At 49.6% G+C, this 59,362-nt stretch overlaps 8 protein-coding genes across 12 annotated transcripts; 1 reads left to right on the top strand and 7 right to left on the bottom strand.

Moving 5' to 3' along the window:
- Positions 1–4,919: 4,919 nt before the first annotated feature.
- On the bottom strand, positions 4,920–6,456 carry Osi6 (DUF1676 domain-containing protein Osi6). The gene is made up of 3 exons (XM_076821730.1): positions 6,065–6,456; positions 5,858–5,960; positions 4,920–5,619 (listed from the first exon to the last, which is right to left on the bottom strand). Exons 1-3 carry the CDS (start codon positions 6,398–6,400, stop codon positions 5,270–5,272), a joined length of 789 nt encoding a protein of 262 aa, XP_076677845.1. The 5' UTR covers positions 6,401–6,456; the 3' UTR covers positions 4,920–5,269.
- Positions 6,457–12,375: 5,919 nt separating this feature from the next.
- On the bottom strand, positions 12,376–13,401 carry LOC143374160 (uncharacterized). The gene is made up of 3 exons (XM_076822089.1): positions 12,960–13,401; positions 12,777–12,887; positions 12,376–12,644 (listed from the first exon to the last, which is right to left on the bottom strand). Exons 1-3 carry the CDS (start codon positions 13,399–13,401, stop codon positions 12,376–12,378), a joined length of 822 nt encoding a protein of 273 aa, XP_076678204.1.
- Positions 13,402–17,980: 4,579 nt separating this feature from the next.
- On the bottom strand, positions 17,981–19,106 carry LOC143374376 (uncharacterized). The gene is made up of 2 exons (XM_076822498.1): positions 18,605–19,106; positions 17,981–18,342 (listed from the first exon to the last, which is right to left on the bottom strand). Exons 1-2 carry the CDS (start codon positions 19,104–19,106, stop codon positions 17,981–17,983), a joined length of 864 nt encoding a protein of 287 aa, XP_076678613.1.
- A 5,994-nt stretch (positions 19,107–25,100) lies between these two features.
- Osi2 (DUF1676 domain-containing protein Osi2) lies at positions 25,101–29,998 on the bottom strand. Of its 4 annotated transcripts, none has more exons than XM_076821427.1 (5): positions 28,536–29,998; positions 27,140–27,285; positions 26,548–26,851; positions 26,119–26,312; positions 25,101–26,041 (listed from the first exon to the last, which is right to left on the bottom strand). In XM_076821427.1, exons 2-5 carry the CDS (start codon positions 27,261–27,263, stop codon positions 25,671–25,673), a joined length of 993 nt encoding a protein of 330 aa, XP_076677542.1. In that variant the 5' UTR covers positions 27,264–27,285; positions 28,536–29,998; the 3' UTR covers positions 25,101–25,670. The 4 variants fall into 4 exon arrangements, with proteins under 4 accessions (XP_076677542.1, XP_076677543.1, XP_076677544.1 ...); XM_076821428.1 differs by having other exon boundaries at positions 29,031–29,096; XM_076821429.1 differs by lacking the exon at positions 28,536–29,998 and adding an exon at positions 27,601–28,008.
- Positions 29,999–30,470: 472 nt separating this feature from the next.
- Osi24 (Protein) lies at positions 30,471–34,893 on the bottom strand. The gene is made up of 5 exons (XM_076821426.1): positions 34,699–34,893; positions 33,641–34,345; positions 32,450–32,569; positions 31,877–32,163; positions 30,471–31,231 (listed from the first exon to the last, which is right to left on the bottom strand). Exons 2-5 carry the CDS (start codon positions 34,215–34,217, stop codon positions 30,809–30,811), a joined length of 1,407 nt encoding a protein of 468 aa, XP_076677541.1. The 5' UTR covers positions 34,218–34,345; positions 34,699–34,893; the 3' UTR covers positions 30,471–30,808.
- Positions 34,894–39,362: 4,469 nt separating this feature from the next.
- LOC143373853 (uncharacterized) lies at positions 39,363–45,211 on the bottom strand. Of its 2 annotated transcripts, XM_076821460.1 has the most exons (5): positions 42,966–45,211; positions 42,310–42,889; positions 41,754–42,021; positions 41,412–41,672; positions 39,363–40,146 (listed from the first exon to the last, which is right to left on the bottom strand). In XM_076821460.1, exons 2-5 carry the CDS (start codon positions 42,547–42,549, stop codon positions 40,052–40,054), a joined length of 864 nt encoding a protein of 287 aa, XP_076677575.1. In that variant the 5' UTR covers positions 42,550–42,889; positions 42,966–45,211; the 3' UTR covers positions 39,363–40,051. The 2 variants fall into 2 exon arrangements, with proteins under 2 accessions (XP_076677575.1, XP_076677576.1); XM_076821461.1 differs by having other exon boundaries at positions 42,310–45,211.
- Positions 45,212–48,547: 3,336 nt separating this feature from the next.
- On the top strand, positions 48,548–51,043 carry Sfxn1-3 (Sideroflexin-1-3). The gene is made up of 4 exons (XM_076822567.1): positions 48,548–49,064; positions 49,228–49,404; positions 49,830–50,218; positions 50,539–51,043. Exons 1-4 carry the CDS (start codon positions 48,883–48,885, stop codon positions 50,781–50,783), a joined length of 993 nt encoding a protein of 330 aa, XP_076678682.1. The 5' UTR covers positions 48,548–48,882; the 3' UTR covers positions 50,784–51,043.
- On the bottom strand, positions 51,011–52,712 carry Mrpl2 (mitochondrial ribosomal protein L2). The gene is made up of 2 exons (XM_076822568.1): positions 52,455–52,712; positions 51,011–51,751 (listed from the first exon to the last, which is right to left on the bottom strand). The coding sequence occupies exons 1-2, from the start codon at positions 52,687–52,689 to the stop codon at positions 51,057–51,059; spliced, it is 930 nt and encodes a 309-aa protein (XP_076678683.1). The 5' UTR covers positions 52,690–52,712; the 3' UTR covers positions 51,011–51,056.
- Positions 52,713–59,362: the final 6,650 nt, after the last annotated feature.

A 59,362-nucleotide genomic window follows, 5' to 3' on the forward strand; every position in this document is an offset into this window, starting at 1 on the left:
GGTCGAGCGTTCAATTTCGGCTCCTCTGTCTCTCTCCCTCCCTCTCTTCACCTGTCTTCATCGCGCCTCGATCCATTCCCTTTTTTCGATCCGCCGTCTCCTTCCCCCGTGGTAGGCGGGGGACCCTCTCCCTCCCGCCTGGTTTCGGGGATCAAGATCTCGGGCTCCACGAGAGCGAACGTCGCCCCGGGCGGAATCATCCACCTGACGCTGGTCGCCGTTTCGAGTTTACAAGCTGCTTGCACCGGAACAAAAGCGAACGTTAAAGTGCCCGCCTTTGTCGCCGAATTGGCGAACGCTTGACGGTGCTAGGGGGCAGAGGCTGGGCCGCGGATCGCGCGGAGGATTTATTGTGCTCCAAAGGGTGGCGTAAGTTCATCGGGGACGTTATTGTTAGAGAACGAGGGAATCAAAGGTTAAGAGCTCGCGGGAGAGGAGCAGACGCGGCAGCACACTTTCGGCCGATCAAGAAAGTCACTGAAAGTCGGAATGCTCATCGAAAGTACGGATGGGACACGCGTGTGTCCAAGGAGGAGAGATCGAGGTGGATCAATGCTCGATTATCATTGTGGAATTATTATTTCTGAATGAAGGATACACGCTTCCAATGGTTTCGAGTTAGAGTTCCAGAGACATACAACTGAATCGATCTCGATGCGAAACTGAGGTAGTTGATCTCCAGGGCGAATGCATCAGAGAATAGGGGTCAGAGATCGATGCGGACGAGGCAGACACTGTGTCTGAAGAGGCGATCCGAGAAGCCACGCGGGAAAGAGTAACGGTCGGCTGGCGATTGTTGTTTCGAAACGCTCGGTGAAGTTCAAGGTGTAGCTCGAGGCACCTGCGTGCGTGATCACAAGGCAATAATCCCACGTGAGAGTTTTATAAAGGCACAGAGTCTGCTTTAGTCTGCCTGTTCCTTTACTTCTTAGAGGCCAGATTTTTGTTATGGTTCGCTCGCGGTGATACGGTACCGGGAATAATTAGGGAGCATCTGATGGGAGAAGATAAGGCCTGACGCTACTATATCTCTCAAAAGAAGAACACTGGATATCTCTACGTATCTAGTTCCTGCTTAAGGGGGAACACCCCTGTGACGGCCGGAACAGTAAGCCATTTTTAAGAATTTTTTTCAGGAATAATTTAAAATTTTCGTAGAAAATTTTGATTACCTACCTTTAGTACAATGTCTTAAGAGACTATAAAAAAAATTAGAAAAACGTGCATAAATTTTAATATATTAATTAATCTTCTAGACCCCCACGCGCGCTGTTCGAATATGTAACCATGGAACAGCTGGTCCGAAATCGAATTCCATTTTTTTTATATAAATTATATGAGTGTAGTTCCCGCTGCAGGTATCGATTTCTTAAACAAATTATTTTTGTAAAAATGATGCGCTGTGGAAGAAAAGTTTCGAAAATCCGCGAATCAGAGGGACAGTTTTTCGAGCGTATTTCAAAAAAGTTGTTTTCAATCGAAGAATCTGTACGTGCAACGGAGACTACACTCATATAGTTTATGAAAAAAAGGAATTCGATTTCAGACCTGCTGTTCCATAGTTACATCTTCGAACAGCGCGCGTGGAGGGTCTAGAAGATTAATGAATATATTAAAATTTATGCATGTTCTTCTATTTATTTTTTAAGGTATCTAGGTAATAAAAATTTTATATGAAAACTGTAAATTATTCCTGAAAAATATTCTTAAAAATGGCTTACTTTTCCGGCCGCCACAGTGATGTTCCCCCTTAAAAACACGCTGCCTGGAAACCGAATCGGGAACATCGAGTCAACAGCAGATTAGACACACGACATTCCTCGGTTCCTGAGGTGCATCGAATGTCCATTAACAAAGTGTCCAAGCATCTTTCGGAGGAATCCATGCCGCGCTTTTACCAGATTTTACAAGCTTCCGTGATCCGAACGGCGGCGATCGGGCACGGAAGGAACGTCCCCGAGCGACAGTCCGCTCCGAATGGCCGACGTTGACATTAACCGGCGATCGAAGCCGCTGGTATGCGGCTAATAAGGCGCCGTGGAAATCCAACGGCACGGCCAGGGTGCATCAGAGAACCAGAGAATCCAGTAACCCAGTGACGCATGAGAAACCTGGCCGGGCTAATCGTGACGTGAGAACCGACCGCCGAGATTTAGATACGAGCCCAAAGCCGCTCGTTCGACTACCGTTTTCAGTTTACGACTCTCTAATAACGAGACAGAGGCGTGCTAGCGTTATGAGCACGCGGAGAAATCCCGCTTTTGTGATTCGGAAAGAAAGCCCCTATTCATCCGGTCGCAGATCCGTGACGGGGCGCAGCGCCAATTTTCATGGCACTCTTTTTCTTCGTCTTCTTCCTTCCGCCTCGCCCCTCCGGCTCGCCGTGCACTGTGCTCGGGCATTTTTAATGGGCACGGCGTCCCGATTTTTCCTGCTCGCGTTCCGCTTAATGGCGAAAAAATTCAGACGATTTACGGGGTCGTATAGAAATTGATGGGGCAGTAAGTGGGGAGAACGAAGACTGGATGCCTGCGTTTTCAGTTAGGGAAAATTGCTTTGTTACCTTTTGTTCGCTCCTGGAGGTATTATATAAGGTGAAGATGGTCTCAGAAGGGGAATGTTCGGATGTGGATATTCTCTGGAGTGTCTGGGTGTCGTGTGGAAGTAGATTTTATTTAAAGAGGTAAAATACGAGGCACTGTAGCTGCCTGAATGCCGCGTCGCGATTAATGCACCGTGCATCTCCGCGGCGTGACTTCGCCACTAACGAAAGTCTCCTCTTCCTTTCAAAATAATCCCGCATCTTTTTTCCCTGGGAACCCTCGCGATCCTGTCGCGGTACAGGCGGACGCAACGAGCCGTGACACTCGCGTTCTTGCTGCCTCGGATCGTTTCACCTTCGTTCCATCGAATAATACGATTTACTTCGAACGCTGTTAATGAAATGCTTGCGGTGGGACAGAGCTGTGCATTGCGAGTATAGATCGCTGGGAAAGTGCGCAGCTATGGCTGGTTCTGGACGAAAGGAATGGAGGAATTCTAGAATCCTTTTTTTAGAAATACATAATGGTGATTACAGAGCAGCAGCTTCGATGCGATCGTGATACCGTGGAATCGAGCAATCGTGCTGAATGATTTATTTCTTTTTAATTTAACTGTATTACCATCCACCATTTCGTTCGTCTCCCACCTGGCTCGATCACTTTCGCGCACACGCCGCTCGAAAAGGGCAGAAAAACGGCCGTTAATGAGTTCGATCGATCAATCCCAACGTCCCTCTTCTCTGTAACGCAAAAAGCCGCCCCGTCCGCGAGAAACACTTTCCTTCATCGCCTCGAACAAGACGTCTCGCTCGTTCCTCGCGATTCTCACCTTTGCTAGAAATAGACGCGGGATTAGACAGTTCAGACGGTGACACACGTTCGCGTACCTGTTTCATCGCACAGTTTGACAAGCTGGGTACAAGGGACGAGCAGACTCATTGAGTGCATCCAAGTCCACCTGCAACATGCATAAGTTGTTCAGGAATGTGTGTATATAAAGTGGCGTGCAAAAGTATTCGGCCACCCTTCAAAACAGAATAACTTGTTTAAAATTGATCCAAACGACTTGAATATTTTGGGGAAGCTAGAGGGATTAGTTTGCTAAGTAACGTGATTCGTTTTTTGAAAAAAAAAATGAAATTGTTCGGAATAGCGAAAAAAATATTAAACGTCGTGTTTCTCAACTTTCTTATCTGTGCTCGAAATGAAAATTAAAAAATGCCTTTCGTAGACTTAAGTAGGTTGTATACGATGAAATTTTCAACACGTATTTTCACAACTTACTTGACTGCGGAGAGACCGCTGACAATTTTCAGGAATTCCACCTGCAATTACAATAAAGCTTGTCAACAGCGATCGTACCTGGGGACATTAAACATTCCGAGTGAATGAAAAATTACTAATCAACCCCTCTCGCGGCCACTGACACCTCCCAACTGTTCCTCCGGTGCAAAAATCTGTTTTACTATCGTCCTCGAGCGACTTCCAGCGGTGAGAACGGAAGAGACAGCAATTTTGCGTCTCGACCTCCTTTCCAGGCGCTCATTTTCCTGCTATCTGGGACTTAAGGACATCGGACGCGGAAGATTTAGTGGAATGCCCGTCCTCTCGACCCGATTAAGAATGACGAACGCGAGCCTCGGCCTCTCGACCTCCGTTTCGCGCGGGAACGACGACTCGCGGCGCGGCCGTCCGCCGTGCCACTGCACTTTCCCCTCGGCGCGAGGCGCAGCACGCCGCAGATGCGCTGCTGCGTTCCTATCTCGACCTGCCGATACACCGGTGACGGTGCGACCGTTTGGCGAGCCGAGCAGGCCGGTTTCGAGGCCGCGCACTTGAAATTTCGCCGGTGAAACAGCGAAAAAAGAAACCGTTTCGGAGGTTCCTGGAAGGCTGGAAAGTCGACAGCGCGCGCATGATTTCTCTTTTCTCCGCCGCGGATCCGGGAGGATTTTCGGCCGCGAGGCTCTCAACTGGCTTCGCAGCGGGCTCGATTCGAGCTGGGAGAAAGTAACGATGACTTTTGAGCCTGCAGACGGCTTCTCGGGCTTTGGGTAGTTTTTAGTGGACACCTTTGGCGGCTCGTGACCGATATATCGATGGTCTTCGGATACGCTCCGTCGTTCGTAGTATTCTCTTCAGCGGCAGTTGGATTTGTAGGAGGACCAATGACGCAGGTTTCGTTTTTATAAAAATTGTATTTGATCGATGGATATCGGCGTTACAAAGATTCGGCACTGGGAAGTATATTTCAATGGAGTTAAGATCGTACTGGACTAGATGGTGTTCAGCTGCGATGAGGATTAAGATTGACGTTGTACCATAGCGCGTACGTCGTAGCACTCGAAGCGTTCCGACTAGCCTCTATGTTCGATTCTGACGTATTCTGTCCATTCTATTCGTACACGCATACCTCGACGTTTTCTAATACGTATTATTTACATTGGGCCGCGAGCCCTGTCGCTTATTATTAAAAGACATGATAAATAAACAATAAATATTCCCTATGGCGTAACCCTATTTGGGTGGTGGAAGGGTGAGAGGGTCGTCTCGAACGATTTGCTTCGAATTCGTGCTTGGACATTTTATGGATCGACGTGAGAAAGGGGAAGGTGAAGATAAGGGAGGCGAAAGGCAAGAGAGAGAGGACCTGGAAGGGTGGGAAGAGGAAGAAGGGAGAAGGAGAAGGAAAGTGGACATCTGGCACAATGGAAAATCGTAAGGAATTAGTGATGGTAGCCAGAGTACGCTTGACTTTGCGCGTATCCGTGACCATCGTCCCAGGATGACCCGCCGGAGGACCATCCACCGGAAGGCACGGGGGCTGACCATCCACCAGAGTTAGCGGATCCGCTGCTCCATCCGTGGTAAGGGGTGGCGTCGTGCCCTCCCTTCGACCACAGCGATTTAAAACCAATGAACGCAGAGATGGCGAGCGAGATCAGCGAGACGAAGATGGCCTTCTTCGCGATGAAACCGGTGACGAAGTAACCAAGGGTGGCCAGGGCGCCGATTTTCGCTTTCGCCGCGAGCAACAGGGGAAGCAGCTGCTTCAACTGCTTCTTCTTGCCTCGACCTGCAAATATAAGGGTTCGTTAAGAGGAGCCTGAATTTCTTTTAATTTTCTTCAAGGCAGACTGCTTGAAACGTTCAAATTATTTTTCGAAGAACGCGCAGGAGCATCTAAATCTGATCATAGAACTGAGCAGGCTATTTCAGAGTTATCTGCCCTCGTCTCGATCGATCTCGAGATGTCCAGATCACTTTAGACGAATCCAGGGGTGTCTAGAACTATCTGTAGCTTCGACATTTACCTTCGACAACCAGGTCAATGGCCTGGCGAACCTCTTCCGGTGCGGAGTCACTGATGGCACGCGCAGAACTTCCGATCCTGTCAATGATGGGGCTGAAGTTGATCTACAAAGTAGAAGTTACATCAGGCAACTGGTACACCGAGGGAACGTCGAGCAAGTATTTTCGAGGAGGAAAGTAGAACAGTTACAACATGGAGCTCTAATTACCTTGAGACTGCGACCAGTGATGAACTCTCCGGCTTCCTCGCTCACAAAGTTCACGAGAGCGTTCTGCCTGTCGGCGACGTTGTTAGCAGAGTCGATCTCCTGATCGTACGCGAGATCCTTGCCAGTTCTGGAGCCTCTGCTCTGGCTGTCGCCGCTCTTCACCAAGCTAACACCACTGACGACCTCGAGGCTGTCCGTGTCGAAGAACTCCTTGGCCTTCCTGTACAGGCTCTTCTGCAGGCAGGAGATGCTGTCCTTCTGCAGGCAGTTGTCGATGGTCTGTCCAGCCGCGAGAGCGGCAGCCACCGCCAGTATCACAAACGCGTACAACTTCATGATCCCCAAGTTATCACCGTTGCGGAAGAGACTGCGGTGCGCGCGTAGCAGCGAGCGTGTGGACGACAAGGAATACGAGGGACGCCCTTTTTCCGAAACCCGTCCCGGCGGTAGTGAAATTTCGTGTGGTCCATCGTACAATCTCTTTAGCTTATATTTGGCGAACCCCTCCTCTACCGTCGCCTGCCGCGCTGCCCCACCTCCTCCCCTTTTTTCTTCCTATTTGCCTTGCCTGAGTGTCGTCACCGATGTTCCACGCCGTCTTTGTGGTCCGCGTACGGGCCGTTTAGCTGGCCTAACCGACGAAAGTATTCGCCCGGCGGACGCGGATAGGTGTTCCTTCCGTGAGCAACCGCCCATCGGGGCCCCACGACCTGCGACCTGCCTACGACAGGTAAATACAGGACGCCCGTGGGCCGGGGACGTAGCCTCGGGCGAGAAATCTTCTCTTCCGTTGTTCCCTTTTATCTTCGATGCCAGCGAGCCTCCACGACTCTATGGTGACAGTAAATAGGGCCTTGGTACACTCTGGGCGGTTATCCAGAGGATATCTAAGGGACATCGAGGTTCCTCGAGGTCACAGCTACAGGGGGATGCAGAGACAGCTTCCTGGTGGGTCGGAGGTAGCTTGGAAGGAATCTAGAGACGATGCAAAGGCAATCTGAGGCATTTAGAACCTGCGTTCTATTATCCTAATGCTGCGGTAAATAACACGCAGGGAAGATCTGTAGCGAATCCGAGATGAATATATCTATTTATCGTAACGACCTACACACGCGGCAATGAAACTCCGCTAAACGGAGGCAGTAAACCAGGAAATTTCAATCCCTGTTCGCCGCGCCGCGTTTTCTCCGGCTCTCAAGCGTGTTATGAAGCCTGCTCGGGCAATTATCGACGATCCCCCAATTAACGACGCCTCAGCGAGAGCGGTAAAACATGTACGACTTAGCGGCACTAAACGCCGCGGACAGGAAGCAGCAGGAAAGCCGAGGTACGATGATCGGTGAACGAACCCGCGCGACTAATCGCGGCTCTTATTGCTCCGAACCTGTCCAAAACAATCCTCGGACATCCCGCGGGCGCAAAGTGCACCGCGGATCGACCAGTCGGGCCTGTTTCGCCGGCGATTGCCACGAAGAGGAGGCCAGAAATCGGCGTGCTCTCTCCCACGTGGCGGGCGCGAGACACGATCGTCATGAATGAAAGAAAACTGGTATAGATCAGGTTCAAACATCCCGGATCCGACCTTCATCGAGGCACACGCACACGCCGCGGCCACCACTTTCTACTCTGACCCCTGAGCGGCTCTCACGGGCCGACGATAACCGCCTCTTGTCGTTTTCGTTTCGTTCCTTCCGAAGCGGTTACAAAGCGGCGCTGGAATTTTCGGTTGCGAAACCGCGACGGGAGCGTAGGTGGCCAGCGGTCCCCCCGTTGTCATCGTAATTCCAGCGACGTTCCCGCGCTGCCACCGGCACCGTGACACTCTTCGGCAATGAAGAGGACCGCCGCATAGCACCGCGTAAATCGATTGCGCGTCAACGATCTTCGCGCGATCGCCCTCGGACAGGGCTCCGGCCGTTCCGGGGATAGAAACTTGGCCCGCGCATGATGTCACGAGGTGAAACTTCCCGTTTATGGGAATCTATTAACCCCCTTGCGAAATGGACACTGGGGGCATGCGAGAGGCGCGGAGGACTGACTGTTTTTGCAGGGATCTCGGGACTGGTTGTGGCGAATAGCCGAGTTAAGATTATAAAGAGTATTAAGCCTGCAGAGGTGGAAGTAGACGTCGCGATTAATTCGAGCAAAAAGGCCTGAACGGCCGCGGCGAGGAAGGGACGCGGTGAAAAGGAAATTCGCACGATCTTACGTCAGTGGTCATTCATCCTTTCTCGAGCATCGCGGTCCGCCTGGTCGGAATCCTTTCGTCGATCCTTCACTCCCGTCGGGAGAGCCAGACCGCCGTGAGCTCTTAAAAAGTAAAACCAAAGTTTCTCCTCTACACGGTCACGCCCAGCCGCGGTAAAATCACTGTGCTTAGAGCAACGAGAAACCGCTGATGACGATGACCAGGCCTCTAGGATACGCGGACGCCGCGCGAAATTGGGTGTGGCCGATATTGCTCGTTAAACGGATTATGTAAACTTTCACCGAAGCCCGACGACTCTCCCATCTCCGGTGATTTCCGCCGCTTCCAGAGGAGACGCTCCTGTTCCCCAGCGATCATACCGGCCGGCGATCCCCGGAGCGTGACCGGGATCGACGATGTGCAAAACTGACGTTTTAGAGCTCGAAACTGGGAAAAGGGTGTCAGTGGATCAAGCCACTTTCAGTTTTAACGCTAATTCCTGGCTGTCGCGCGGCAATCGCGCGACAGATTATTAGAAGTACTCTTGCGGGGTCCGCTGGAGCTGGCCTGTATCCCCTTACTCGTGCGAGTTGCGGGCAAGCCATTCAGTGAAATCGTAAAATCGTCGAGCGTTTCGTGAATGACGCCTGCGGTTTAGAAAACTTTTACTCGGTTAACGAGCATAGTTAATCATTCGCGTACGACGAGGACACAAGTTGCTAGGTTCGAACTGGAACGATTGAAGATATAGAACTCGCAGAACCACAGGGAAAATCGGAGCGTTTGAAGAGACTTACTCATTTACGGCTTGTTTTAACTGAACGGCGAAACGCGGCGGCAGAGGTTCGCGCGATTCCCCGCACGTATGTGCCGGTGATTTGCTGAAACGAGAACCGCGGAACGAGGCCTAGAAATGGCGAAGGAGAATCGGCGTTACGGGTGACATTAACATTTTTTCTCCTCTGGCTGGCTCACTTAGCATACAGCGTTTCACTTGAATCCAGAGAAACGTCCGATTACGCTGGCCCGCTAATAGCCGGCTATCTCGAGCCAGTGACTCGCGACACATCGTGCGCGCAGGATTTCTTGAAAATTCCTGGTGATTTATTCGCGTCTCTAACAATCGTCCGCCGTCCAAAATGCTCCCCGTGAAATCACGAGCCTCCACGTGAAAGCGTACGTGCGCGAAGTCGGTCAATAAAGCGTACCGATTATACTCTTTTCGCGACGCGAAATTGCGGGGCCTGTGACAGGGAAAACCAAGAGGATTTTCATGTACTGGGAATGCCCGCGGAGGAAATGTTCCATGGAGTGTTTGGTCAAGGTTGAGGACACTAATTTCACTACGCCAGTGACAGAAGTGTGTTAAAGCAAAGTAGATCCAAGATCGCTCTTCAGAAGACCCCTCCATGCTCTCTAAATCGTAAAAATCACGAGGCGATGGAATCCGAATCTTGCTCGCTGCTCTTGTAAATCATTCGCGACCAAATCTTCCACTTGTTGGAAGGTTTAATCGGCCTGGTCGTGCCACTTGCGAAGATTCTATCTCGCCAGGGGAATTAGAGAGTCGCCTCCTCGACATGCGAATCGCCGATCGTCTAACGACCCTACGATCCGCTGCGCGTGGAATTTCTGACGGAGCATCGTCGACCCGTCGTTGACACGCGCGCCACTCGAAAAATCGGCCAGCGGACGGATTTGAATTTTAAATTTCCTTCCGTCGATCGGTAATAAGCGTGGAATGTAACGGGCTCGTCTCTCGCGGCTCCGTGTGCCAGAAAACGCGATATTAAACAGGGGACGATCGCGGCTCGAGAAAAAGGGGTAACGATCGGCTGTTCCTGGACGTTCGATACGACCGCGTGTCGCAACGACGGCGCAGGTGGTCCAGCGTTCTGGTATTTCAAATGGTAGAAACCTCCTGCGTCGTTCGATCCGTGGTCCCTTTAACCTGGAAACGAAACCGAGCCACGAGATCGATCCAGCTCAACACGTCGATCTTCCTTTACCCGGTCCATTCACGAAAACCTTCTAACTTTCGGTTTCCCTGGCGGATGCTGGTGACGTCAGGGGAACGCGCGACGCGATCGACTTTACGGCGCTGTAAAAATTTAATTGCCCTGCCGGTCGTTGTTTTCAGAGAAGGGCGGACGAAAATGAAAGCAGAGCGTTGCGTGTCGATTTTGACGAAGCGGGTCAGATGGATGGGAGAGAAAGGGAGACTTTGGGTTCGAAGAAGCATTAATCTGATGAGTACGGCAAGTTTGTAGGGAAGTCTCATCTCTGGGCAATTTTTAAGCAAGGAAGGGAGTTTATTGTTCCTTTGTTCGAGCTTCGGAAGGAGAAAATGAAAGTGAAGCAGGTGAGAAAACTTCTGATAATGGTCTGATCGCATACAGGAGCTAAAAACCTTAGATTCTTCTTCGAACAGAAGAAGAAGTTAGGCACAAAGAAAGCTCGAAAACAACCCCACGGGGCTCCACAGTTGTAACCACACTTCAGGAAGAAAAAGATTCTCTGGGTGCATTTTTAGAACCCCATTAACTCTATCGTTTCTAGAATTCCAGTTGTTCCAAATTACAGTCACAGTGAAAAGAAAGAAGGGATAGTTAAGGAAAGAATTCCCTCGCAAACCCTAAAGCCCTAAGGAGTGCTACCTAAAACCCGATCTCCATAAAACTTTCGAGAACATTATCGCCCTACGAACCAATGTAGAATCATGTTGCAGTTCTGCAACTGCACTCGCGGAAGTTCATCGTCCAGCAGACGCGCGTGTGCGGAAGTCGCGCCGCGTTCTGAGCCGACTTCAACTGCGATCTTCCCGTTTTATGATATTCCAAAGGTAAAAAAGGAGGCGCTGCGGAATGTGGGCCAGTGGGTCTTGCCACCTCCATACCCCGCCGGGGAACAGAAGAACACGGTGAACGGGCCCGAACGCGAGGGACGCGGTAGAAGGGAGGACGAGGGGGCGGTGACGCGGAGGAACAGGTGCATAGAAAGAGGGACCCCCCTCAAACACATCCGACCCTCTCGACCGAGTCTTCCGTCGGTCCGTTCCGCGCCTTTCTTTCGCGAGAAAGACTCGCGCGAGGCGGATTCCCGGCTGTGGCCGGGAGTTTTCCGCGAGCAGAAGCTACCAGGTTGACTCGATTTCCACGCAACAGGGAGCTTTCCAGGACGCGTAACGATGTCAGAAACTCGTCACGCGAATCATCCACGGTTTTTTTTTTAATAATCATGAATGAACGACTTAATTGCCGAGCCGTGGCTGTTAATTATCTGATACCCGTGGCTTGCTTTGGGGCAATTAATGGTGCCAGTTTGAATGCGTGCTTGAATTGAATGTCGTTTCGCTTTGGATGATTTGTTTCGCGTCGTACTACTTGCAGGCATGTTTCGCGCATCTGGCACGCAGATGCGGCTGATACGAACAGTGCCGCGGTTTCTGCTTCTTCATGCTCGTCCATCTGTTCGATTAGGAGAGATTCGCGGGTATTAGATCGCGATCAGCTGCCGTGAGTGTCGGAGACGATCGAACGACGGGAATGTGCGACGCACGGCGCGTCCACTCGAGTGGCACACTTTCCTCATTGGCGCGATTCGCTGCCCGATTTTCTCGTGCCCGTCTCTTGTCAGCGCGCCTCCAGCCGGTCCATCGTTCCTCGTCGCATCGTGAGCCCGATTCGCTCGGCTCCGCAGCAATGAACGGAAGTACCTCGAGTTCGATCAATGATTACGTATTCTTTTTATTCATGTTGCGAAATAAATAAATAGTACAAAAGGATGAGTGTAAAAAAAGGAAAGAATGATATAAGAAATAAGACGATTGAACGTGTACTTTGGTTTATCCAGCGTCCGTCCATGTCGGTTCCACGTCCCGATGAGTCGTCGACCGTCCACGTTTATCACATTTCTCACGTGCGAAAACGATTCCGTGAGCCGTCACTTTCTACAGCTTGTCAGTCCGTCACCACGTGTTCGTACGTGCGTCAATGTCATTGTCACTGTCGGAACAAGTCACGTCGGGGGTTGTCAGGTTCGGCCGTAAGGTCTCCGCGACGCGGGATTGGTCGTCGCGTACCCGGAGGATGATCTACGACCGGCGGCTGTGTCCGTATCGCAATCAGGACACCCGCGAGTCACCGAACAGGTGCGCGTATCCTCTGTACGGGAGATCCTGATCCTCGTCGCCCAGGGACCTCTTCTTTCGGTAATGGTGATGGCCGACGTCCTGAGCGTAAACCACGTGGTGGCCGCCACCGCTGTCGTGACCCTGGGTCAGCTTCTTCACGGCGACGATCAGCGAGAGCATCAGCGCCATCGCGGACACCATCAACGCCTTCATGGCGAGGAGACCGAGCGCGCCGAACCCCATTGCCGCCATCATCTTTCCTGAGAATTAGAGGAAGGTGTTAGCGTTCGGGAAGAATTGAATTCGTGGAAAGCTGGCATCGAGATTCCTTCGTGTTCCAAGTTCGAAGAACTCAACGCTTTCGCAAAGTGACCTTAACATCATCGTCTTACCCATCATGAGCGCCATAATCATGTATCCGCCCCCGCCTCCCTTTTTACCGCCACCCCCGCCTCCGCCCCCTCCGAGTCCTCCATATCCTCCGCCACCGCCGCCTGACCTAGCTGAAAGCAGAAGAAACCCCCTCAGTTACATAATCCCAGACCTACCTCAACCATCCCAACAGATCATCCAACAACCTTGATCAACAGGCAGGCTCTCTTGCAGAGCGCTCTCGATGTTATGCGGCAGAAAGCTGGGCAGCTTTATTCTCAGCTCCCTTCCTTCGAAGAACTGCATCATGCCCCCGTATCCCTTCATCAGCCTTCCCTTCCTGTTTGGTCCAGCACCAGGTACCTCGACCAGGCTCACCCCATCGAAGATCTCGATATTAGGCTCCTTGTTGGACTTCTCCAGCAGCTGCTGGACGATCTTCCTCACGATCCTCACGCCGTAGCAGGACACGGACGTGTTCTTGGCGTCTGGGCTCGAGCAACTGGTGGTGAGTCCGCTCCACGTCTCCTTGGTGTCGTTGGCCTCCGCTGACTGAGCCTGGCCAACGGTGGACAGCGCGCAAACGATCAGCAGGCAAAGGGCAAGGGACCGACGTCCCCCTGGCGTCTTCCGGTACCAATCCATCCCGTCGACGATTATCAAAACGTTCCCGAAACAGGTGGTGAACAGTGGCTGTGGTCGTAACGGAACCCACGGTCTCCTATCGATATCAAGGCACACGCGCTAACGAACGAGAATAGCTACCGACGTACTGATCCTGCGGAACCTACGGCGGAGGTCCGAGTGGTGCATCGTAGCTGCCTTCAAATCTCATTTATATAGTTGTACGTGCCGGTCGGTGATTGTACTACGAGAAAAAAGCAACGAGAGCACCAGGCGGCGCACGGGGCATTCTCTGTTCTTACCGTGTGCATTAGCCTGCAATTTTTCGTCCGGGTCGGGCGATCCTCTCGCGGATTCCTTTAATTCTTGTTTTCGAGATGTTTCAGAGCGTTACGCCGCGGTTGGCTGCGAGGCCGAGGCGAGCGTACGCGTCTTGTCCGCCTGGTGCACGGCCGACGCCTCGCCGCCGGTCCCGTCTCCCTTCATCTTCCCGCTGGCGTGCCTTTTTTTCCCCCGATCTAACAGGCTGCCATGCCGTCGCCTCTTATTCTAGATCACTGGATATCAGCCTCCTGATACGGTTCCGCCCGCCACGGCTTCCTTTCCCTCTTTCCGCGCTTTAGTGGAGCGGAAGAGAACGTGGCCGATTTCGAGCCCCGATACGCCGCTTGCTCGTCGTTCAATATGCAATTAACAGATTCCCGTGGCTGGTGGCTCGCGGTCAGCGCGCAGAAACGTCCTTTTACACTCCTCCGATTAGACGTCCCGGGACTTCTTCCCCTGGTGAACAGGATTCTGAAAAATAGTACGCGAAGCTTCGTCCCGGTCGTGTTCAGACTCTTCGGCCCTTTCTCGATTCATCGATCCTACAATCGGCAATCGTTTCTGGAAGGAACGGCCTGTCTGGCTTCGATCAAGAGATCGCCAAACGAAACTAGTTCATCTCTCCGCATACCTTTCTCTTCTGTTCCACTTCCCTTCGCGTTTGCCCGCCGATACGGTATACATATACGTAACACCGGCTGGCTGGTATAACTAGGCTCGGCTCGAAACCGTTCGCTCGTTCCTCAAGACGACGCCACGCCACACGGAACGATCGCGTACCCTTGAAACCAGATCGGCACTCGCGGGGATTCGATATCCGCGAGCCTCTTCCTGGTCGTTCGATTCCAGGCCCCCTTTGCGCCCTTCCATCCTCCGCCCTTCAGGCAGGGGAATAGGCTGGGATAAGTCGATCATTCAGTTTCGAGGGGTTCGAGGGAGATCGACGGAGAGTAGGTTCACGAGGTAGTTCCGGTTCGGGGAGCTGTTAAGCTTTAGAGTAACTAAAGGGATAGGAATTATACGTTTAGGAGACTGGCACTAGGGAAATCTTTTCTTTCTTTAATTATTCCAAGCTTTCATTACTTGTGACAGTAGGTTTTATATGATGCTGATAAAGTTAGATGTACGCTAGCGTGGGGATCCATTTCACAATATTTCATAGGTTTAGATTCTTCATTTTAATCTCAGAGGTATGGTAGCAAAGCTCATAGTCGATTTGACCTCCCTTCTCCATAAAAATAGAAATTCTCCAAGTCCGCGGTTATCTTCCACACACCCATGAACGCAAGGCGGACGATAGAATCCATTCCAAAGACGTTTTCTCCTTTCGATACGCGAATGTGTGTCGACTATCGCCGCCTAGGGCGCTCGATCATTCACAGGCTCGGCCGGCACCGTTACCAGAAGTGTCTGTTCAACATCCTCGTGTCAATAACGAGAAGATTCAATCAATATTCGATACTTTCTCCTCTGCCGACGAATTTCTCCGAATCCGGCGAAAACGCGCCTTCGAAAAGGAACCAGGCCACGGGACGACCTCGCGCGTTCGAGAAGAATTTCCTCTACCGATTTTCGTACTTCTGAATCGGGATACCTAAAGTAACGCAAAGGAGACTAAAACAGCTGGACGTACACAGAATCACCTGAAAGTTCCAATATCCAAAGTCACAGTACTCCTCTCTAAAGAATTTGTTTCCAATTCTTCTTCATTCAATGAAGGTAGAAAGAAACCCCAGTCGCTTCGTTCCACAAAGATCTTTAGAACTGGTTAATTAAACCTCCTCCTCTCCTCCATAAGAATGTAGAAAATCCCTTCTCGCCTGGCAACTCCGCTCACGAGCTTCCTTGCTGGACTGTCGGTACACGTGTCGATTTTTACCGATTCGGAATGACGGTGACTCGAGAACTGGGTCAACGGTGATGGCCACCCTCTCCCTGCCCCGCGGCGCACCCGAAACCGAAAGTTGATCTCACGGAGGGACAGCATCTTTCTCTTGGCCGTCCCTTATCGAGGTGTCATCTCCTTTCCGATCTTTCTCGATCGAGGTGGAGAGAAAGCGGCTGGAGCGAAACGAGGCCGTCTTATTTGAATGAGAGATGCCTCGCGTGCACCATGTGGTCCTCGGCAGTTTCCCTTCGTTCCAATCATCTTCGACGCCTCCGAAATTTATCCACCGTGGAGGGGTTTTGGGTAGGAAGCACTCCGAGCAGATATTCAGGTCGAGGGAATTGAGTTTTTTAGATCGCGGACTTTTGAAACGTTTCGTCGATAGAGCTGCGCGTTCGTCGATGATTTACTTGGCGAGTTCTTCCATGCGGGTTCAGGTAGCTTTGTGCGGCGTTTGACATCATTAGAGTGATTGCTGTTCGATGTATTTGCTGAGTTGCAGGTTGGCGATAACGAAGACAGCGGGGTTTCGCGAAGGGTTACATTCCTGGTGTCGTTGCCGGCATACCAGCCGTTAAAGTCCCGCTAAGTTCCGCAATGTGGAATATTTTTCGCATCGGATGACTTAGGACGCTTCATCGAATACGAAATTCCTGTTGATTGCGCTGTAACAAGTTTGCAATGTGACATGAAATGCAGATTTGAGATGATAATCGATTCAATTTCGATGCTGAAGCTAGCGCGCGAAGGCACAGGCAAGCACGAAAGGAATGCAAAAGAGAAACCTTGTGAAAATGAGTTCACGATAAATTTCGGGCTAATAAAGTGTCAGAAAAATATACAGATCGTTTTGAATTCCCCCAAACTCTTGCCTTCTTCTTCCCAAAAATTCTCAATTTCCACTGTACCCACTTTTCACACAGGTGTTTAATTGACAATTAGCGGTACCGTTTCATTTTAATTATTTTCCACGAGCCGCGCTTCAAGAAGAATCCTTGTCCCATTAGCCCGCGCTCCAGCGGAATGTTGTCGGTAATGGTAAACGATACCGAGCATTTGATTCGAATAATTTCCGGTTCGCAAACAGACCAAATCCGAAGATAACGAGCAACCCACTTCGCTCCATCATTTTACATATTCGTACGGAGTACATTCGCGAACGTGAGCCGAAAGCAAAGGAATATTACGGTGCATCTGTCTGAATAAACAAGTCCTCCGAAGATTTGACATTCCTGCTTTGTTACGTGATAAAAAGTACTTGTTTCGCAGCTACGTCGCGCTGAGGAAGCGCGAGGCTGCAGGACGAGTCCTACAGCAGCCATGGCTTTGCATTCCAATGTAATTGCATTGTGGAGTGCCTGCAATTAATGGTGGAATGAAGTTGTTTTACTTGCGTCTGCGCGTGCAATTATATTTGCATATAAGTGCAGGAAGGAAATATCGAGGTGTCATCCCCTTGCTACATAATGACTTTTAGTGTTTCAACACTAAACTTTATGGTAGGTCAAGTTAGACTTTTCTTACCGAAAAATCTCGTAGAATTTGATAAAATTATTGTGACGCGGTCTTAAAGGAAATATTGATAAAGGCGATTTAAATTCGTCGTTGGTGCTTGAAGCTCACGCTGCACACTTTGCAGGATCAGATTGCAGGTGTACACGCGTTACAAAAAACAATAAATATTTATTTATACAAGGGAAACAACATAAAGATAACGTTATTTTACAATCTGCGGGGCGCGGCGCTTGGGCGAGGAAATAAGTTAATTATAAATTATGTCGATCAAGTATAGTTACAAGGTTCCACGTATTCGTACGTCCATGTGTATGTTTCCGTGTCAATGGGAGCGTCACGTTCGTCTGTCAGTCATCTATAAACGTGATTCGATTGCCTAACCAGTCGTGAGAACGTAATTCTAAAACTACTGCCAGAACCACCCATCGGTTCTTGGCCAGCGATCAATCAAGTGGCATATAAATATCAGTCTTCGTTAAACCTTCGATGCTATAATGAAATAATCAGCCATCGATGCCACCGACCTCGCCCTCGATTCTCGAAAAACTGCCACGCCGGAAATCATCAATTCTCACGACCACGTTCGTAATGAAAGGAGCGTCTCGTCCATCATAAGTCAGTCATGTGAGGGTCCAAGGGGAGGAGAAAATCGTTCAGGGTGTCTAGCTACCTGAACGACCGCGAAAGAGGAAGAGTGAAGGAGTCGACAGAAGTTAAGGGAGGGCAGAGTGAATCGGGGAATTAAATACTACGGTAAAACTAATGGCAAGAACGTGCTGGCAAGGATCGGCGCCTGCCGAGGACCTAACTCGACGCAAACGAACTCTGAGAAGCGTCGTCAGGCACGACGAATCCGTGTTGGGGCTTTTCGTTTCACTTCGCGTGCGCCGAGTAGGCCAAGTCGTGGGCGTCAGTCTGCCCAGAAATGGTCCCTTGGCCGTGGAAGCTTCTCGCCCATCCGCTCGAGTAACTGTCGCCGTGGCCGTGGTCCGCGCTGAACGTGTGGCTGGAGCTGTGATGAGGGTGGGCCACCACCTCGTACGTCACGTGCTTCTGCTGCGCGAACAGCTTCTTCAGGCCGATTATGCCCGCCAGGAGAAGAGCGATCTTCGAGAGAAGAAGCGCCTTGCCAACCAGCAACGCCAGGGCCTTGAAGGCCAGGCCGCCGATCAGGCCGATCTTCAGCACCGCCGCGGCGATCAGCGGGCCCATGTTATTGTTCTTCTTCCCGCGACCTGGAAGAACCAGTAGATTAGCTGTTGTCACTTTCGTCGGGGAAGGTAAAACCAGGGGGACTTTCTATGGCAGTAAAGTCTATTGAGGAATGACCTAGTCGCTGGGCCCCAAAGTATCACAACTGGTGTTAAAAGAAACGGAGCAATTGATGGGTTAGGTGGTTTCCCTTTCGCTCGTACAGGGGATGATGGGTTAGGGTTGTGAATTGTAACGTAGGTAAGGGGTTACTTTGAGTTAACTGTGTCTGAATATGGTCCTTACCGTCCTGCACGTTGTCCGCTCGTTCGATGGACAGGCTAAGGTTCAGCGATCCGTTCTCGTCCTCGGAGGCAGACACGACTACGTCGTCCTCCGGGAGGATCCTCCATTTGATGCTCCTGGACCTGATGAACGCGTACACTTTGTTCGCGACAAGTTCGAGGACCTCGGACTCGTCGTCTTTGCTCCTGCCAGCCTGCAAGGTGACGACCTCCTCGGACACCTGGCTGGTTTTTCTTATCTCGATGTCGTCCGTCAGCTCGATCGACGCCTTCTTCAGGAACTTGTTCATGTTCGTCACCAGCTTCAGCATCACGCAGCTGCTGATGTGGTTCTGGGAGCAGTTCGAGTTCAGCTTACGGAGGAGCTCCTCCTCGTACTTGGCGCGTTCCGTTATCGTCGTCGACTGCTGCTCGAGGACGTTCATCTTGTCGAGCTTCTCCAGCGGGTTGGCCAGGCACACGGCCAGCCACGAGATCGACAGGAATGCCACAATCGCCTTCATTGTGTTCCTCTGCGAACGAGATAAGCCTGTGTTAATACACTTGAAAGAAGGAACCAGGGTTGACTATCGAAAGAAGAAGCAATTGCATCTACTAAACTCAATGAGATCCTGTCGAGCCAGTTCACCTGAACTCAATGTCAACTCAATTCGCGCACCCGGACCCCTAAATCACCCTGCAGCATCCACTGAGCAGGGGTCTACGCGATGGGTACCCACCTTGACTTGGATCCTCGGAGGCGGTGAACGGAAGCTGGGTCGAGGGCACGCTGCGAGGACGGGCGCCTCTTCTCTCTTCCTCTTCCTGGTCGGACTGGGCACTGCGGTCCCTTCGCGCGTGTGTCACCCGATGCGTGGATCGAGCGTGAAGAGTATTCTGAACCCGTGGTCTCGCCCCGGCCACTTTATATACACGTAGATCTGCCGGGCACGAGCGTACGCGTGGAAACGTGGCTGCACGACCACCACCCTCGGTCGATGGGCCGGGGACCACTTGGGGAGCGGGTGGTGCCCACTTTTGCCTTTGATACGAGCCACCCAGCCGGCTGACTGGTCGTTGAGCAAACGGGTGGTGGTATCCCGGTGATCGACTGCCTCCTTCTACGCGCGAGATCTCCCGATGAAAAGAGGACCGACCCGATCCCAACATCAGGGCCTCTCCTCCGTCGCGAAACTGGTTCCCCCGTGACACCTTCGGGGACTCCTTGGACGGAGATCCGCGTGCGTGTATGGACCTGCGTCCACGCACACGGACCTGTTCCCGGAGCACGCTGGTCCCGGCTACAACACGACCGCGAGAACGGTGTCACGGATGTGGAGCACGCACTGCGTCGGTCCAACCAACGACAGGCAGAATGCGAGCTCTGTCCCGTGCAATTGCGAAAGTTTGACAGGGAATCGATTCCTTAGGGCACGGAGACGGAGCAACGTTCGGATCCTTGGTGCTCCTCCGAGTGTACGTTGGAGGTTTCCCCTGGGTCCGATTCGGGGAAGTTTGATGGGCTTCTTGGGTGCACTTAGTTCGGAGCTATGTGCGTGTGGCATTGGGTACTTGGACTCGGTAAAGGTCGATGGGGGTGGATAGCGTTATGTTTCTTGGGGTTCTTGGCGATCCTTCAGGCAGCTATCTTTGGGTTCTAATTTGAAGAAGCTTCGCGTCGACTTTGGTCCAACATGAAGCTGTTCTTGCTTGACATCGTGAAGGGTTGATTGGATAGTTGTAAGTTCCCCAATTTCTACCACTGAGAGAGCACAAAAGATGCCGTCCATTCACAGGCTTTTCGGGCAGAAAGCGTGGAGTCGGTGTTTCGTGCGTAACTGAGGATCCCGCCGGAAGTGCACGCGCGAGGATTTAACGCGAAACTTCACAGAAAAACTCGGTTTATCATCGCCACTTCACGGACTCTTTCCTCGTCTAATTCCGCCATCGAGCTTTTTTTCGCGCGCAGCTGTTTTCCCTGAACTCCGAGCATGCAGGAGAAACTTCTCCAGAAGCGAACAATGATAATCGCGACACGTGCGCGCAATAGATCCCGCGTCGGATACACGGGGGCTCAAATCGAGGTGAAAAACACTCTAGAAAGCAACGGGCCGGCGTTATATTACGCTCGTAAAGAAAGTAAATATCGCGGGACCGCGTGCCGTAACCGGAAACAATTACGCCAGGAAGGAAGAACGTGCCCGCGACGAAGTGTGCCAAGTTCGAGCGCATTCGCGAGTTCCCGTAGGCTTGTCCCTCAGGTTCCATTACCGAAACAAAGATGAAGCTTTAAACACCCTCGGAAAGTCTGAGAAATTCAAATAAACTCCCATTAACTACCCACTGGTGAAACTGAAGCAAAGCACAAAGCGCTGTTGCATCCCACGTTTAATCAACGAAACACTTTCCACTGTAAATGCGGTTACCACTTCGGTCAGACGAAAAACTGGAGGCGTCTAAATGCAAATCATTCGTCCCGTACATTCGATACACTTTCCCAAACACGCAATGCATCGATGAGAAAAAGGATATTAGAAAGCGAAGTAGTATCAAGTGATCTTCGCGTTTCTGAAATCGAATCGAAGTTCCTGAAATTCTTGCCACGATCAGACGACCATCAGACGACAACATTCGTCTGAGATGCAGTGGTGATATCGAGATCAGCGTGAGGAGGTGGCGAAGAAGGCAGTGGTCGCAGAAAAACAACGATATCCGCTCTTGGACCGAGCCGGCTTGCCGATGCAGGCTGCTTTCGCGAGCGATAAAGAGAAAATGATAACAGAAAAACCAACATACTTGCATTTCGCACGAGACCATTGTATGCAAATAGTCCGATTGCACTTAAGTGTGTGAACAACTCTAGCTCTTAAATGCGTTGCAAGTAGAATGATACCCTTTGACACAGACACTGCTGAAATAAAACAGCCACCTGTCAATGGTAAAACAGCGTACTAAAATGATAAATTTCCGATTATTTATAATCAACAAAATATTCTACGCCTAGTGTGAAATTCTTATTGCGGATGGGCTAGCTTCGCGAAACGTATGCGCGTTGGTAGCAGCAAATTTATTCGGCTACCAAATTTCGAAACAAAGTGAAAGACTCGAAACTTTCATCTCCAAAATGAGCGTTGGCACGTGGCAATGTGCAACGGTCCTGCGCGCCGCGATTTGCATTTCATATTGAAAATTGCCGTGCACGCGGGCCCGAGCTTCGTGTTCTGATTTCGAAAATCGTTCCATCGGGGAAGTCCGCGGGGTAGCGTTCAATTTGGAGAATGTTGAAGTTGCGTGGAACACGCCATTGCCATCAGCAAACGCCGGCGAGGGAAAAAAGCAGGAAAAAGTGTGCCAACGCGGAATCGTATATGGTAACCGATTATTCGCCGTGGTCGAGTCGATCTCACGGTCCTCCGGTGGTGTTTTGGTACTCCACGAACCGTTACGTCGAATTCCAATCGGAGGATTCGTCAGGGTCGCCGACTATGGGCCCGTTTCGCGGGTCACCAGACAGCGTGGGTGACTGGTTTCCGGTGAAATCGGAAGATCTCGAGTCGATTCAAGGTGGAGTCCTAGCGAATCCTATCCTCCAGGTAGGACGTCGCTGGTCTTTTAGAGCTGATCTTCAGAGCTCGTCGCTCTGGTTTTAGAGATCTCGAAGGGTGCCATTCAAGGGGGTTGAAAAGTTTGGGATCTTCGATTCTGTGGAAGCTGTGTGCTGCAGCTTTCCTCATCGTGATACCTCAAAACCGAATCTATCTTCTACGTTGAGTGATCTATGTACCTTGCTGAATTCCAATTTCTTCTTGGGAAAAGAAACAGTTTTGACACACATATAGGTGAGAATCCCATCAAGCCGGCAATTGCTCGCGTGCATGTTCAACGCTATCCCAGCTCCCTGAGACTAATCGAAGCTGTTCAGCCAGCGGCAGGAGACATTCGTCGACCAAGGCGAGAATTAAACAGCGCTCGATCACGATCGTCGAAACATCGCTAGTCGCGTGTGAGGTTCGCCGATTTGCATTGCTCGGGCGCTTTGATATCTACCTGTTTCGTGTTAACTTTCTCCCAGTAACCTTGTTCCCTCATTTTTGCCCGTTGACGCGTTTATATCGGTGCGTTTTAGCACGCTGGTTTCGCGAGTCGGGTCGCAAAGAAACACGTAAGCCCGTCCTCCGTCCCTTGATCCTGAATAAAGGGTAGCAGCTTGACCTTTAAAAGTGAAATTATAAGAGAGGAATGGCGCACGTTTCGATTGCCAATGCAAAAGGTACTGACTTGCAGGCTGCCGATAGACGGAGATACCGATAAGTATTCTCACTCGTAGCACGACAGGTTTGCCTCCTCGGTGAAACTCGAAAAATCGACGAGTTTTCACAGATGTGACGGAAACGCGGGGTCACGGTGCCGTCATCCTTCAAGATTAGTTTCATTGCCCGTCAGCTTGAATTGCCATTAAATCCTGATTAATTGGATTTAAATCAACGTCGAATTTCACGACCGTGCGAGGAATGCAGGCAAGCAGCCGAGCATGCCTGTAAACGGGAGGATCTTATGGCCGAACTGGTTCACAAAATCGCCACTTCTTTTTTCGCGATCGATGGACAGACGACGGAACGTGCCTCAGCTTTCCGTGTATCGCCCCGGGAGGCAGACCGCTTCCGGTCTTCTGATCGAATGAGGCCACTTGGTCAACAAGTCCGTTCCATACGATCCGTAGGATCGCGAGTGAGAATCGCATCGCATCGAACCGGTTGCCACGTCCACGATCCTTCCCTCTTTTGCACTTGAGACAGAGAGAAAGAGAGAGAGGGGGAGAGAGAAAAGCGTGGAACAGTTGACAAGATTTTCACGCGGTTCGAATCGCTTGTCACGCTGCTGTCGCTTAGCAAATAAAAAACAAGCGAGCGCGTAAATGGCGTTGAGATCCATTCAGGTATCGAATCTCAGAGGCTGTTCCATTTTAGTAATTGGTATGGAAAAGTGGCCCATTTCTCGCTTGTTTATGGTTGCAGCGCGGGTAAGGGAAGGGATCTGAAATGGAATTCGTGGAATTTAATTAATCGCGGCGTCCGATTGATTAATCCTGGCTCATTGGTATGCGGGGTGCATACCTGCGCACGAGTTCTCGATTTCAGAGGATATCCGAAGCACGACTACGTAATTTACATGGAGCTGCACGGTCGAGGAGGAATGAACAGGTGTGGCTATCGGCGTAATCTGTTAGCGTATAGCTGTTGGCCCGATTTTCCCGCAACTTCCGGCTGGGAAAATTAATAGCGAGCCGCAGGAATACGAGAAAACGGGGAACCACGCGCGCCGAGGTCAGATATTTCTGGAACGTAATGGCCAGGCCGCTTTCGGATCATTTTCGCACACGGAGGAACGCCAAGTGCCATAAAACACCGACGATACGCCTTGTCGAATTATACGAGCGTAATTAGGATGATTATACGACACAGAAACCAGTTGCAATTAAAGGAGGACGCAGCGCGGGAAGTTCGTCTGAAACGAAAGGGATATTGCGATGAATCTTCTCATTTTTTACGCTTGTGCTTGGAGCTAATTCAGAAACTATATTTTCCGATTAATTATGAGGGATGATGTGAAAAGTACACAATGCTGGGGGGTGAAGACGAAAATGGGCAGGAAGCTAAAAGACGAGATCATAAATAGGAGAAATACATCGTATTCGATTCGATTTCTGAATATCTAAATGAAAGTCCATAGAACCCGCCCAAGATTTATGGATCGAAGCCACCAGATCCACTTCTCGACCCTTTTATTTAAAATATAAAACGATAATTAGTCTCGTGTCCTCGGCAAATTAACTTTCTACTATTCGCCATCAACCTAGTGTTGATCCAGGCCTCCAATAGTATACTCAAGAGGCAAAAAGTAAAAGAATCAAAGTGGGACACTGGTGTCCGATTAATTTTTTTCTTATCGACGAATTCCTGGTTATCTTGTTATAAGAATATAGCAGCTGACAGTGTCATACTCCCCACTTGACTGGGGGATTTCATTTTCTGCTTCCGTTGGCCCAGTTTTCCTACGATTTCCGTTTCATCGTGCAGCGCAACGTAACATCGTGCACCATCATTAATGCCTGGCTAAAACGATCGTGGCAAATAGAGGAACGGAAGTCTGATCACTATCGCCGGTGTTATCGAAACGTTAAGAAAGTGCTTTCCCGGCTTTTCTCTTCTTTTGTGTAAATACTTCCGTGAGAACGTTCCAATGGTTAATTACATTACACTTGGCGACTACTAGCTTGCTAAGAATTGTGTTTTTAAATTTCCTTTCTGACGTTTTTCCCTGTGACATAATGTTAATAAATTAATATGAATTGCAGTAAAAGAATTATTGTCAGACCCAGGTTCCATCAGTGCAGTGATCATTAGCAATGCGTTTATAGCACTGCCTAGGGATAGTTACTAAGTTCTGCTTAATTATTAATTGTGCAACTGGTCGCTCAGGAAAAATGGATCATTAATTTGACCACAGCGATGGAATATACAAACTGCATCGATTTATTTTAAGCCTCGCTACTAAAAATAAAGTTACACTTACGAATTCTTAAATAACTTACGAAATAAATAGTGTCCGATGCGCAGAAGGAAGAGTATGCTACGCTTCGTTCATTAAATTAGTTTCTACAGGCACAATTAAATAATATATACATCATGACAGCGTGGGAGGAAGTCTCTTCAAACTGTCTGCGCTGTTTCAACTCGAAACATGGCCATTCTTACACATCACCTAACTCCTGAATAACACACTGTTCAGAAATGGCAGCACCTTGCAATTTTCAAGGCATTCGATAGAGCCAATTACGTAAAACAAAGTAGAATATAAGAAGACATATTAAAATACAGTTACAGACACAACTTGAGTCCCTAAATGAGTTCCTAAATCCTCAATATGTCGATTGAGCCTCAATAACAGGACTCCAAAATTTAGAATACGAATAGATTAATCCATAGAAGTCCAAATTCAGTTACCAACAGTGCTGGCTGCACAACACTATCACGTTCTCCAACTAGTGAAGCGACAGAGCTAATAATACAGCGAAGGATTCAGCATTCTTACGACTGATAGTCTCGGTAGCCTCGGTAAGCGAGGTCCTGCCCGAAGGACACGGTGTCCCTGTGGTAACCTTGATACTCTGGACTATGATGGACATCCTGATCGCCGTAGGGGTAGCTGCTGGGATTTTCTTTGTAATGGGGGTAGGCAATGCCACTTTGGCTATACACTGGGGGATGATAATTCTGCGTGAGAGGCTTGTATAGCTTGAAGAAGCCAATCAGACCGGGTATCACGATCGCCAGGAAGCCGAGGAACTTCTTGAAGGACGCCAAGCCCAAGATCAGAGGCAGGAACAGCAGAAGCTTCAGCTTGAACAGCTTCAGAACGATCAACATAGGGATCAGGAGCTTCTTCAGCTGATGACGAGCTTCGAGAAAGAGAACATGAATTACTCGAGTGCTGAAATTGATGGACAGAGCTGTTTCAAGGGAACAGAGTGCTTACAGAAGAGGGTGTCCTTTTTATTCTCGAGGGTATCGATTTCATCTGCAATTTCGTCGAGGAATCGAGGAGCATACACCTCGTTTTCTCCAGTCTCTTCTGCTGGAATGTGCAACTCGATGGCTACAGTTTTCACGAACTTCTCGGCCTTCCTGAGGGCGAACTTCATGAGTTGGTCCCACTCGGAGTCGCTGGATCTAAAATAAAGAAGAACACGATGTAAGAAAATTTCGATGATGGAGACACTATCCCTGGTCCCATTGCTTCCTCTATTCTACATTAGCGTTAATACTCTGATAGTGGAAGTCGTAAAACTCCGTAGTACAAAGAGGAAATGACCAACAATACGTTTAGTTAGAGACACATAAGTTAATCTGATGCCTAAGCTACCACTACTCCTCAAGATGGAAAGGATTTCCGCGGAATTTGTACCTTGCCTCGCTGGAGTATTCGTAGGGCTCACGAGTCACTTCCTTCACCACGTCTCTAGACATTCTAACAACCTTAACGTAATCATTCAGATCGTAGCGAGACTGGTCGAAGAAGTCGGAAAAGGAACTCAACGCCTGGGACTTGAAGCACTCCGCTAAATCACCATTCAAACAGCCCTTATTTGTCTTCGCCATGTACGGATCGACATTTCGACCTGTCCCTAAGCCGATCCAATCGAAAAGTCCCTTCCCCTCTCGAGTCCTGTTGAAAGAGCCTTGTACCTGCGGCTGCGGCGCCTGGTTCTCTAAAAGAATTCACTGTAATTAGTTACGGATGATCGACTTGCATTACCATGCTATAGCTTGTAACTGGAACACAGTCATTTACTCAACGATCGATCGAAATCTAATAAAATTATAGATGGCTAATTCACTTGTATTCGGTCATCCGAAATAAAACTATATTCGCGGTGGGAGTGTTTAACCATTACTCTGCGTTATTCATAAGCTTTTATGCTCGCATCATCAGCTTCGAAGAGTTAAAATTAAAAACTTCCAAGATGCGAAGTATCGAACAATCTCGATAAACTTACCACGTCCCTCAGATTGTTCAGCAGACGATCCATCACTCCCATCCTCGAAGGTAACCGCGTGGCAGGTCATCAACAGCACCCACAGCACCGGACCATGGGTTACCAGCAACTGCACTGGCCGCATGCTGCTCACCTGAGTGTTGCACCTGCAGTCACATCGCTTTATCGACAACCGTTTCACGTGCAGCACTTGTCAAACCACGCTTAATCGCTCCTCTCACGTGCTCGACAGCACGAAACCCGCATTACCTCCTTCCACGTACGACAGACCCACCATTCGACCGAAAAAATTCCAAGTGAAAATCGAGGCAGCGAGGAATGCACTAAAACTCTTCATGTTCTATCGAAACAGCTGTGCCCCTCTCATCTCCGAGGCACGGATTCTTATTCCATGGACAATGGCTCGTCGACATTGAAGAAATCGCGAACTTTTCTATGAAAAATCGGTATGGATCCCTCACCGATGTTCGTCAAGTGACAGGCTCTCGAAACGCGGGAACGAACCGCATCGTTTCACCGCTTTGGAAGGGAAAAAAAAAGCGACGCTCGCCGTGAGCCACGATCCAGACACGAATGTCCGCTGAAGAGCAAGTTGGATCGTAGCCGCGCTGTAGATCCCGAAGTGCCGTTAGCTCGGCGAGCCAATCGGATCTCGGGGTTGAAAGGAACCGGGTCCGTAACCTTGTATTCCGGTCGCGCGTGCACGATATTCGTTACGCCGATCACGCATTCCCCTCGATCCATGGATCCCGAATTTTCCTAAATTCCGATTAATTCCGTGGAAGAATTTCATCGCAAACCGAACTGCGTTTGAGATTACCCTGCGTCCATCATATTCTGTATGGAGAACCTGGATTAGAAGATCGACACTGATTTAAAGGTGTCGAGTAGTTTCGACTAATAAAAAGAAGAGTTGGAACAGTTGGGTCCTTGATACGAGGGATTGCCGAAGAATAATCGCTTTCATATTATACAGACTTCTTCGCAAGCGTATCGAGCAGACAAGATTCGAAATTAATCTTCGCTAAGATACATAAATTAATTTTACTCTTTCCTACCGATTTTACATCAAACCAAGTGTATTGAGACCGTAGGAAGGCACCATGAATGTGGAACAGCTACTGTAATCATTGTACTCAAGACGCAACCGTTATGATTGATCATCCAATCTGTACTACTTCCCTTAAAATCCTGCAGAAAGGTAGGTAGCCCAAAAATTGTACACGAAATCTCTTACAGGCACGTCGACGCAACAGCAGAATGTTACGATCACGTGGCAGCTATCGCGGTCACTCTGCTTTCAGCAACGAAAGTGTATTGGAGTAAATATTAGCTAGTCGAAGGTGCCAGCGAAGAGGTTCGGTAAACTGGAGCCGCGAGAGCAAACGATCCTCACCTTGTTCGAGAGAAGACGCGTGTTCGCACGATCTCGATTAAATCACGGCCAATAACACACCGAAGGATGAACTTGGAGCAGTGCGACGCGTCCGCTCGTGTCCGGCCGTTTCATTTATACGAAGGGGCAGCGCTGCGGGGGAGGGGAAGATCCGTGGGTCGTCGCCGGAGCACCGGTGGCAAAATAAAAAGATGCTTAAAAATCGAAAGTGAAAGTAGTCCCCCCGGATATAGGACCGGAACCAGGCGGTTCTGAACGAAGAGGGACGAGCAGGAGCGAGAAATGAAACGGAGTCACTGGACTTTCCTTCGTAATCGACGATCGAGCGTGCGTCATCGAGCTGCTCCTTTCGTTTTCTCTCGCGACTCAAACGGCCACGGCGTTCTACGCTAGCTGGCCCTTCCCGTCACACGGTCGCCGGAGCCTGTTTCGCAAACGAAATTTCACTAGGACTCGGACAGATCGAAGTACAAACATCGCGTGACGAAACGTTACCCGCGTCTTCGATCACGTCGCGGTACAATTTTAATGAAAGATAGGAGATAAGTAGCGCAGTCACAGCATTTATTGGCGCACTGTACACACAAGGACGCATCGAGTCGACGCTCTGACCCTGCTCGAATAAATAAATGAGCATTAATTTATGCGGGAAAGTTCGTGCACCTCGCACGGTTGATTAATAAATTAACAGCCGCGATATCCGTGACGCGCGCGCGCGGAATAAATAAATAACTAATCTCGCGGGGCGCTGGGCGACACCGGGGGTGGCTCGAGGGTATGAATTAAGGGTGGCGTCTCGATAACCACCGCCGCGGTCTTCGATCATTCCCTGTGATGCCTTAATTAAACGCTAAATCGTGAATCACTGTGCTTCGTCGTCGGAAGATCGAGGCGCCGTCGGCGACGCGACGCGACGATCTTCCGTGTACGCGAAGTCCAGTGATTCCACGCATTGGACTCCGCGTACTTCGACAATCACTGATAACAACGGACGCGAACGCGTCTAGAGTCTCGTTCGAGAAAGTCACGCATAGTCCAGTTCGCGGATCGGGCCTGCTTGTGCTCACAGCTAGCCAGCCATTAATGCAGCAGCGTAACGTTTAAATGCCAGCAGTGGTATACGCGAATCCAGCTGGATGGGGTATACCGTTATCATCGCGGTCGATATAACGATCGTCGGCTCTATGTCTCACTATTAAACTCCCAGGCGACATGGATGCGCGGAGCCATTTCGCGAGGACCAAGTGGCCCATTATCTTCAATCAGGACCGTGTATGGTCACCGGGTGATCTATGCAATTGCCTGCGCTGATTTGGAAACGAAACGCATGGAATACTTTCCATTCCTGGCTTTGTAATAGCACGATGTACGCGGGTATGCAAGTACGGCGACTACTGGGGGCTTTTTGTACTTTGTGAAATATTCTCTGTTCCGGACAACCAAAATCTAATATCATTGAGATATAGATACCTATGTGGGATATCTAAGTTCGTGGATACCTAAAAGATTCTTTGATACTCGACAGAAGTACATACTGGGTTATTTGAATGTGGAAAGCACTGTGCGTATGGTGACTTCAATGCCAGGGTGATAGAATATTCAAAATCTCTAAGTATGTAGATGCCCGAGTAATAAAATGCATGAATATCTGAATACTTAAGGAACAGATATAATGGATGTACGAATATTTAATGAGAGAAAGCTTTGGGACACCGTATAACTGGGCATTCGAATGTCCAAGATGAGTAACACGTGGAGACTTCAATGCCCGCATAGGCGGTGTCCCGAGTGTCTAAATGCACGCATATCTGAACGACGAGGTGTTTTAGTAATCGATTATTCAAGCTGCTCAAAATTCAAAGCGACTGAACATTCGTATAGCCATTACCTTGGAATCTAAAATACTCGACGTGAAAGTATTCAAATAGGAGCCAATTTAAGTAATCTTGCCAAGCAACCAAAACTCCCATTACGCGTTTATCCACACTTCAGTTGCCAGGTTTCTAGAGCACTAATCTCGCTCAAGCCATCGAATATCTGGCTCTAAATCAGTCCGACTACGTCTACCTCGCTTATAAATAACATCATCGGGTCGGTTACGCGCTATTCCTACGAACTGCAACCTCTATCAGACCTCCCAAGATACTCATGCCTGCATACCAGCGTGCGATCGACAAAATGCATTGTCAAGGGCCACTAAAACACGAGGCCCTTTGACCAGACTTTCAGTTCCTAGAATCAAGTTGTGGCGATTCTTGAGGGGTCGACACCCCCTACAGCTTCCTCGCGTGGACCAACTTGTCGATGTCCTGGTAGGTCGCCAGGATGGCTTGATTCTGCCTGAGACCCTCGTCCTCCCGCGCGACCGCGCAATTCGTGTACGCGTCCTCGCATTTGAAGCCGTCCTGGCCGTCCTTCGCGGCCTTCATGTACCGGAAGAACCGCAGGACGTCAGGGTTGTCGCTGCTGGGCCTCCGCAGCTCGTTCAGCTCCCTGGATAATTGCGCGGAGACCAGGTTCGAGTAGGGCGCGTACCGCGCCGGGCTTCGGTACATCGCGCACACAGCGTACTCTCTGCAACCCTCTGTCGTGTGGCCCAGACGAGAGAAGACGGCGTCGAGACGCGACAACAGCGGCGAGTAGAACGGGTCGTAGTTGGTCAGCATCAGCGAGCTCGTCGGGATCTCGTGGAAGACCTGTCGTCGACATTAACGAGGTTTGGGAAGAGTTTGAGATAGAAAAATTGCTACGGTTGAGCTGCGAGGCTGCAGTGAAGGGGTAGTTGAAAACGGTGGAGAGTAGTAGAAATTTATATGTTATGTGGACAGTGCTGTGGAAGCTGAAGTGGTGAGTGCAGAACAGTGGAAATTAAAATGCTGACAGTGAAGTGTGGAAGAAATTTAACAGCTGTTAGGGGTCATCCTTAAATTACGTAAGGCTTTTTACGTAATATCGTTTAACCTAATTTTAAATAAATACAAATTCTATCGTTAATTTTCCAGAAAAGTAGTTTTAGTTTAAATTTCCCGAAACCGAGTTAAATAAATTATATAAACCTTTAAAAGAATTTTAATAACTGAAAAAAGTAAGTGTAACAAAAATATTACGTAAGGAGAGGGTTGGAATATAAAATCTTACGAATTCTTATACTGGGGTAGGGAGGGGTTAAGAATTCGCTAAAATTACCGTTGCGTAATTTAAGGACGGCCCCTTAGTAGAGGGCAATAGGCATCGAAATATTGTAAATGTAGGGAATGTAGTCGATGAACGTTAGATTGTTAAGGGTGCAAGATAAAAGTGAGTTCGAATGACGACAAAAATGGGAAATGATGGGATGTTACCTTGAAGTCCTGCTTTTTGGCGAGCCCATTAGCCGCTATGTGTCTAGTGTAGTAACGATCCGAAACGGCGTTGGCGTGGGTTATTCTAGGATCGACGAACGAGTACCGCGACGAAATGTCAGGATTCTTCTGCATCATGCTCTCGTCGTACATCGCGGAGGCAGGTAACGTCCCTACAGGCTGTCGAGACAAGTAATCGTCGTTGTAGAGGTCGGAATTATCCTTGAACTCGAAATTCTCTTCTGGCTGTGCCGTGGTGTGCCCCGATTGCGCGAAAGACGAAACTCCTGGGAGGAGGAATGACCAATTAGATTCCAGCAGAACAAGGTGTCTTATTTATCGTGATCAACTTAAACAACCCTGCTTTGTCCTTTGTTTAAAAAAAAAAATATATATCGCCTCCAAGTAACACTTTGAAACTTTGAGAGCTTTAGTCTCGATGAAAGGTCATGTCCTTCAAGGAAACCAGTGATAGAAATATTTGAAACGAATCACGATGAATGAAACACCCTGAGGAGATTCCGAAACATCATTTTCCATACGATATCATTTACATTGAGATGAGATGCCCACCTTTGCCGAGGATATTCCCGATACTGCCGATGATGCTGGGTAAAAAGAGGGCCAGCAGGATGCTCTTAATGACCTGTACACCGAAAATCAGAGGTAGCAGCAGCTTCTTCAGGCCAAACGCTAGAAAACCAAGTCCGAATCCTGTTAAAAAGGTACTCTTTCCCTGAAACATGGCTGAAAGCAAAAGTACCAGCGAATTAAAGCCCTGCGGTTAGTCCTGAAAGCCATGCTGCGTATTCTCGTCTCCGTCGGTTCGCTCGACGCTCTCCAAATTGCCGGGGCTGCTGAAAATCATTCGATAGAGCCTCGTGAAATTTAGAATCGACAGGCAACGATTCCAATTCGACGGTGAAGAAATTGCCGCGGGTGAAGCCGAACGTTTTGTCTATTTGCCAATCAGCGGTGACCCAGCCTCTTTCACCGTTTTTAGCACGCAAAAAGCCAATCGTGTGATGTGAAAAAGCGTTCGTTCTGATGCGTATCGATCTCTCGCGGACGTTAGGCTAGCATAGCGGCGTCACTGTTTCGTCATCGCACAGCGTGATGAGTCCCATTCTCTCGTTACAAAATCTTTGATTCTTTCAACACAGAAATGCGTGTATGTACATCCTCGTTCTTATTCAATCGAAAGCGCGTTTGGGCCCTGATGGCGGAGGACATCGTCCATCGGCTGTCGTTATGCTCGCCGGATCGAACTTTCATGGTCATTATCATACCAGGAACCTCCGCGACGAAACCTGCTGCCCCCCAGACCTCGATCAACAATTTGAGTATTCAGGCGCAAAAGTGTACCAACGGAAAGCAGGTTTCCAACCACTCGAGGCTCGAGTGTGTACATTTCTCATTACCCTCCTCACCCACCTCTGATTCCTGTTTTGGGAAAGTCGACTCAAAACCGTGCCCCTACTTTCTCGACGACCATCGACCCGGCAAACAATTCTCCGAGCCTTAAGAACCCCGTAACCCACCAGTGCCCTGACTCCCGCCTCGCACAATGAAACCGATCGACGTTGGGCACTCCTGCGATCAAGGCCCAGCCACTTTCGGCGCCCCGCGCACAGTGAAAACAGTGACAAGCGATTCGGATGGTATTCGCGGTGAATCCCGTCCATAGCAACATCGCCAGCTGAATCTCTCGCGACGCTGGTACGCAAGTTACGAAAGCGTGACTCGGCGTTACCGTGGACTCACCGTTGAAGAAGGTTCTAGCTTTTCTGCCAGGAACCATGTCCCGGCTCAGACGTATCTTTACTACGTGCTCTCCGGCATACCGGCGAACTTTATCGAGTGGGCTTGCGTCCGTCCGGTCGTTACCTTTTTCGTTCTTCCTCGCGGCGCCCTGGCTTCTTATTATCTGCACGCCGTCCGTCACGTTGTACGTGTCGATCCTGGGCAGCCTGTCCAGCAGCTCGGTGACGTCCTTCCGGGCGCATGGCACCGTGACGTCGTCCTGGCAGCTGGACACGGTCGCGTTCTCCATTCTGGCCGCCTCCACCTGATACTGCGACCTGTCGTCCGTCTGTATCATCTGGTTCACGTTCATGTCGAGCTTGCTCGGCTTCCCGGGCATCCTGTGCGGATGGTCCGTCAGCTCCTCGTTCCCGAAGGACTCCTCGTTCGCGAAGGACACCTCGTTCTCGATCGCGTCCTCCTGCGGCGGGTGGCTGGTCGCGTCCAAGGCCACCACGTGGTCCTTGACCCCGACCGCCGACTGGAGCCACGCGATCGCCAGCATCGCGAGGATCGCGCCGTCTCTCGGTCCACCCATCGTCCCTCTGCTTCGATCACGGTCGCTCCTGTCCCCGGACTGGCACGTACGCACACTCTCTCTCGGCTAGCTACTTTTACTGCTCAAACACAACTGCATCTCGGTCCGCTGCGCTCGCTCGACGTCCCCTGGGAACAGCAAAAGCAACTGGACTTGGTAAAACCGATCTTCCGCTGAGCACTCGGGCTCTTGCGCTTTTTACGGCTTACAACGAGCCGAGCGGCTTTCTGGCCTCGTGGTGGACGTTTTACCCGTCTCTCTCTCTCTCTCTCGGGGGGATGTGGATCGTTGGGGTTTATTCGCTGGTGGAACAGATCGCTTTGAAACGAATGGAAATAGATAGAAATGAAAACTAACTATCCTATCGCCTCGATTGTGTAGAGGGATGAGTATATGGTCCCTGTACTTAATTGTCAGGAACGATTCCTACCAATTTATCAAGTCTCGTCTAGGGAAATAGGGGTATGCACCCTGTACTTACTGTCACGGCGCGTAGATGACATGAACCTCGCAAGAATCTCCTCTATCTCGATCGAAGAATGGTCCGCGTCGATTGGTGAAGCCTCCAGGTCCAAGGGGTCCTTTTTAAGCGATCGAGGGGTGTCTGACAACGACGCCGCGCGAAAGGAACGTGCGAGAGGTCGGAATCGTGCGCGACGGTCGATTCGACACTGGCGAGTCTTCGTAGGATCGGCTGGACTCCTTCGATCTGGGTTACCCGGCCACCCGTCTGTCCGACCCTCTGTCCGTTCCTTTCCACCTTCCTCTGTGCCAAGTTCGTTCATTCGTCGGCTCTGAACGGCGGGCCCCTCTCTTTCACCTTCGTGCGTCGACGGTCGTCGTCCTCTTCCATTCAAATCCGATCGAATTCGACTCGGGTCTAACAACAAGCGATTTCACCTGCTGGAATTTCGGCTGATGACGCTCCACGTCAACTCCCCTCCTCCCTGTAGATTCGCTGTCTATCAATCGATCGAAGCATCGACCATCCTAGCGCCCGCAGACGGCACGTCCGCGTTCGACGGCTCATGAAATTTGAACGTGCACTGGGTAGCTGCTGTTCTCCAAATCACCCATTAGTTCCCGGTGAACGATTTAGAAAAGATCCTAGCGACAGTGTTACGATGGACGAGCTTGAACAATGATTTTCTTCTGCAAACAGCGATGGTGTAGGTGAAATGAACGGAAGATACGGAAGTGCGGTAATAATTGCTGGTCTAGATTCTGTGGCTGTCGGTGCGTTTAGACAGAGGTATCTCGATGCGTTTGTGTCTTAACGCCAGTTACCAAGCACGTAACGCTTGAATCATACTTTGAGCTCAGGGGGGCGTTATGAGGAGTCTTTAAATCATAGAACTCGCAGTTTTATGCCATTGCATTTGTAATACGAGCTTAAGAGGGCTCGAAAGATGAGCAGCTTGCGGAGTAAATGCTGACGAGTTATTTAATTAGCACAGAGGACATAGAAATCCTGTTTTGTCTGGCGTCACAGTAACTCTGTCACAAATATCCGGATCGTTGAAAAACTGGCTTTTTCATCCCGAGTGGATTGCAAATCCGGTCTCGACATCATTTTTCCATCCCGCCGAAAGGCTAAACGAACATCGCGAATCAGAATCGCCGGCAATCGTGTCCAAAAACCGCGATGCTAACGGTAATAAGGGGAAAATGGATGTGTCTTCGATGCCCAAGCAAACTTGTCACGGGTCGAATGACCGTCGTACAGTTTTACGAGCGATTTCTCTGTGGAGCCTCGTCCCGAATTCGCTGGCAACAGGTCGATTCCGCGAAGCCCGTGATTGCGATCGCCTGTTTTACATCGATCCAGGAGAACTCCGGACACGCTTTGAATATCAAACCGAGTGCCAATTGAATCGGACACTTTCCCTAGGAATGCTGGCGCGCTGGATTGTCATTCCGCGGATTACGTTTGCGAAGAATTAGATGAGCCAGCGGGATGAGCAATGACGATGAAAGGAACGGGACCACGGGAGTCGATGACGTTCGCCAGCCCGTGGCAATGATTCAATCGATCACAAAGGTTCTTGGTAACGGGCGCCTCTGGGATCGCTGTTATCGTTGCTCCGTTCAATGTCAATGCCGGGGCTACGCCTCGGACATAGTAAATATGTATTTCGTTCCGGAAACAGGGTCACGATGAAAGGGGCCGCCCCCCTTCTTTTTTAAAAAGGATTCCTCGTGTGTAACGCTCGCCGACGTTCGACCATGACTGCAACATCCTCGAGATCTTTCCTCCTTAAGTGAATATTAATGGCTAAAAGCTACGAACGGGTAAAACACCTAGCTTTTATCGACACCGGTTGGCATGCTTTTCCATGCGCAATAGGTGTTAGTAGATGGTGTCTGTTATCGGGAGAAGGACGTGGATAGTAAAAATGATTTTTATCACAATGGCACGCAGATTGTAAAATAGAAGTGAGTTTAACAGAGGCAGAGTTTGATCTGCAACTGAGATAGAGCCGAGAGTTGATAGTGGATCGGAATCGAATGTGTATGATGCTAGGTGACGTAGGAAATGCTTGGAGTTTACGGGGAATAATTTTTAGAGAGAGGATATTGTAGGGTACCTACGTAGAATCGCGGTAGCAATTGAACTCGATGCTCATCGAGGAAGATACTACGTCGTGATCGCGGATTGAAGTGTTCAACTTCAGAAGACACCTAGGGCAAACTTGACCCGCGCGAGTCCAAAAGAAGAAGCCCAGAAACAGGGGCGACCAAGAACAAAAAGTCCGACCGGTTTTAGAAAGTGCTCTACGATTGCTTTCATGCGCAAACTTCTGTGCATACAAAGTTGGCTCCGAATGTTGATCTTCTAGTTATAACAGAGTAATGACTGCTCTTCTACACACAAGTAGTGTCATAAAAAACGAATTCAAAAGAGTACAGCTTATACCGAAGAGATGTTGCGGCCTAGCAACAGGAGGAAGTATTTCAGTCATAAATCATGTACTGAACGTATCTATGGAACACTCCAGGCGTGGCTACCTACGTACAGCCGTAATTTACCAAAAATTGCATACATCTGCCCCTGCGATCTGTTAAGTAGGTTCAAAAACGCCAAGAATAGCTTACCTCTCCCTAATGACACACCAACCTCTCAGCGTAATCCTCCTCCTACTACATTTGCGAGCTAAACCCTTTCTTCTGTAAAGATACAGCTTTGTACAAGACTGTTGTCCTTATTTGCCTAAAATTGAGTTTCACCTCGAAACCTAAATCCTCCAGTTTCATCCCCCATAGCTAAATCCGACTATCCATGTTTCGCGACAGCTCTCGCCCCACACCTAAAGGTACGTCTACACCACGACACTTTTGTGTCTAGCTCTAGCTGCAACCCTTGCGACGAGAGGTCGAATCCAGTGTCGCGGACTGCTCTAGGCAGTTTCCAATCTTCCGAAATTTTTTTTTGAGTGTCCTATACACTTAAGCATTCTCGAACCATTGGAATCTTCCCTTCAACCAGCACACCAGAATTTCCACAACTCAAACCCAACTCTACATTCTGAAACAGCGTCCCAGTCCCCCGGTGAGCGCGCGAAAGCTTCCGGGCCCCATCGAAAATCGACGACCTGAAGAAGATCATCGTCCACGATGGATCGCGAGCCCGTCGGCGCCACTCGGACCTCCGTGATATGTCTATGTATCGAGCATCGGGAGTACGCATCGCGACGTGCCGTTATGTTAATACACCCTTTGCGACACGACTCGAACGTAAGAACGTAACGGTCGAGCTCTAGCGAGAGGCGGGTTCAGGCTGCGTGTCGCGGGCTGCCTCGATCCCCGGGGCTCCGGCCGTTTCAGCCGATCGGCTGGATCATTGTTATTAATGTCTACATAGTGGACGGTTACCAGGTACTCGCTGTCGTGCAACCGGCTGGCGCGCGATGCTCGCTCGCGTCGAACCCGAAGAGCGTCGCGCGCGAAGACGCGCGCCACATCCGTGCCCCGCCTGGTTTTCCACGGGCCGATAACGGTCTGTCGTTCGTCGCTGCGCGGGTCAACACGTTCATACGGGAGCGGGCATGCGCGTACACCGTGGGCCTGGGCGCGCGTCCAAATCTGTCAGTAGGTCATTGCGAAGGCCCCTTTCGAGTTTCCAAGGGGTCGACCTTGACCACCTGCATGAGCATCACCTGGGTATGGGTTTGTTTCGGTGTGGGCAAGATGCCTGGAGATGGCTTCGAGGCTGGTTTACGCTGGCAGCCTCGCGCTGCCGTCTTCATCCGCGCTAATTATGCGCGATTGAGGCAAATTGGAGCGATTATGTGGCGTAGAGTACTTGATAATGAGCAGCAAGTTGAGTGACGGCAGGAAGCTTGATAGGTGCTTTGGAGAGTCTAGGCAATGTCACAGCTGATGTAATATTAATATTCTTGGTATGATGGAGGGAGGTACTGTAAATTGCAGGTGCTAAGGGGTGGTAGGAGTTTTTCGTTTCAGAGTAAACCCTCTGTCTATCGAAGCGAGGGTTTTTTAAGGTTGAAAGGTGAAATTCGAGGATAATGGAAAGAATAATGGATATGGTTCTTGTTTATGAACCATTATTATTGATTAATAGTGAAAAATGACTTGAACGGTAAGCTAGAGGAATTTATGTGTTCCTTATGTCACAAGCGTCTGCTCCAGAATGAAAGGTCATTGTAACAGTAGGGAGCATCTTCTCATACCTGCATTAATAATCACTGTAGACGTGCGTACGTCTGAATGACAAGTGACTGCAGTAATAGGAGCACATTTTCCTGGGTCACCAGCATTACGTACTAAAGAGACTGTGTATTACGTTTAATTACCCAAAGACCTTTCCTACTCTGCATCCACAGGTCAAATATAATTCTAATCGCTACGTTAAGATACAGTATTAAACAATATTAAGGCTGTGTTATCAAAGGCCTCGTATCTCAAAAAATTTTGAGGCTGTGTTATCAGAGGCCTCGTATCTCGAAAAAAATTTGTCATTTTCCCTGAAAAAAATTTGCGATGGTAAATAGGAGAAACACCGAACCACTTATCCTCCATCCAACTACACTCGATAAGCATCCAAAGCGTCGAGAACACGAAATTCCTCCCGCTGCCTCGACGACCTCCTCCACTCAGGCCCAGTAAATTGAAGACCGCCCCCCGTTCGTTTCCACGATCATTTTATTATACCAAAATGCCCGCAATAAGAGCGCCTAGTTACCACAAATCTTCGCTACTACATATTTCTACGCATCTACGTGAACGGTCCGCGTACTTGAGCAGCACACCCATCACGATCCCGGAAGTCAGCGGCATCGACGACACGCGAGGCACCCTCGTTCGACGAAATTTCCTCGAGACCGCGGATACCTTGGATTTATGGTGCCCCGTGATATTTATGGACGCCATTAGTCCGCCACGCCGATGGTTCGCGTGCACCTCGAGCTCGTTACCTATGCAAAAATCCCGTCCAACGATCTGATATCTACGGGAAAGAATGACGAGCGCTTTCCGTGGCATCGCCAAGTGTCGCCCCGCTCGCTAACGGTAAGCTCGCGTGAAAGTTATCCAGCGAGGATTTTTCGCGACGAAACGCAGACGATAATCGCCGCTAAACGGCGTTTCTCCGCACGCGCCGATTGCCGCGCGTTTCTGTCCGCTTAGGAGCGCGGGGAACGAGATTAGTGAGCCGCTAGGAAGGGAACCATTGGCACTTGGAGAGCACGTTCGGAAGTTATTGGAGGAAGACAGGGTGGAGGAAGCAGCATTATCGTTCGTTTGCTCGACATTCAACACGTTGCGCTTAGCAACGAACAGGACGACTGTCAACGACGACCTAGGATCCGCCGAGTTCATCCGTAGGGGTTGCGGTAGCCGTGGTAGCCAGGGTAAGGGACGCTTCCTGCGTAGTCGTTCCTGTGGGCCCACGCCTCCTCCTGTCCGTATCCTGCAGGGGAAAAAATATTTTTTGTTAAAAAACAGAGTTGCTCCTGAAACACTCTAAGTCAGGCTTTCTAGTGATAGCAGGAAGTGGGAGCCGAGTGTTCATTTCCTAAACGTCTGCAGTAATCAATGAAACGGTGAAACTGCTCTTCTTGTAACGTGGATGTTTAAAAGACTATGATTAGAAGCACACATGGACCTGCGCTTTTAAGGGAGAACCTGGTTTAGGACGCTGAAAACACGCTGATTTTTTAAGAATTATTTTCTCAACAAATATGAAGAGAATCTTTCCCAAACTTTGTGGGTGTTTTACTGTATATTCAGACAACAAGGAAAGTTTTTTTATTCAATAATAATTCATTTAATATTGTTTTTTTTGGTATATCTTCGTAGCGCCGCGCCGCCGGAGTTGTAAAATTGTGTACATCCTAGCGGATCCAATTTTTGCCCGAAATAAAAAAGCCGAAGTTTTTCTTAGATGACATGAATTTATGTCGTCAATGAATCGAAAAGATTTATGCAGAAATTAGCTTAAACCATTTTTTTGCATGAAACCTAAAAAAAATTCCGTCAAAAACGTAACTTTTTCGTTAAAGTCCCATTACTTTGTGAATTTTAGACCTTTCTCTTATTTTTTTAATAATTGATAACTCCGACGGCGCGGCTCTACGAAGATATACCAATAAAGCAATATTAAATGAATTATAATTGAACGAAAAAAAAAGTTTTCTTGTTGTCTGAATACACAGTAAAACACAATAAAAAATTTGGAAAGATTCTCTATATATTTGTTGAGAAAATAATTCTTAAAAAATCACCGTGTTTTAAGGCATCTCTTTTATCAGTACTACCAGCAGAAGTTCGACTAACAATAAGCAATTTAGGAACAACCTGCAGCCCGTCCAGCGAACGATCGCCACGCTCCAGTGACATTAAACTTGTCCCTAACCCAATGGAAGCCGCGTGATTACTGAAATTATCCTCGTAACCGAGTCATCGTGGCTGAAATATTATCGAATTCTGTCATTCGTGCAGGCCGCAATTCCCCCCCGACAAATCATCAGGCGTTATGTAACTGTAGTCGGCGGGAAGGTATTAATATCTCTTTTCGTGTCATCGGTCGTCGTTCCTCGTGCTTTTCGATTATTGGCATTCCCATCGATCGTCACGGTCACTTGAACCATTCCGCAACCTCTATAATCGCGGCCTACGTAACTGGCTGCGCTCTGAATTAACGAAGCACGATGTGGGATTCAAGATTCCTCTTACCGGTTGGATAATCGACAGGCGCTTCCGCCGCGGTGGACCACGTGTGATAAGGATAGCCCTGCTGGTGGGGTGGCGGGACCTTGCAGATCTTCAGGTGGGCCAGGATGGAGGGCACGATCAGGGAGGCGAGGACCAGCAGCTTCTTGATGAAGTGGACGCCCAGGAAGATCGGCAGCAGCAGCAGCTTCAGCTTCAGCAGATTCAGCAGGATCAGAAGCGGCAGGATCACCGACTTCTTCTTCTTGAAGATCCTCCAGTCGCCTGTTGGACATACGCTGTCAATCTTCTTGAACCGTGGAAGGAAACCAGTGAACAAAATGCCCGGCTATCGTGTTAAACCACCTTCTGACTCCTTCCTGCTCTGCATCTCCGTGAACTCGTCCTCGTCCATGATCAAGGGCATGCTACCGAAGCTCCTGCTGCTGGTAGAGCTGTCGACGGTGTACACAAGTGCCCGTTTCGTCAACAGGTCCTCCACAGCATCCCTGACGAATCCCAAGGTCTCGATCGCCTTGCTCTTGAACACTCGGGACTGGGGCAATTTCGGTAGAACCGTTTGATGTGGCATGGATGGTATCCTTACTAGGCGGACGGGGCCGTAGCTGAATTCCTGAAGCGAATGGAGAAACATTTATCTAATTTATTTGAAGAGATCATAATTCCGTAAGCATCTTGGAACACAGAAACATATTTTCTAAGCTGCTGACAAAGTAATGGTTTTCTAGATCCCTACTATTAGAAATGTTAGCATGAACCTCGATTTACTGTCTGTCTCAAATAGTCTTAGTCTCCTTCAAGCACTGTACATGATTCTAAAACGCGCACAGTGCACTAAAAACCACAGAACGCATAACGCAGCATGAGTGGAGACACTTTCTAAGAAAAGAAGCCACCGTACCTTCTCCTTAACGACATCGTGAAGCCACCTGACGACCCTGTACTTCCAGCACGTGACGAAATCCTTCTGGAAGCTGCAATCCACGCGACATCGCTCGACAAATGTGTTCGTGGAGTTGTCGAAGGTCAGGGCTTGACACGGGAAACAAGGAATCACTAATAGGAAGCAACCGACTCGCACCAGCCTGCTCAACCCCCAACGTTCGAGGACGCACGATTTTCCACCCCGCTCGCACTTCATGATTCTGTGGCCCGAAATCCAGCGTCCAATAATGACGAGCACCAACGATGACGATCCTTTAATATGCGCGCGAATTTCCTTCACAGACACGTGTCTTCATAGTCGGCTCAGGTTACCTCGGCGGAGCAAAGCCTTCGTGGTAAATGATCCAGAACGTGGACACCTCGTGCCGTGGCTCGCGAACGTTCGAGCAGATAGACGAGATTAGGTCTACAAGCTCACTGACAGTGGATAGAAGGTGTCTTGACCATTTATACGTGGTGCATTTAGGTCGGTGGGGGTACCGGTCCACGGCTTAGATAATGCTGCATAGAGACTGGTATCACGACTCTGGCATCATCTGGAAACACGCGAGTATACTCGACGATGAGCCTGCGATCTGAATGGGACCAGCTATGGAATACCCTCCAACCAACCTTCGAGTTATCGAGGGAACCTTACAGGACCTTGAAGGAACTTCAGATATCCTCAGTTGACACGGCCTGTGTCGTGTGAAAACTGGAACGCCTGCGTCAGTTCGCAGAACAGACGTTAACGGTACAAGTTTTATAGTCTCCCTGACGGATCGAGAAGAAGAGAATCTTGGATTTATTAAAGCCGGTGGGAACCGCAACTGTGCGTTGATTGCTAATACATGTCCCCGTTTCATGAAACTGAAATGGGTATCAACGTGGACGGATGAGACACGAGGAAGAATCAGCTGTCGCCGGTGTCGAGACCGCTTTTGCATTATCCAACCGAAAGCTGGCGACAGTTCTCTACAGTTCCGTGCAATTACACGGAAACGTATCTTCTAAGATAATGGATCTTCGGGTGTAGAGTTGTGTTGAACAGATCGTTGGGACCTGTGGGGAACAGTTCTTCGCAATCGGGGACCTGGGGAAACTTTAGATAAATTTCAGATGGATTCTAATGATTGGTAATCGATGAAAGACCACCGCATAGAACTCGGGAAACGGCACTTACGCGATGGAGGAAATATATGGATTGCGATGCAAGAAGAGCAGAGACTAGCTCTGCCCGAAGATCGACTTTCTCGCCGTTTTTCGATCTTAACTTTTCGTTATCAGACTAGACGTAACCAGTGGCATGGTTCTCTTAGGAATCGCTAATGTCCTCGGTTATTTTCTTTAATTACACAATGAAATGTGCGAGGTCTGCCACTGCGGCTCGCCATGTCCTTCTGCTCTAGCTTTCAGCCAGAGAATCTATTATATCGCTTGAGATAGCAGTATACGGATTGCGCGTGCCAACATAATTGTTCAGACCATAAGCACCGCGTCCGATAGATTTATATTTACGCTATTTTTCTTAAAACCCCGAGGCAAGCATTCCAGCATCTTCGCGACCCCGTGCTCCTATCTAACGCTCGAATCTGGCACAAACACCCTGTTGCTCTATTTTTGTTTACTCTTTATTTATGCTGGTATTTGAAGTTACAAGATAAGACCAGGAAATCGGATGCCAACCGGCTAAACCCGCGACGTTACACATCACAACACCATTCCCCGCATTTTAATCGACATACTTCGAGGTATCACCGCGACGTGAACTCTCCGCGATGTCCTCACTCTTGTTTCCTATTTATTCAGGTCCCAACCCCATTTCTCAACGCTCGAATGATCGATAGTGTCTAAAAATCGACTTCTATACTATTTATGGTTGACCCATGCAATGGTAACCCCCTTCGTACTTTTCCGGGACACCTGGTACCTTTTTCACGGGTTGGCTCAGTTGTAACTGTCACGATGTAGCTGGGACCGAGACATTTGCATATCTGGACAAATAAAAAGCAACGCCTATGTACAGTTTCCTTAGATGTATGTGCCTATAAACGATCGTTGTAAACACTCGTTTACAGTTACAGTTTCTCCTTCGGATAAGATCTCCGCCAATAATTCTCCGAGGCACGCAAATTTTTTTATAAAAAAAGAGAAGTCCCGTAGGTTTTCTGAGTGAAACCGACCCTTCTGAGAATCGTTCAAAAATAATTCCCGACGTGGGTAAATGATCCAACCTATTGATCCAATTCGAAAGCAACGTTGCTACTCAAATCCCCTCTCAAATTCTGCACGAGGCAATTTTACACCTCGAAAAGCTATGCGACCCCAGATTACGATCTAAAACTAAAGGTGTGTCTTGGGAACTATTTCGGATAATATCAGACCACCAATGGCTTCCCTCGGAGCGCCAAAGCGAACTCAGCGATTAAAAGACAAGCCTGTTGGATGGTCGGGCGCCTTTCACTCGCGGTTACGAACATCCCCAAAAAGTGCACGCAGAAGCGGCATCGTCTTCTGCAAAACGGCCAGATAAGAAGCAGATGCCGATGCCCGGAAGGCGGAATCCTCGGACGCGACGTAACCTGCTTACCCTGATCATTCGTTGACCCAGTTCCACCAAGTCATCGACAGGATATGAAACGATAATCTCGTTTCCCCTGATTCCCGATCCAGATTACCGCGCGTGTTCACGTTTTACGCCTCAGAAACGGGGGACACGTCGACGGCGCGACATTACGGAAAAACGCAAACCGTGAATCTCGTTGGTCCAGATCCCGTTCAGACCAGACGTGTCGTAATCAATCGAGACAGGGCAAGAACACCGAGGAACTCGGCAATTATCAAACCTCGATCGTCGGAAAATTCTGCCGCGATGGCGTTCAGAAAGGGTCGTAGCGTTGGAGACTCATCATTAACGCTTATCTTCTCTCGATAATTGAGCGACTGGAGATCCTGAGCAGTCATCGCGGGCACGTTAATTGGTGACGAAACTTTCAAACCGCAGGTACGTCGAATAGAAGAATAAAGTTGCTAATTCTTCCCGCTGTGGGCGAGTCAGGTTGACATTCGTACCACTTCGTGGGCTTCTTTAGGACTGTTTCATGAATGAAGTAAATGCTGAAGATTAGGAGGCATGTCGATGAACTGATCGCGCGGATAATGGCTCGAGAAAGTATTGGCAGCGAGCGCAGAGGATGCGGTTATTCGTTTGATATCAATGGACAGTGTTAATCTTGTTACGGCTCGCGCAAATTGGATACAAGCCGCGGGAAATCGGAACGTCGTCTTCTTCGCTTTTACAGGAAATAGCGTTTTAGTCACTACTAAAGTGTACATCAATATTCGCTCGTCGGTAAGCCGAGGATCACCCACGTTTCGCTCAACTTTAGAATCTTCCTTCACGAAAGAGATCACAGAATGATGGCGCCCACGAAAATTGCAGTGGAGAAATTCCGTCAGCGATCAGCCAGCAGAAAAAGTCCCGACGACATTAAAGTTTCTGCTCCCCTGGCCACCGGTAATTTCCGTGCTGCTGATTTGCATAATTCGCGGATAATTCCATTGTTTCGGGGACAAGCGATCGCGACGAGGCCCGAGCCGGCTGGCAGCAATCGAAAAAGGAGAAACGGACCGGCGACTCGCCGTGTCAGGCCGCGTTTACGGTTCGCCAGCCGTGGCCTCTATTCCATGGCCAAGGATGTTTTCTGCTCCTTTCTGTGGTATGCTATTATTACGCGAGATTCACTGGATCGCCACACCGAGGTGCAGCGGTGGTTCTCGTTCGGATCGATTCCGGTGAAAGTATCGGACTCGCTTAAACTCGCGCAGCCACGTCAATTATGCTTGCCGTCCTCCTGATAAGTAGAATGTACGCCCCGTTGGATTTTTGTTTTCGTTCGTACGTAATTATGTCACTAGGTGAAGCTAAACGGGGCGTCTCCCGTTGAAGGCTGGCAAAAATCGTGGTAATCTCGTTCGATATCGAAGGACACAAGTGATACGTACTTAAAAATCGCACGGCCTGAATACCTCCTTTTCCGGAAAACCGGTGGCGTAGGAGTGGATGAAAAATTAAGGGAAAACGAGGAGCTCGTTGAAATTGGTAACAGAAAAATCGTACTCGTTTATGCGCCCACGTTTTCGCGCCAGACGCATCTTCTTATCGGCGGAACGTCCAGAAACGAGACTGTGCGGATTTTAAAGATGTACTAATTACTAACAGGCTAAGTGGCCGAGCTTCTGGAGCCTAGCCGAGTGACCTCGTCAAATTTCACCACTCGAATTAACATCCTTTCGCGACGCAAACGCGCGTCGATGGCGCGTAATGGTGCAAACTGGAATTCTCGCGTCGTGCCTTTCGTTTTCGGTTTCAGTTGCATGTGCAACAGCAGAGGCGCGCAAGTGGGCCACCTTGTTTGGAAGCACCGCGCCGTTTCCACCGACAGAATAGATAAATGTCTGGCTAGCATTCTTCACGCTAAGCCCTTCGGACACGAGCATGAACGCTTGTACGTGCTTCCGAGCACGCGATGCCGCCGATGGCCTTCTTTCTGCACAAAACAATCAATTTAGAACATGCAAGCTTCCCCTTTATTCGCCCTATTGGGAGCTCCTTTTAAAAACAGAGGAGTCTCGAGATTTATGACTTCGCGATAGTCGTATAATAATTGTGACACAGGTGCTTGCATTCCTCTTCAAGAAAGTGCTAGATACCCGGCGCTATAATGAAAAACCTAACGTTTTGTTGACAGAAATGCGCTGATTAAAAAAAACTGTTGGTAATAACTAGTGACTTGAGTGATAGATGCGGTAAAACATTTCTCCGCAGGTCGTTAAACTATCAGAACACGTTCTCGAGATTATTACAGTGTTTGCAGTGCTTCTTTGCCTGAATGGCTCATCCGAATCACGTCGGCAGGGCAGCCCGGAACGTGAGTCCATTCCGCTGCTAATAAGTGAAATGGAATTCAGCACGGATTCTTCTAATTATTGACAATAATTGATAAGAGTTAGCCGCGATAGCGGGCGAGGCAAAGTAGCTTGGAATTAGGCTGAAAAATCGATCAGGGACCACTGTGATGCCAGTAAAGAGCAAACAGCGAGGTCATCCAAGTAAATTGCGGCAGTGATTAGAAACTGGAGAACGTGAAATTAGTGCCGAGCAAATTCGTCGAATAAATTGGGCGTTTTCTACCTGCGCGCTGGTTGAAAATTGTTGTGAAAGACTGTTAGTCTTATTTGACTATTTTACTATTATTAGTGCGCACTGGATCGACAAAGGCAGGTAGAAAGTTTGACGGTTCATCATAGTACAGTCACTGAACTTTGGAATCGAAAATGACCCTAATAACTAAGCAGCTTGTAACAAGGCCAAATACGATTTAATGTTTGCACTGGCGACGCCTGTCCACAATCGATATGTCGATTAACATATCGGCGGGGCCTTTGAATAAATACATGGTTCAAAAGTTCAACGACATGTGGTGTGCCTATTGGCCATTTATCTGCACCGAAACGAACGTGCCATCGTTCCCTTTTTACTCGGCGAACTCCGCTAGAAGCGTCTGCAGAGACAACGACCTCGAAATTCCAAGTGCTCGATGATCAGGCTCGATAAGAAGCGCGATTCTTTGACCTCGTGAGTGGAGCCCTGGCGAGACTGACAACGAGACTGAAGCAAACTGGTGTTTCCACTACTGTTATGTGAATGACGCGGAGTCGCGTGTTCTTGTTGAATAACGCGAAATACGGAGGGGGAAATAAATGGTTACGATATCAAAGCAAGACATAACGATCGACGTACTCTACGGTGAACTTTGACCGGTTTTAATCACTATCGCTAGTTTGAATTGTTCTGATAGGGATGCGGATTGTAAAGTGTCTCCACCTCGCGAAGTGATACGGAAGCGCTGTGTAGGGGTTGAAAATACCACCCTTCGGTTGGTCACCACGATCGATACCTCTACTCCTAAGGACTTAGGAATGAAAATAATCTAACAAAAGCTCTGGAGAACAAATCTCTCAGAGATTTAACGTAAATGTGCCACCCGTTTCACCCAACCCTGAAAATAAAATGCAGTTACCCTTTCAGGTTGAAAGGAAACGTGCCACCATCTCTTGGTGTATGAAATAAACGGCGATACATGGGCGGTGGTTGCGCACGCGTGCCTCTTATCGATAACAGAGCCCAGGGGGTTCGCGGAAGGGAAGAGTGAAGCGTGTGGAGTGCGATGGATCGAAAGGTCGCGAGAGGCGAGGGAGGTGACCCGGGCCTCGACGGAAAGAGCGTATTGTGAACACTGGAACGTGCCAGTTGACGTCGGGGAACGCGATATCGCAAGCGTCCACGCGTACCCGCGAGGGCCGGATCGACGGGAACCCATCCACGGGCTTCGAGAACGAAAGGACGAAGCCTGCCGAGACGGTTACAGCTTCCACGAGGCCTGTGGAGGTGCGTGGTGGGGCTGGGCCGGTGGTAGGGCAGGAGAACGGCAGGTGAGAGAGCCGGTGGTGGAAGGAACGGGTTTCAGGAGCGGAAAGGAGCTGCAATATGTCGGGGAGCAAGGATGCTAGCGTGGCTAACGCGCGGAGAATCGACATCGAGAAGCCCTACTGGGACCAGAACACTTACCGGGGAAGGGCGTTGCACTTCCTCACCGTCACCAATCCGTTGAATCTATTCGTCAGCAGCAAGGAGCTCGAACGTGCCCGGGACATCGTCACCAAGTACAGGTATTCGATATGTGTGCCAGGTTTCGTGGAGGGATTGGCGCTGTCAGTAGCCGTAGAGACGTTAGAATTTCATTAGGGGAGACATTGAAGCATTTCTCTTTCGTTCTCCTAAGTTTTCAAGCTGATCAGTACATAATTCGAGGATTTCTGTATCGATCGCAAGGAAAGGGGATAGCCTGGAGCAGCTGGAGGTCACGGCCGATGAACTATGGAGATGCAAGTACCTGTACGACAGTGCCTACCATCCGGACACAGGCGAGAAGATGCTGATGATCGGGCGCATGAGCGCCCAGGTTCCCATGAACATGATGATAACCGGCTGCATGTTGACGTTCTACAAGTACGTAATCCAGCCGTTACCGAGTCCCATTACATTTCGTTCGAGGAACTGGCGACTTATCACGCCGCGACCTTGAACCGGTCTTCTCGGCAACAGATGCGATAACAGGAGATACACTTTCACCCCGGTCAATTTCAAAATCCGCTCACGGATGCGAGCTGATCGCGCGACAGACGATCAGCAGTCACGTTTTCCAGGGGGGGAGCAGATGAAAGTGAGAGCGTACGATCGCCGAAGGATTTAATTACCCTCGTGCAATTTTATCGCGAGACTCGTGCTTCCAGCGTCGTGCCTTCGCCGACGACCGCGTAATGATAACAGCATTGCGTACGCGCGCTATTAAGGTCGAAATAGGATTACTAGGAATGAGGATCAGGCTGTGACGTATCGGTAAACGAGGTGTGGCCTTGTTTATTATTCTTCAGGACAACGGCGCACGTGATTACCTGGCAATGGGTGAACCAGTCGTTCAATGCCACGGTCAACTACACGAACCGCAGCGGTTCCAGCCCTATCCCTATGAACACGATCCTGCAGAGCTACGCCGTCGCGACGGGAGGGGCTGTGATCACTGCTCTAGGCTTGAATCGACTGTTCCGAAGCGCACCACCCCTGGTGGGTAGGCTGGTGCCGTTCGCGGCTGTGGCCGCCGCCAATTGCGTCAATATCCCCTTCATGAGGATGTCCGAGCTCAAGAATGGTATCGAGCTGCAGACGGAGGATGGCACGAAGGTTGGCTACAGCAGCCGCGCTGCTAGGAAAGCTATCACCGCTGTGACGTTGTCTCGTATCCTTATGGCCTCGCCGAGTATGAGTAAGTGGAGATATTCTCTCGTACCCTGGAACGACTTCTGTTAAGTTAAACCCCTGGACAGAACAGTTTACGGAGTACCTAGTCAGCTGAGGATTAAAAAAAAGTAAAGTGTAAAGCCAATTTAATGATTGGGTGTTAGTAATCTAAAAAGTAATACAAATTTTAGTCAAATTCGATGGGGCATAGATTGGGATGGTGTCTAAAGGTATTAGTAATCTAAAAATACGTGCAGTCAATTGAGAGAAGTCCTTCCAGGATTAAGTACTTATGCTAAGAGTCACTTTTAATTGATTTACATTGCCTGCTTGTGTCTGTTGCAGTATTAGCCCCTATTGTAATGAACATGATGGACCGAAGACAATTATTGCGCAACGCGAGATGGGCGGTGGTACCCATCCAGGTTCTGATTTGCGGAGTCTGCCTAACTTTCGCTACCCCTCTTTGTTGCGCCCTGTTTGTGCAACGAGTACCCATCGCAGTTAACGATCTAGAACCGGAAGTACGAGATCAAATACTCTTACGCAACCGTAATCTTCAAACGGTGTACTACAATAAAGGTCTCTGAACTAATCGGAGGACTAAAGATTTCGCAAAACAATACGTAAAGGAGGGGAACATCGCGGTTTAGGAGCTGAATGCGCGACGCACATACAGTCGCGAAAGACTTCTTATGTGCGAGAGCCGTGTATGAACAAGAACACATCTCCCATGTTCTGTTAACCTAACACACGCCATAACTGTACGGGAAATGAAGGGAGCTGATTGTGGTACCAGATCAAGTAACGAGGACAATAAAGTGGTACAATAAAGGAGCCATTTATTTTATATACTCTTATATTTAATCTTGCGAATTCAACTGCGACAAATTCAAGGGCAGGCGTTCCTTTTCAATTCGAGTCACGCATGCATCAAACTTTTTCGGCGGAGGCAGAGGTCTGATCTTTCGACCGAACCTACCAGTCTTCCTCTGCCAAAGACCGCTTCGGGGTCGATTCCCCAGCTCTCGATTCTTTTGCGCGCTGCCAATGGGTGTAATTCCGTGATCCACGTTCGACAGCCTACCCACTGTCGCCATGCACAGCCGGTGCAAGCTGAACTCCTTCTTGCTGGGCATTTTCACGATAACACGATCATTCCCATCTCCTCTTAATATTGTCCCGTAACCTCCAGCTGCGTGGATGAGGATGCCACCCAAGCCTGGATGCGTCTCCACGCAGTTAACTTGCGTCCCATAAGGTAAAGCCCCCAATGGATAAGCGTCTCCTTCTCTGGGTCTCACAGGGTTTCGAGGGATACCCTTATGCGTCTTGATTATATCGCCCACTTTCATCTTCTCCGTGGCCAGGATGTATTTCAATTCTTTACCACCCCCAATCAGAGCTACGAAAGAAGTTCTACATCCATCTTTGAGTATATGCAGAACTTTGTCCTCCCTTGGTTTCTCCTTCAAGTCGGTAGGCCCATCCCTCACCCAATGGATCCAGTGGTATTTGTGTTTAATACCTCCGCCAATACCCTTCGCTATGACCCTCCCTATTATATTAACCAAAAAGAAGAGATTTTTAGTATCCTACAATTCACCACCCTATAATATTTCTTTCTGCTACTACAGATTGTACAGCTCACGATATAGAGTTCAATATAGAGACGTCCAATAAATATCATCCAATAAATGATGTGAACTTTTCCTCTGGGAAACCTTTTTACTGGGGTCGAAACTTATATTTATGGAAAGTACTTTATGTATATTTAGAGTTTAATGATACCAATTTGGAGGTTAGGAATGTTATCGTTGAAGCGTTATGAGGCGAAAAAGGTTGCGAAATTTTGACATATTTTCTAGCTGATACTGCGATAGTTACGGTGACTGTCTAACAACAAAGTATTTAGCTGAAAATGGGTTCTATAGTTTTCACAACTGGTTCGACGATACAACGCATTCCACTTTTCAATTTGTTCCGAGTATTGAGTATAACAAAATTTCGGAGTCCTTTTAACTTAACTTTGCAATGGATAAATTCCTACACTCAAAAATAATATTTTTTCATGTTATTTGATACGTGTTTCCGACCGATATAAATTTGCGGTGAAACAAAAGGTTTCCCAGAGGAAAAGTTTACCCACGTCCACGAAGAAATTACAAATACATTGCAATGGAAATTAACGAGAACAGACTCGTTACGCTGCTAAGTAATTAGTTTGAGCGTGAAACAATGAACATTGATTCAAAACGCACCACTAACAGGATCTCTGCCTCCCAGGTTCGTAACCTCCAAAGGCTGCACCGTGTACTCATCCTTGAAATGAACGATTCTCCGAAAACTCTTGCCATTGACTCCCGGCTTAGGAAGCTTCAGGAGGTTCCACTGGCATCTCCTCTGTTGCACTTGACACGACACACGTGAATTCGCGGTAAAAACGTCTGTAACTTGTTTCAGAAAAACGCGACGTCCCAACGAGACAGCGGCCATTTTGATACGACAGAATTGTGCTGCCACCAGAGCACTGCTCCCGCTCGTTTGAAAAGCTGTTGCTGAAAGCGCGTTCGAATTACGCGCGCTTCCATAGATGTCGCGTCACGTGACCCTAACAGTTTGCGGTAGTTGAATCCCCGTGCGCGTTGAGGCACGTTTCGCTCTCCGTCAATTTGGACTTTTGCGTTGCATTTTGCGAGTAAAATTGAGTGACCGAGTGCTTAATGGACGAGTACCGAGGGACTTTAGTGCCGTGTAGTGGATTAATGGACTGCCACTCGGAATCTAATTGACAATTACTGAAAATCTTCCGAGGATATTCAGCGGTGGCTGGCGTCGGTCAAAGGGCAAGTGATCAGTGGTTATCAAGAGGGACGTGAGCATATTCGGGACGAAAACCAGGCGACATCAAGTTCCTGGGGTATGTTTATTTGGTTATTACGTGAAAGACGAGACGCCGTTATCGGAATCGACAATTATTTTCTACGCTGACGGGTGTACGCTTTTTCCCGCTAAACTGTTACTGACGCGCGCAGTCTCCCCACTCCACCTCCAATGCGCAGAGAATAAGCGTCGAGCGCGGGAAATACAAACGCTCATGGCGTCTCATCTAACTTCATTTGAAATATTTCCCTTATAGCATTACGAACACTGAACTGTTTCACAACATTATGAATGCGCTATTGATTTACAGTATTACGCGTTGACTGACAATGTCGCAAATATAATTACACAGTCAATATTAAAAATAAATAGACGATCCATCTCAACCGATAGAATTTCATAATACACTGCGACAAAGAGTCGTAATTATATAATTCGCTGCACAATCGAAGGAAAACGGTCCCATCGGCTCTCCATTCTTTCCTCGATGGTATTCCCACCGGGCAGGCTCTTTTAAAACGATCTCACGACGATCGGAAGGTTCGAGAAGAAAAGTCTGCGCTCTCGCGGTGGCGCGAGTATACGCGGTCGTCCCTCGTGGCGGGGGTAGAAGAGCGACGGGAGTGGCGTGCGGGAAGAGGGTTTCGCGGGAGGGGACGGGCCGCTTAATTGGCCTGGGGTAATTATTTTATTAAGTGAGAAGATGGCGGATGGAATGCTAAGAGAGAGCATGCTGGTGCGGTCTGGCGGGTAGGCCGGCGGTTGGGCAGAGGGGAGAGTTAGGGGGTGGCGGCGTAGGGAGGGGCGAGCAGCGGCGGCTGTGGCAGGTGACGGTGTGGAGAGCGTTTAAAATACCTCCACGTGTACGCGGATACCACGGAGCCAGCTCGCGCGTGTATATACGCGGTCGCGAAACTTTGCGACGCGTCCGTGTGGTTGTCGCGCGTGCACGCGTGATTCTCTCTCGCGTCTGTCGCGTACGTTCATGCGCGGCTGGTACCCAGCCTCGCTGGAGCGAGCGAGAGGGACGGAGGAAGCCGCGAGGAGGGTGTCGCGGGTGAAAGATAGAGAAAGACAGGGAAAGAGGGTCGGGGAACGAGGAGATCGCTGCTTGCGCGCGCGTTCAACGTTTCTCTGTTGGCCGCGAAGGAGGAACATCTATTACCCCGGTACATAGGCCGGCGGGAGGGAAGGGTGGAATCGCTGAGGGAGGGGTGCGGGCAAGAGTAGTCGAGCGGCAAATTGTCCGCCATCTTACCCACCTTATACCTTATCTCACACCCTCGCCGTAACCACCCTTAACCCCCTTCCTCCGCGGTCTCCTCGCCCAGCCGGTTCTTCTCATCCTACACACCGCTCCTCCACCCCTCCGCTACATCCTCCCCCTGGAAACCTCCGCCTTGCTCGCTTTCTCTCGACGCTCCCCGCCCGCGCCTCCGCCTCGAAAGCTTTAGATTACCTACCCCTTATAAGCGCTCGTGTTGCCCATTTATTACCACGACTCCAGCGACTGCTACGAGAGACCAACCACCTCCTTGCCACCCTCCTTTTTCCCTTTTTCCTCTCCCGTCGTTCGTTTCTTCGTCGGTTCGCGCCTCTCCCGCCCTCCCTCCTCGTTGTTCGCTTATTTGTTCGTATCGCGCGTCACGCCGGCGATGGTTCCCGTCGCACTTAACGCGGCCAGGCGTTACACAGAAGTCGAGTGACACGATTAGGCGAATTTGCAGGAAATGGCCTGCACGTCGCCGCGAAGCCTCGGCCCGGGATACGTGCCAGGAATATTTAAGGTCGACGTCGGGAGCCTCGCGGGGTGCAGTCGTGCGAGTTGGTCGCTCCCTTCTTTTCCCGCAGGTTCGTCCGGCGTTTAATCCGGGCGTCGCGAACTTCCTCGGACACGAATATTGCGTTTAACGCGAGTCTCTGCGGCTTCGAAGTGGGACGGAGGAAGGGAGGTTTCCGTTTATCGGGTTGACGGTAGATTCTCGTTGCTGGAACGTCGAGGATACTTCTCAATATTAGTCACGCGAGGAAAGTTTACGGGTAGGGGGTTGGTGTTGGCGAAAAAAAAGCCCCGAGGAGAATAAAGAGGAGAAGAAGCGACGGTCTCGGTCGATGAAACGTTTCCGCGGGGACGAGTTGCGGATGAACTGCGCGTTGAAACAGGAGAGAGAGAGAGAGAAGGGCCGACGGGTTGGGAGGGAGACGAGAAGCGCGGGAAAATAAAAAGTAAAACGTTAGGGAAAGAAAAAAAGAAGGAGGAACGAGCGGGAACGAGGTTGGGAGGGGGTGGAAAAGTGCGCGACGCGGAGATGGCATTTCGCGTCGTAAAGTTTTGCAAGCGACCGCGGAACGGAGACGGGAATGGAAGAAGGGACCGATAGGGTACCTATAGAGAGTGCAGGGAGGGAAACAGCACGCTAAAGAGAGAAGCTCCGCGGACGGGTGGTTGCCTCGGACCAGTTCTCGTTCGTTTCCTCTCAATTCGTCGAGCGAAGAAGAGAGCCTCCGCTGAGCTTGGAGACGATGCGGGAGGAGTGAGAGAGAGAGAGAGAGACACAGAAAGAGAGAGAGAGAGAGAGAGAGAGAGAGAGAGAGACAGAGAAGTGAGCTTGATCGGGTCGGATGAGTGAAGAGGCTGCCAGGGAGAAGAGAACAGGGAAAGACGAAGAGAACGTGGCGAGGGGGTTGCATCGTAGCGAACGATGGAAGCGCGAACCAGAGAAAGAAAGACAGTCAGAGCGAGTGAACAGCGGCGGTAGGATGAGAGGATTGCCACGAGGAGGTGAGGAGTCAGGAGGATGCGGTCGAAGGAGGGTGCAAATAATAACAATAATCATATTTCCCGGCAACATGGCCGCTGAAAGAGGGTGGCCGCGCAGCCTGGGACGCGTAGGAGGGAAACGAGGTAGGGGTGAGGCAGCCAGCCAGCCAGGGAGGGTTATCATAATATTACAAACCACCGCCGCAGGGATGTATCTATACAACCCCTCGCCCTCGCCATACCACTCTCTACATCTATCCCATTCTCCCTCGCGCCACCTGCATCCCGGATCTAACCGTTCCGCTCTCTCCTCCGCGGAGATTCACGTATTCACGGGGGCTAGCTAAGTCCCCGCTCGCGATTCGCGCGAATCCTCGCATCCGGCGATTGTCACGTTATACTCCCTCTCACACCCCCGCCTGGACGGTTGTATCAGCTCGTTCTCCACACCCCACGTCTCGTCGTTTCTCTCTGAATACGATCCCCGTAGAAAATGTACATCCGCGACACGATCAGCCTTTAGTTTCCACGCCCAGCGCTGGCTCCCGTTCGTCGGGGATATTTGCCCGACGAAGCCCGTCCACGACCACCACCACCCTCCCAGGGCGTCGTATGCACGCGCTCCGAGAAAAATAATTACCTATAAATCCAACGGTGCAGACGAATTCGACGCTTTTCACCGCTCCAGCGCCGCGCTTTTCATCCGCCGCGCCGCGTACCTACGCATTGTCCTCCATCGTCGCCGTTCCCCCAATTGTCTTCGATCACAGAACCGAATTAGCAATTTTTTTTACCTCCGCCCGCCGAGCTGAATTTTAAACATTCCCTCGCCTCCCCCACACCCTCAGCTCCGGCTCCCCCTTTTTTTTTTGGAGCTGGAACTTTTTTCCGCGTCGCGTCGTCCGCTTCCGAGGGAAGTTTGAATGTAAAAGTTTCGTCGACGGAAATTTCGTCGGTTCGCGCACTGGCTGTTTTTAAACATTCATCGGTAACGGGCGCCGATGAAGTTGCATTTCGGTGGAAAGATTCCCGAAATTGTAATGCTCATTTTCCCCTTTTCTGCGAAATTGATCCTCGGAGTGGTGCGACGTGTTGCTTTGGTGTTTGGGAGCTTGTAATAAATTCCTAGTTTGCAGTTATCACGTTTGATAATCCAGTGTGTCTACTAGCATTTCGAATTTAATTTTTGACAGAACTTTTGAACAATTTTTAGCACGAAGGTGAATGTCCTAATTTCTGCTCATTTAAGAGGTAACTCGTCATGAAGAAGGTGTAAAAAATTTGTTTGTGATCAAAATTTGCAGAGTAATTGATTAATTGTTTAATAATAAATCAACCAATTCAAAAACTATTTAAGAAAGATATTTCAAGATGTTTAACTATTAGTAATTTGTCATTAAATATATAATCCTCTAAATGTCCGTATTTCTGCTCATGAAAAATAACATGATAATAGATAAATGCAACACTCGCGTAAATGTTGAAATAATTTAGAATTATTTTGTTGCAAATATAGTACAAACGTAACGCATATAATAATAAGAAAAATAAGAAACGAGCATAAATGGGGACATGAGCAAAAATTGGGACACTCACCTTATCACATTAAGATCCTGAACACATCGATATATAGAGGTATTCAGCCCTAAGCGACCCTCCACTCAAGAGCAATCACTATTTGAGCACACCCCAAATGTCTCACTACACTTCTTCCACTCGTGATACTATCGTTCACCCCTCTGTACCTGCCTCTCCATTTCGACTCGCATCAAACGGAGCAACGGGTCGTTTAATCTTCAATTCGTCGGCCAATTCAGTTCGTCAGCATCCACCAAGAATTCCTGCATGTCCCGTCGTCAAAGGACAACACAAATATCCCGCAGGCCGAGGAGCAGACAGACTGTCTGCCGAAGACGAAGGCCGACTTAATTTCATCCAGATGCCGAGGAACCTTCGAACGGTTCGTTGACTTTTCCACGCCAGGCATCACCCCGTGCTCTAATGGCCTCCTGGATGTCCTTGTCGACAAAGTCGAGAGGATGATACGTCCGCGTCGAACGAAAACGACCCGGCGCCGTGTAATCGCGCCCGTGTTCCGTTTAGGATTATTTTGTCCGCCGCGGCGCTGGCACGCTCGCAGATGCAGGCACTTTCGAGCGGAAAACTAGGTGTTGCGAAGTAATTTCGCCCCGTGAGCGGGCCTCCGCGCGATACGCCGGCTCATTCAGCGATAATTATGTCATTTACCGGGTACGCCGTCGCTCGACTGCGCCGCGTTACGGAAATTACGAGTCTCGCGGCGCGGCAATATTATTCTAATTATGCAACTCGCCGTTTCAAATTGCGAAAGTAACGGGACCCATTCGCGCGTTACCGCCGAGCACAGCGCGACTCAAAACCGGTGCGCGTGAATCTGGATTTTCGAACATAAATCCGAGTGGAGCTCGCGACGCATCCCCTCTGATCCACCAACAAATATCGATCCTCCTGAAGACGCTTCAGGCACCAGATTCCCAAAAATCTTTCCCGGTTTTCCTCCCGATAGATAATTAATCTACGGAGCGGAGCACGCGTTAGGCATCCGTTCGAGCCTATCCGATTATCGAATGCATTAAAGTCGACGCGTCTAGCTGAGCAACGTCGCTTAACTTCGCGTTAAGAAGATTAAGGGGGTGTTCTCTCTCTCTATCTCTCTCTCCGTTGATCCAAGGTGTACGCGCGATGGTCGAGGGAGGCCAGGGGGTAGGCGCCGAATTCGATGGGTGTATATACACGCGTAAAATTTAGCTGAAAGCCGTCTGGGTGGCAGAGGATCGCGAGCCGTCGAAGACGACGAGCGACGACGGGGAAAAAGAGACTCGGCTGGCATAGAGGATCCCGGAGCGAGTAGTACCGCGAGCACATCGGTCTGATGGGTAGTCGCGGATGGGGAGGCAGGGGTGTTAGGTCGAGACCGAGGATCGGCCCCCCGGGTAAGAGTGGCGAGATCGGAGGAGGCGCGAAGGGGGAAAGGAAGCACTTAAAGAATTATCCGAACTCGCAGGAGGGATGGGATTCCTCGCAAGCACGTGCAGCCTTTCCCAGGCCAACACCTAATACCTACTAATACCGTGCCGTGTATCTATCTACCCTTTTACCGCTCTGACGCGAGTCCTACGAGGCCAGGACTACGGAAAGAGTAAGTAGGGTCGTGTTTAGAAGTGGATACCTACGTAGCGGCGGGCTGCGGACCACCCCCAGACCACCGAAAGGTCGCCCTGGATCTACGAATCCGGCACCACCCGTGGGTGGGTTGTACACCTTTTCATGAGAGCACAGGCTGCTGACCGATAAAAAATACTTTCGACCGTCTTTTGGCTTTCCTCGGCTCTCGCGGCTGGCCTACCACCCGAGAAGTCTCTGGCCTCTGCTCTCCAGATCCCTCTAGATGTCCTGTTGACGTAGGATAGAATGCAGTTGTCGAGGGCGGTTGGGTTATAGCAGGGTACTCGAGGCACAGTCGTGCAATTTGTAAAGCGATATTCA

This window comes from Andrena cerasifolii, chromosome 10, assembly GCF_050908995.1.
Source record: "Andrena cerasifolii isolate SP2316 chromosome 10, iyAndCera1_principal, whole genome shotgun sequence".
NCBI lineage: Eukaryota > Metazoa > Arthropoda > Insecta > Hymenoptera > Andrenidae > Andrena > Andrena cerasifolii.

Bases quoted from the DNA above. Each gene is read 5' to 3' on its own strand.
- LOC143374160 (XM_076822089.1), bottom strand. From the start codon at position 13,401: ATGGATTGGTACCGGAAGACGCCAGGGGGACGTCGGTCCCTTGCCCTT. The intron at 12,888-12,959 runs GTTGGATGATCT...TTCTGCTTTCAG, and splicing joins CCTGCCTGTTGATCAAGGTT to CTAGGTCAGGCGGCGGTGGC. The intron at 12,645-12,776 runs GTAAGACGATGA...TCTAATTCTCAG, and splicing joins GATTATGGCGCTCATGATGG to GAAAGATGATGGCGGCAATG.
- Osi2 (XM_076821427.1), bottom strand. From the start codon at position 27,263: ATGCGGCCAGTGCAGTTGCTGGTAACCCATGGTCCGGTGCTGTGGGTG. The intron at 26,852-27,139 runs GTAAGTTTATCG...GAATTCTTTTAG, and splicing joins TGAACAATCTGAGGGACGTG to AGAACCAGGCGCCGCAGCCG. The intron at 26,313-26,547 runs GTACAAATTCCG...TCTTTATTTTAG, and splicing joins GAATACTCCAGCGAGGCAAG to ATCCAGCGACTCCGAGTGGG.
- Mrpl2 (XM_076822568.1), bottom strand. From the start codon at position 52,689: ATGGCCGCTGTCTCGTTGGGACGTCGCGTTTTTCTGAAACAAGTTACA. The intron at 51,752-52,454 runs GTGCGTTTTGAA...TTAATATAATAG, and splicing joins AGGCAGAGATCCTGTTAGTG to GGAGGGTCATAGCGAAGGGT.
- Sfxn1-3 (XM_076822567.1), top strand. From the start codon at position 48,883: ATGTCGGGGAGCAAGGATGCTAGCGTGGCTAACGCGCGGAGAATCGAC. The intron at 49,065-49,227 runs GTATTCGATATG...ATCGATCGCAAG, and splicing joins GACATCGTCACCAAGTACAG to GAAAGGGGATAGCCTGGAGC. The intron at 50,219-50,538 runs GTAAGTGGAGAT...TGTCTGTTGCAG, and splicing joins TATGGCCTCGCCGAGTATGA to TATTAGCCCCTATTGTAATG.
- Osi6 (XM_076821730.1), bottom strand. From the start codon at position 6,400: ATGAAGTTGTACGCGTTTGTGATACTGGCGGTGGCTGCCGCTCTCGCG. The intron at 5,961-6,064 runs GTAATTAGAGCT...TCTACTTTGTAG, and splicing joins TCACTGGTCGCAGTCTCAAG to ATCAACTTCAGCCCCATCAT. The intron at 5,620-5,857 runs GTAAATGTCGAA...TTATATTTGCAG, and splicing joins CATTGACCTGGTTGTCGAAG to GTCGAGGCAAGAAGAAGCAG.
- Osi24 (XM_076821426.1), bottom strand. From the start codon at position 34,217: ATGGGTGGACCGAGAGACGGCGCGATCCTCGCGATGCTGGCGATCGCG. The intron at 32,164-32,449 runs GTGGGCATCTCA...TCCTCCTCCCAG, and splicing joins CGGGAATATCCTCGGCAAAG to GAGTTTCGTCTTTCGCGCAA. The intron at 31,232-31,876 runs GTAACATCCCAT...TGTCGACGACAG, and splicing joins CCAAAAAGCAGGACTTCAAG to GTCTTCCACGAGATCCCGAC.
- LOC143374376 (XM_076822498.1), bottom strand. From the start codon at position 19,106: ATGAAGGCGATTGTGGCATTCCTGTCGATCTCGTGGCTGGCCGTGTGC. The intron at 18,343-18,604 runs GTAAGGACCATA...TGGTTCTTCCAG, and splicing joins AGCGGACAACGTGCAGGACG to GTCGCGGGAAGAAGAACAAT.
- LOC143373853 (XM_076821460.1), bottom strand. From the start codon at position 42,549: ATGAAGTGCGAGCGGGGTGGAAAATCGTGCGTCCTCGAACGTTGGGGG. The intron at 41,673-41,753 runs GTGGTTTAACAC...TATGTCCAACAG, and splicing joins GAGCAGGAAGGAGTCAGAAG to GCGACTGGAGGATCTTCAAG. The intron at 40,147-41,411 runs GTAAGAGGAATC...TTTCCCCTGCAG, and splicing joins GCCTGTCGATTATCCAACCG to GATACGGACAGGAGGAGGCG.